Source organism: Phragmites australis, chromosome 18, assembly GCF_958298935.1.
Source record: "Phragmites australis chromosome 18, lpPhrAust1.1, whole genome shotgun sequence".
NCBI classification, from domain to species: domain Eukaryota; kingdom Viridiplantae; phylum Streptophyta; class Magnoliopsida; order Poales; family Poaceae; genus Phragmites; species Phragmites australis.
Window position 1 is genome coordinate 7,650,897 of NC_084938.1, and position 61,753 is coordinate 7,712,649.

The 61,753-nt window shown below is 46.9% G+C and overlaps 2 protein-coding genes and 1 pseudogene across 5 annotated transcripts; 2 read left to right on the forward strand and 1 right to left on the reverse strand.

Moving 5' to 3' along the window:
• Nucleotides 1–2,276, reverse strand: part of LOC133899582 (thioredoxin domain-containing protein 9 homolog) — a 13,543-nt pseudogene extending 11,267 nt beyond the window's left edge.
• Nucleotides 2,277–33,663: 31,387 nt separating this feature from the next.
• Nucleotides 33,664–36,715, forward strand: LOC133899595 (ATP synthase subunit epsilon, mitochondrial). The gene is made up of 2 exons (XM_062340600.1): nt 33,664–33,940; nt 36,363–36,715. The coding sequence occupies exons 1-2, from the start codon at nt 33,754–33,756 to the stop codon at nt 36,386–36,388; spliced, it is 213 nt and encodes a 70-aa protein (XP_062196584.1). The 5' UTR covers nt 33,664–33,753; the 3' UTR covers nt 36,389–36,715.
• An 823-nt stretch (nt 36,716–37,538) lies between these two features.
• On the forward strand, nt 37,539–50,339 carry LOC133898995 (diacylglycerol kinase 4-like). 4 transcript variants are annotated; one of them, XM_062339857.1, is made up of 12 exons: nt 37,539–38,158; nt 40,653–40,775; nt 41,269–41,406; nt 41,492–41,577; nt 42,570–42,669; nt 42,757–42,832; nt 43,426–43,508; nt 47,846–47,916; nt 48,941–49,018; nt 49,118–49,205; nt 49,288–49,404; nt 49,867–50,339. In XM_062339857.1, exons 1-12 carry the CDS (start codon nt 37,631–37,633, stop codon nt 50,029–50,031), a joined length of 1,653 nt encoding a protein of 550 aa, XP_062195841.1. In that variant the 5' UTR covers nt 37,539–37,630; the 3' UTR covers nt 50,032–50,339. The 4 variants fall into 4 exon arrangements, with proteins under 4 accessions (XP_062195841.1, XP_062195842.1, XP_062195839.1 ...); XM_062339858.1 differs by lacking the exon at nt 49,867–50,339 and having other exon boundaries at nt 49,270–49,404; XM_062339855.1 differs by lacking the exons at nt 37,539–38,158; nt 41,269–41,406; nt 41,492–41,577; ... (6 more) ...; nt 49,288–49,404; nt 49,867–50,339 and adding an exon at nt 38,171–40,091 and having other exon boundaries at nt 40,653–40,777.
• The last annotated feature ends 11,414 nt before the right edge of the window (nt 50,340–61,753 follow it).

A 61,753-nucleotide genomic window follows, 5' to 3' on the forward strand; every position in this document is an offset into this window, starting at 1 on the left:
TTAACTTGACATGAACCATTTACCCCCATACATGGCTCAAACCAGAGCCACTTGCCCCCCCCCCCACACCCGCACTAGGTGTTAGTTGGGCAGCAGACCAACACCTAGCACCTAATCGATGATAAGGCAGGGCTAAGCTGCTTCCTAGGCGAGCTTAAGTGGGCTAGTTGGGATAGTGTCACCTAGCGCCTAGGCGGCCACCAAGGGCAACACTGGTGTGTGCAAGTCTGGTTCATAGACATTTCAATCCATTCCAGTGGGAATGACCATGTCTTTTTGTTATGAGAATTCAGAATTGACAGACAATGAAACAAAAATGCATTACTTACATTCCTTTACTACTTCAAAATTACAAATCTAAATGCCTAACCCATCCTAGCAGAGTATGCATAGGGCTAGGCGACTAGTTCAAAGTTGTAAATCTAAATGCCTAACCCATCTTAGTAGAGCTATGTATAGGCTAGAGCTAGGCAACTAGATCAAAGTTATATATTCAAATGCCTAACCCATCCTAGCAGAGTATGCATAGGGCTAGGTGCCTAATTCAAAGTTGTAAATCTAAATGCCAAACCCATCTTAGCAGAACTATGTATAGGCTAAAGCTAGGCAACTAGTTCAAAGTTATAAATCCAAAAGCCTAACCCATCCTAGCAGAGCTATGCCTAGGCTAGAGCTAGGACAGGAAAATATACAAATGCCTTGTAAGGTATAAATATCAAAAGTTGATCAAGGATCAGGGCATAATATGACCTGTAGTTCATACTATTTAATATAAAAGCAAGTAATGCATACAGAGGCGCATGTGTCACTAGACTAACTGTTAAGGGCAAAGTGAAAAACAGAAAATAGTTATTGTTGGATAAAAACTTCCTATCCATGGAACTAAATGGCTAAAGCAGATTGTATAGTTGGCCCACAAATTAAAGTGATCAATTGAAGTTATAGCTTAGGGCTTAAGTATCAAATTGTAATTGTGGTGCTATATTGGACTTTCTGTCATATAAATGCTATTTACCTTTTTCCCCATTGTCTAACTGTTGCCTAGTCACCTAAGCATCATGGCACCTTCGGGTCGCCGCAAATTGCCAGAGCACAGTGTAGTAGATAAAATCTACAACTGTGTATGGACACAGTTCCAGCTGCACTGCCACATTACAGTTAAATATGATGTTTCAATTCTTGGATATGTGATCTTGTTTATAGATCATGCAGTTTAAATCTCATTGCGTTGTAGGAAGCAACATATGTAAGGATAAGAACACCATAGTAAGTGAAGAGGCGGATATGTGAAACTGAACTTTCAATACCACCGACTAGATACAGACAGACCGGTGATGCCTCGAGTAGGAGGCCTAAACTGTCATTATAGTTGGACTTGTGGGATGGAATTTTAGGGGTGGACTGATTGGCAGCATAATGCCCAATGTGAATGAACTGACAAGGAAAGCGACTAAGTTTCATTTCATTCATAGGGGGGAGGTAATTTAAGTTGTAGTCAACAAATTGATGATAGAAAGTTAATGAGCACGACTAAAGCTGTAGAAATGGGGTGCCGTCACTCAATCTTGCGGATACAGCAGAAATTCCAGGAGTCTACTATGACCGTACGAAAAGATATGATCTTGATCTACGAAATGCAAAGCACAAACAATACACATACAGTTCCCAACAGAGCCAAATTCAACACGGGATCCGCCGCATCCATACCAGTGTAACTGGAATCGAGAGAGAGAGAGAGAGAGAGAGAGAGAGAGAGAGAGAGAGAGAGAGAGGAGGGCACGCGCACCTTGCAGGGCCAGTTGTCGCGGTAGAAGTGGCAGACGAGCCGCTCGCTGGCCTTTGCGGCGGAGAAGAACTCCTTCTCGGGGGCCTCGGCGTACTCACCGTGCCCCAGGGCGCGCTACTTGGAGCGGCGCTCGGCGGCTCGGCGCATCTGCTGGATGTCGTCCGGGTCGAGGCGTTCGAGCGCTGCGATCTCCTCGTCGATCTTGTCCTCCACCGCCTTCGCCACTGACAGCACCTGCTTCTCCAGGATCTGCAGTCACCCGCCGCCGCAGCGTCAGAGAGAGCGAGCAAAGAGAGGGGGTGGGTTGAGGACCGGTGGGTGGATGGTTACCTCGCTGACGACTTCGTCCATGGTGGCAGCGCTGCGGCGAGGTAGGAGAGCCGGCGGCTGGCCGAGATCGGCATGGGAAGCGGACGCCGGAGAGTGGAGAAGAGTGGGGAAGCAGAGGGGCGGAGGCGCTTTTGTTACGGGTGACGGACCCCCACGGAGTTTTGTTGTGTGAGGGCTGGCCTGCACACGGGAATTACCGAAGTAAATTCTATACGACTTCCTACGAAAGATTTTTTAAGATTATAATCTACCTATATGTTATCTGATCCAATAGCTACATTAAAAAAAGAGAAAAGTGGATAATACATGTCATTACAGAGAAAGAGATCTTTTATAAGATCCGATCCTATAAAATTTGCTTTTATGAATTATAGCCTAGCTTCTAGATTTTCCACAGCGGCATGGCACGATCTTAGTAATGTATATGTTGGGGTAGTTTCACAGTCCCCACCAAAAAAGTGTTAAAGTCCTCTGCGATCATTGTTTACTAACAGCTTACAGCTATTATGAGTTTGACATGTTACAGGAACCCTTTAGACATGCTAAAGCTATTTTGCGGACGTTTCGCGTCACCCAAGCTTATCTGGATGTCGGTATCGGTGAAGCCATTGATGTTGGTATCGGTGGCAGTTTCAACAGACCCAGGCTCAAGCTCACGGATCGAACCTTTCGATGTTTGCTTCTCAATGGTGATCAATAGTTTCGATGGAGCCATATGTCCCAGCACCTTCGGCTCCACCAGACCAATCCTATGGTCAGTTAGCGGCTTTTCAAGCAGCACTCCCACCCCTCCGCTAAGGCCTGTAATCGAAGCCCCACCAAAAACTAGCAGATCGGTGAACACGATAACCCACGGGTTGAGCGTGGTTTTGGCAATCACTGGTGGTTCAAATTAGGAAACAGAGTCCAAGAGACAGCGAAAAGAGTATGTGCGAAGGGTTAACCATGTTGGTGTAAACCCTCCTACATCCGCTCGAAGTGGTCCCATGTCCCCATCACATTCTCACAAGAGGACATGAGGGTTTTGGATTACCCACACATAGATGCTTTTGTCATCGCTGCTAACATCTCAGGAAGCATAGTCCATAAGGTTCTAATAGATTGGAAGCTCGACAGATATCATCTTCACCAATGCCTTTGTTAGGATGGGACTGGGGCGAAGTGTCTTACAGCAAGCTGGATCACCATTTCTAGGCTTTGGAGGAAAAGCAATCAATGCTTTGGGAAAAGTATCGATATTGGTCTCTTTCAGCAAAGGGTCCAATTTTCGAACCAAAGATATTACCTTCGATGTGGTTGATATGAGCTATTCATACAATGCCACCTTAGGAAGAGGGTGCTAAACAAATTTGTCATGGTACAGCACCATGGTTATCTATGTATGAAGATGCCCGACCCTGGAGGCGTAATATCGGTATTGGGAGATCAACAGGTGGCCTGCAGAATTGAAGTGGGATACACTCCGGAGCACCGCAACGTACATGTCATAACAGAACCGCTGACGAAGCCCCAGGAAGTTGAAGCTTTGCTGCAGGTACAAAAAGTGCCGAGGGCCAAGCCCGAGGGCTAGACTAAGAAAGTGCTGCTGTGTCAGGATATGATGAAAATATTAGTGGTCATCGAAGCCCAAATGACAGAAGAAGTCAAACAAAGGATGATGGAATTCCTCCGCAACAATGAGGATGTCTTCGCCTGGAAGCCGAAGGATATACAAGGGGTCAGTAGAAATATCATTGAGCATACTCTGAATGTTGACTCGAACGTGAAGCCAAAAAAGCAAAGGCTTGAGAAAACTTCCAAAGAGAGAAGAAGTAGCGAAGGCTGAGGTACGGAAGCTACTCGACGCCGAGGTCATGCGTGAAGCACTGCATTCGGAGTGGTTAGCGAACCCAATGTTAGTTAAGAAAAGTAACATCAGTTAGAGAATGTGCGTTGATTTCACAGACTTAAACAGAGCCTCCTTGAAGGATGATTTTCCTTTGCAACGCATCGATCAGCTTGTGAACTCTACAACTGGCTGTGAGATGATAAGCTTTATGGACGCATATTCTGGATACCATCAGGTCTAGATGGTGAAGGAGGATGAAGCAAAAACAAGTTTCAGAACCTCCTTCGAAATATATTGCTATGTAAGAATGACCTTTGTCCTTAGGAACGCCGAAGCAACATTCGCCATATTGGTCCAAATTGTACTAAATATGCAGTTAGGTAGAAATGTATCTACATACGTTGACAATATATTCGTGAGGAGCAACAAGGAGAAGGATCATCTGGATGACCTTCAGGAAACCTTTGTCAACCTACGAAGTGTGGGATTAAAATTGAATCGAAAGAAATGTGCGCTTAGGGAGATTCTGGAATTTTTGGTGTCGAAGAGAGGCATCGAGCTAAATATTGGAAAAATCCAAGCAATACTTGATATGAGGCCTCTGCAGAATAGAAGAGAGGCACAGAAGGGGCAGCTCTAGGTTGGTTCATAGCCAAGTCTACTGAGCGAAACCTGCCTTTCTTTAAAACCCTCAAGGGCTCTAACCCTTTCAAATGGAGTGCGGAGCAACATAATGCTTTTAATGAACTGAAAGAGTATTTGACGAAGCTCATAGCTTTGACTAGCCCAGATCCGAAGGCTGAGTTATTGCTTTACATAGCAGCTTCCCCTTTGGTGGTAAGTGTCGTGCTTGTGCAAGAAAAGCAACTCAACAAGAAGTTGCAATAATTTCCAGTGTATTATGTGTCAAAGGCATTAGCAGAGCCAAAGAAATTCTATTCTAAAATGGAAAAAAAATGGCATACGTCATGGTCATAGCTTCACGAAAGCTTCAGCACTACTTTACTGCGCACAAGATAACAGTGCTGACTTCTACACCCCTTCGTGATATGTTTGAAAATCGAGAAGCCATTGGAAGAATTGGAAAATGTGTCATGAAGCTTGCACCATTCACACTAACCTTCATCGTGAGGACGACGATAAAATCATAAGCCCTTGCGGAGTTTTCTGACAAATTGGACACCAAAGAATGAAGGCCCCGAAGAAACACCATTAGACCCGATATGGGTCATATAATGTGATGGTGCTTGGGGGCTTCAGGGGCTGGCGTGGCAACAGTTGTGTCTTCACCTTCGGGTGTGAAGCTGCGGTACGCAACCAGACTTGATTTTTAGTCAACAAATAATGTCGCAAAATACGAAGCGGTTCTCCTCGGCCTTCAAAAGGTACAGATTCTGAGTGCCCGAAGGGTGCTAATCAAGACAAACTCTCAGGTGGTAGCAGGTCAAATAGACAAAACATTCTAGGTGAAGGAGCTGGCGCTAGCTAAGTATATGGAAGTCATGCGAAGCATGGAGAAACATTTCCTGAGGTTCACCATCAAGAACATATCAAGAAATGACAATCATGAGGCTGATGACCTCTCCAAGGCTGCGGCGTGAAGTCTGGCACTCCCTCCGGATGTCTTTTATCAAGTTTTGAGGACAATAGCCTTTGGATCCCCTCAGCAGGTGGCACAAAGTGTCACCATCATTGACAGCGAAGATTGGCACTCTTCCATAATGGCTTATCTTTGGAGCTAATATGAGCCCGAATATCACATGGAGGCAAAGCATATGATGTAAAGAGCCAAAAACTACAAGATTGTGAGAGCTAACTTGTATAAGATGAGAGTTTATGCACCAATTCTTCGGTGCATATCCCAAACAAAAGGACATAATTTGCTCAAGGGAATACACGAAAGATTATGTGGCTCACACATTGGCACTCAGGCACTTATCGGAAAGGCATTCAGGCAGGGATTCTATTAGTCGAAGGCCATCTCTGATGTAGAGAACATGGTGCGAAGTTTTACGAAGTGTCAATATATGGCCAAAGGCTCAAGCAGACCTTCATCATCAATACAGCTTATCCCGCTAGTTTGGCCTCTATCTCACTAGGGGATTGACATCATTGGATAGCTGCCAACTGTTACAGGAAACCTTCACTAGGTTGTAGTGGCTATCGAGTACTTTCCAAATGGGTGGAGGCAACTCCGTTGGTGAAGATAACGTTAAGAAATGTACAAAAAATTCTTGTGGCAAAACATCATATGCCGTTTCATTGTTCCATGGGAAGTAACAGTTGACAATGAGACACAATTTGATAGCGAAGGCTTCAAACAATTTTGTGAAGACATGAGAATTAAAATCCACTTCGCTTCGGTATACCATACCAAGTCGAATGGAGCTGTGGAGAAAGCTAATGGCATCATCTTGACAGGAGTGGCAAAGCGCTTGCAAGGTTTGCCAAAGGGAAAATGGGTTGAAGAGTTGCCGAAGGTATTATGGTTAATCAGGACAACATCAACAAGAACAATAGGTTTCACGCCATTTCGCTTGCTCTTCGGCGAAGAATCTATGACTCCAGAGGAATGTAAAAACAAATCATTTCGTGTTGATTGACCAAAGATGCACTGGGGGAAATGAGAATGCAGGCCGTGGAAAACCTGTCGAAGTACCATGAGGAAACAAGAAGATGGAGGAACAAGAGCATATCTCCAGAGGAGTTCGTCCCGAGGGACCTAGTGCTCTGAAGGCTTTCCAATTCTTCAACAGTGGGAAAACTTCAAAGCAAGTGAGATGGACCTTTCCTGGTTAAGATTTCGAAGAGGATGGGGTCTTATCACCTGGCTACTCTCGAAGGAGAAGAGATTCCACACACTTAGAATGTTGATAGCCTTTGCAAGTACCATGTGTAATCGAAGATATCAAGAGAGACCTTCGTAGTAGTAGGCGAAGTCCTTTACTTTCATGCATTTTTATATTTACCATTTCAATTCATGTACAGGTGTTGTACTCTTTTCCTCATAGGGAGAACCTTTCGCTAGGGTGTAAGGTTTTTAACGAGGCAAACACCTCTATAAACCCTTATGATTATAAAAAGTAACCCTCTAGAAAGCATATGCTCCTATTGAATTGTTGCATAATTCATTGTCGAAGTGGTGCAGGCCTTCGATTGAAGGATGCACACCAATCGATGAAGCGAAGCGGACCACAGACAGTTAAGAAAAGATCGAGGTAAAGAATGTCAGTGTGCCTGACATCTTGCCCTTCAACTTAAAGATGGGTACGAACCCTTAAGAAAAAGCCTAAGTATTTCTTGGCCTTAAGCAAAGGTAGCACACCTCTCAAAACAAAAGACGAGGGCTAAGAGAGCCTGTCCTCATGCTGAAGACTAAAACATGCCTTTGGGTTATAAAGAAAGACGGGGCTAATAGTGTCAACCCCGCACTGAAGTCAAAATAGACTTTTAGAGATATAAAGATGAAGTGTTGCTAAACCAATCGCAGGCTAAGTAACTTCACAAGTAAAAATTAAGGTGTCGCTAGACCTTAAGACAAAAGGCAGCACACCTCTCAACTCGGAACAAAAGATGAGGGCTAAGAGTGCATGCCCTCGCTCTAGAGATTAATCAACTCTTCGGATAATAACAAGTTGGGGCCTAAGCGTACTAGCTTCGTACGAAATCAAAACAGACAATCAGAAGGGAATAGTCAAAGTGTTGCTTTACCTTGAAGCAAAGCAAACAAAACAAACTCCTTGATTTCAAAGAGCAAAAAAAGAAAAGGAAGCCAAAGTGGGGGATACACACTTCGGTACCAATGAAGTTGAAGTAATGCTCAAATTGCATAGAAATGCAAAAACCACATGTCCATCAATATATGTGCGGCGTTCGAAAAAAAGTGTATAAGAAAATGTACTATGAACACAGAAATAGCACTCGAATATAAGGTCCATGCGGTTGAGGGAAGCATTTTTCAATTGACACTTCGTGCATGTTGTGGCCAAAGATCCCTATGACTTGAAAGTCGAGGGGAGGGTGTCGGAGGATGAACTCCTCAAGCGGGGATCCTGAGGGACCCCCTTTGAAATTCGGCCGGGGGATGATTCTGAATCTACCTCGTACGTGAATTTAATGCGAGTATGAGGGATGTAGGTGGGACGGATGATTGTTTGCTAGTGGGAGTAAATGCTCGAGAGATTTTAGACAGGTTCGGGCCGCACGGAGTGTAATACCCTACTCCTGTGTGTATGCTATTAATGCTCTAGGAATGCCTTTCTTTGGATCTCTGGTGTTACAAGGATTTTTGTCTAAGTCTAGAGCTTTGGTCTTCAAGCGCCGATCTCTCTGAGCTTCTACTCAACTTCGTGCTTCGTATGTCGTGACCTTTTTTTTCTCCGGGGTGCGCCCCCCCCCCCTTTTATCCTTTTGGAGGAGGCTTGGCGTGCCCAGAAAGGAGGGCACGAGTTCCCATACGCCATAAATGGAAAGCAACCGTCATGGGCTGCAGCTCGACGTTACAGGGGTTGAAAAGTGCGTCCCTGGCCGGTCTTGTCGCCCATTACGCTCGGCTTTAGCAGTTGCAGGAGGGGGGGTCCACCGGGCAGCCGCCAAACCACCCTGCATGCTTGCTCGGTTAGAGTGGGTCTGACACAGCAGGGGGGCAGGCGATAAGTCTCGAGCCTAGCGACGACATCTCCCAGCCACGCAGGGTGACGTGCGATGGGACCCGTCGCATTAAATGCCCCCACGCCTCCCTGCCAGGCGGTGGCAGGGACTGACGTACTCAGTACGACAGGCGTGGGGGGAGTGGTTGGAAATGACAGGCCATGCTCCCTCTTAAATGCAGCTTCGGGCCTCTCACCAATTGACACCTCACCGCTAAGACCTTGTGGGGTCTACCGGCAAGGGGCTTCTCAGGTCCTCAGGGAACTCTGGGTGCTTAGGGACTACTGTTCATAACCCCGAGTGCCCTCTCCCGGATATGTCGAGGATTGCGTTGTAGGGGAGAGGTACCTCCGTGACATCGAAGATGGCGTTCTCCGTCCGGAAATTGTCCCGACTCCCGAATATGACGGGCAGCTCGACCTGTCTCAGGGGCAGTGTGTGCCCCAGCGTCACCCAGTTGAAGGGGAGGGACGGCTTTAGGCGCCTGGAAGGCACCTGTAGCTTCTTGAAGGCCTCCTGGGATAGGAGGTTTAGGCCTGCACCCCCATCGATCAGCAGCTGGCTGACCTTCACATTGCAGATGGTGGGGGACACCACCAGAGGTAGTCGCCCCACCCTTGCAGTACTCGCGGAGTGGTCCGCCAAACTGAAGGTGGTCAGGGTCTCCGACCACTTCAGAGGCCATGCGGCCGCAGCGCCCAGGGTCGCCGAGCACACCTCACACTGTATTGTCTTGACGCAGCAACGAGAGGAGGGTGTGTACACACCTCCGTTAATGAAAGCGACGGTGTGATCGGGCTCTTGGAACCCAAGCTCTTGGTTTTCGGTGGCGGTCTTGTCATCGCCACCCCTGCGGCGCTCCTCGCGCTCCTTTTGGCACCGCTCGACGAGGCCCTTGACCGACCGGCAATTAGTGAGGTCATGCCAGTCAATTTGGTGGATCTCACATCACTTTCCCGACTCGGGCCTCGCGGGAGCGGGAGACCTCGCGGGAGCGGGCTTCTTGTCGACAGCCGCCCGGCGTGCCGACCGGTTCTGCCACCACCTGAGGATGGACCGGCTTTCGTTGCACCGCGGTGGGAGGTGGCGCGGGAACTTTCGGCCAGCACCTGATGGTGAGCCGTGCCCACTAAGGCAGCCACCTCCTACAACCAACGGCCTTCCGGGGTTTCCCCCGCTGTCTGGATAGGCGGGTGCCTGAGGAGTGCTTGCGCCGCAAGCAAAGCACTCCCAGGGCTGGCGTCACCAAAGGCGAGCCTACGCCGTAACGGTGTCCGGCGCTATCCGAACGTCGATCTTGCAGCGTTTGCCGCTTGCTGAGGGTTGGGTGGCCCGCCTGCGATGGCGGCAGCCCTGCTGGGCCCAGTGCTGTTGTCCCCAAGGGAGGGGGGCACCGCACGGGCTGACTGCTGCTGTGGCTGCTGAGGAACAGCAGAAACTGGGGCCTCCTAGGCCATGGGCTCCACTTCTTCGCTCGAGTTGGAGCCGGTGCATTGGAGACGATGTCCGCCCGCCATTTTTCCTGCAGAAAACAAGGCGGATTCAGGGATGCAACACCCCTACCTAGTGCGCCAGTTGTCGGAGGATGAACTCCTCAAGCGGGGATCCTGAGGGACCCCCTTTGAGATTCGGCCGGGGGGATGATTCTGAATCTACCTCGTACGTGGATTTAATGCGAGTATGAGGGATGTAAGCAGGACGGATGATTATTTGCTAGTGGGAGTAAATACTCGAGGGATTTTAGACAGGTTCAGATCGCACGGAGCGTAATACCCTACTCCTGTGTGTATGCTATTAATGCTCTAGGAATGCCTTTCTCTGGATCTCTGGTGTTACAAGGATTTTTGTCTAAGTCTAGAGCTTTGGTCTTCAAGCGCCGATCTCTCTGAGCTTCTACTCAACTTCGTGCTTCGTATGTCATGACCTTTTTTTCTCCGGGGTGCGCCCCCCTTTTTATCCTTTTGGGGGAGGTTTGGCGTGCCCAGAAAGGAGGGCACGAGTTCCCAAACGTCATAAATGGAAAGCAACCGTCATGGGCTGCAGCTCGACGTTACAGGGGTTGAAAAGTGTCCCCGGCCGATCTTGTCGCCCATTACGCTCGACTTTATCAGTTGCAGGAGGGGGCCCACCAGGCAGCCACCGAACCACCCCGCATGCCTGCTCGGTCAGAGCGGGTCTGACACAGCAGGGGGGCAGGCGATAAGCCTCGAGCCCAGCCCAGCGATGACATCTCCCAGTCGCGCAGGGTGACGTGCGATGGGATCCGTCGCATTAAATGCTCCCACGCCTCCCTGCCAGGCGATGGCAGGGACTGACTTACTCAGTACGACAGGCGTGGGGGGAGTGGTTGGAAATGACAGGCCACGCTCCCTCTTAAATGCAGCTTCGGGCCTCTCACCAATTGACACCTCACCACTGAGCCTTTGTGGGGTCCAGCGGCAAGGGGATTCTTAGGTCCTTGGAGAACTCTGGGTGCTCGGAGACTACTGTTCATAACCCCAAGCGCCCTCTCCCGGATATGTCTTTTCTCAGTCCTCGGGGAACTCCGGGTACTCGGGGACCACTGTTCATGGCCCCGTGCACCCCTCCCACAACTGGCTCTCCTCGGGTCCTCGGGGAACTCAGGGCACTCGGGGACCACTGTTCATGGTCCCGAGCGCCCTCTCCCGGAACTGTGTCTTCTCGGGTCCTCGGGGAACTCGGGTACTCGGGGACCACTATTCATGGCCCCGAGCGCCCTCTCCTGGAACTGTGTCTTCTCAGGTCCTCGAGGAACTCGGGTGCTTGGGGACCACTGTTCATGGCCTCGAGCGCCTTCTCCCGGAACTACGTCTTCTCGGGCCTCGGGGAGATAGTCCCCGAGGGAAGGCGCCACGTGGTATTCTGCTGTCCTGGCCTCGGGACTCGGGGACCCCTGGTTCCCATGTCACCGACAGAGGGGGATGATGCTTTTCGATTGATGCTTCGTGCACATTGCGCCCGAAGGTCCCTGCAGCTTGAAAGTCGGGTGGAGGGTGATATTTTTTGATCGACGGATCGCACACGTTGCTGCCAAAGGTCCCTACTACTTGAAAGTCGTGGGGGCAACGTTTTTCGATCGACATTTCACGCACGTTGCAGTCAAAGATCCCTACAACTTGAAAGTCAGTGGTGGGGTGCTTTTCGATCGAAGCTTCACACACATTACGGTCGAAGTTCCCTGTGGCTTGAAAGTCGGGGGGGGGGGGGGGGGGATAACGTTTTTTGATTGATGCTTCACACACATTACTACCGAAGGTCCCTGCGGCTTGAAAGTCAGGGCGAGGGGGGGGACGGCGTTTTTCGATCGACACTTTGTGCACGTTGCTGCCGAATGTCCATATGGCTCAAAATTCTAGGGTTGAGGACTTATTGAGACTACAACAAAGGATAACTAGTTTATTCAACAAGTTCATTGATGTCAGGATCTACAAAGTCCTTATACAATTGGTTGTGACAAAATTGGAAAGAAAAAATGCCCTTACTAGCATGAAAAGACTATGTCAGATCTAATGAGGATCCGATATAGCTATCCAAAGAGGTGCTAGGTGAACTCACAGGCAAGGCACTACTATCCTCGATATATGGTGCAATGTGCGAAGGACCTAGACCTCGATGGCAACAAAATTGAAATGTCTGAGCGGGGATCCATAGGTTTTGTCCACTGGCTCAGTTTTTGGCTTGATGAAAATAAGCGGAGGCTCATAGTCTTTGTGCTATATCCTACGGATTTCCCGCTTGGCCCTCCGGATCTCTAGGTCTGAAGGGCGGAACAACTCCCAAAATACTTTCGAGTTAGAGTTTCTCGTCTCATACACCTAGCCTTCACTCGCCAATACTTGTCAAACTTTATGATAGGATGGCGACGGTGGATAGAATCGCAACAAGTCCAAGACATGAAAAAATTATCCCGCATCATAGTTATCAATACAACATGTTCAGCAACCTACATAGTGTCCGAAGGTAGGACCAGCACAGGAAGCAAAGGTTGTAAAAAAATACTTAATAAGAAGTTAAACAAACATGTATATTACATGCTTCAAGCATCATAGAGCATTTCAAACTCATGACAGTACACACTCATCGCTCACACATGCTCCCTATCTTCAGAGCATGCGACCATTTTCGGTGCATTGCCAATGCTTTGCAAATGGGCAGACTGTGGGGCTCCTTGAGTGGAGGGTCCTGTAGAAGACGGAGCACCTTTGGTCTTCGCAGTAGCCTGTAGCGAAAACAAATCAAAAATATGCAGAGAAATGATCAAACATATTCGAAGGTGTACCAAAAGACACTTACTCGAAGACGATTATTCTCCGCCTCTTGAAGGGCCAAATCATGCCCATGCTTACACCAGTAATTGCTGGTAAATGATCTCACAGAGGCCCTCAATGCCTTCAACACCGCTCCAGTGGAAAAATCCGAAGGGTAACAGAATGATTAGCTCTGAAGCTCCTTGTAATGGTCGCAGCCAGTCAACTCAACTGATTGGATGAGGCTCTAAGCTGATACCATGGTGCAGAAGTCACCATATAGTTGGGTTACAATTAGAAAGCTACCAGAAGACTCAGCGATCCAATTGAGAAGGTCACACATATCAACTTCCTTGAGCGTTGGAGGCACGGCCGAAGCACCTAGTTTTTTAAGAGTCTAGCTGATAGCTTCGCTTGTTGGGGAACGGATAGGCTACGGTAGCCTAAAACAAAAAATTTCTACCGTATTCACCCAGGAAATCATGATAGTAGGAGATCATAGATCGTTACCGCTCGAAGCGTAGTGCAGCGGAAGAAGAGTTGGAGTAGACCGATCCAACGTCGTACGCGTCAAACTCCTCGAGCAACTTCTCGATCAGATCCGCGACCAACTCTACTGTAATACCCTGATTTTCAAATTTCTCATTTTACTAAAATTTTCCAAGATTATTGAATAGCTTCAATAGTAGTATAGATTTAAAACCTATTTTCTTAATCAATCAATCAATATAGGTTATTATTTTGTGTGCATTGCATGCTGAGTTTTGCTAGGAGCTAGGTAAATGCATTAGAGTTCTTTTTCTTTAGTGTTTTGAGTGAAAAAGATTTTGAAAAGGTTTTTACAAAACTCAGTAGTGAATAAGTTAAGGATCTTAATGGTTAGAATTCAAAATCTTTGAATTCATCATCTATTCAATCCTTGATCATATCTGATCCTTCTCAAGCTCAATTCAAATTCAAACCCTATTCAAATTTCTCTGTAAAAGTTTCTTTTCTAAACCCTAGATATACCTAAAGTATCCTTGGACTCAATCTTGCTTAAGTCCAAACCCTTAGCCAAGTCTTCTAGATAGCCCAACAAAGGATCCACGAAATCTGCAAAGTTTCACGGAGTCCTGGACAGCCTCATCTTTCCATGACGTTTCGGAGTTTAAAACGGCCTCAAATGCAAATCTTGACAATACTGAAGTCGTAGTTCTCGTCGAGAGCTTCGATTTGAACCTATGGAAGACCTCTTTTGAATAATGGAGCTAGGAGTTATGGCCTCCGAAATCAGTACTGTGCAGATAAGTCCGAGTTCAAACAGTTTATCTGGTGGTGCATTTTTAGAAATCAAGATGGCGTTTTCAGAAGTTCAAATGACTACCAAAGTTGTATATCTTTTCGATTACTATAATTTAGAATCAAGAAATATCCAATTTGGAGTCCGGACGATGGAGATATCACCCTCGGAATACAGAGCTGCAAAAAAGAAAATCGTAACCGACTCGAACTTGAATCCGATTCGTATTCGGTTTGTACTCCACCTCATTCAGCCGCCTCTAGCCCTATAAATATGAGTTGCACACCCTACCCTACACCTATGCCACACCACCAAGCCCTAGAAGTCACTGCTGCCCTGTCCGTGTGTCGCCGGAGCGCTGCCGTTCGCCGGAGCCGCCGCCGCCGCCGCCCGTGATGCGCTACGTCGTCTTCTCCGCGAATCCTCCTTCCTTGACCATCAAAGCAAGATGAGGACCCCTTCTTCTCATCCCTTACTACTATTTTAGCATCATACTAAGTCCCTAGCCAAGCTCTAGCCCCGGCCAAAGCCCGTTCTACGTCGCCACGGTCGTCGCCGTCGCGGACAGCCGTTAGACAGCCGCGCTGTAGCCGATTGGCATCGATGTTCCTGACTAACCAGAGGTCAAATCATCAAGCCCTTTCGCCGGTGCATGTCCCATGATGTTCCCCACATCCTCACCAACCGGTTTTGCCAGTAGATTAGCCAAACTATTGAAATAAAGGTCGAAATACCCGCTGTTCGGTTTCTGTACGTGTTCTGTGCGCGCACCGGATTTGCATTCGCGTCCCCCATCAATCCGAAAGCCGTATGGATGCACCAACCATGTCACGGCGTGTCCCATGGAGTCTTATACGTGACCCTAGGAGCCCATCCCCGTTTGTGCAGCGACACGACCAAGACGCCATTGCCAACCACAGCATGTCGCAGCCATCACCCATCTCAGTGGATGATCTACCAAAACCCATGCCATAGCATTGTGTTCCCAGGTTATATGAACATCCTTATTCAAACGGTTTCTCAAATTTGATAGCCAATCTCCTTGAATGCGAGTGTCTTCGTTCCTGCATCTGTTCGCGGTCACCACCAAACCTAGCAGCAGTCATCATTGTTTTGCCACTACCTCGGATGACCCCTTCCAAAACCAACCATACCGCTGAGTTAATCTTTCTGCATTCTATGACATGCTTCCCTCGTTTCACTAAAACACCACTAAAGCTAACATCGATGTTTGTAGCCACATGCCTGATCGCTGTCTTCGATGAAACCCGAACCACCACCACCACATAGAGTCACCAGTAGTATCCTTAACCTATAAGTGCAACCTTTGACCTTTTTGATCCATCATAGATGATCGATACTAGACCTCAACGTATCTTTTCTTTAATCTAAGATGGTACTTGCATAGCATGCCAAGTTAGCGCCCCATCATTCTCCTTAGCCTAGTCAGTGAAGTCTAGTCTGCCCTACATTTTTTGAATCTTGCGAAATAATGTTGTCAAGCCTGACACAGTGATTGCGCAATAAAGCCTTTCCTATAGGAAGATAACTCCAGTAAACTAGTTTTTCCTTTTCAGCTTAATCCATCTCCCGAAAGCTGTTCTCTTTTCATCTTAACTCTGATTTAGACGATTCTTGTGTCTAAACGTTTCTAAATCATCCCTATCCAACCATAGTATTTTTTAAAGTGTTTTGATGATATTTGGTATGTTGTTCTTAGTGTTTTTCTTTGTGTTGTTTGTCGGTAGTTCTCGCGATTAGTCGATAACGTTCCGGAGCAGTTCGAGGGACTTCAAGATCAAGATTTCGACAAGACTGAGCAACATTGGGAAAAAGGCAAGTGTCCTTGATCATCTTGAACCTATATTTTTAAATGTTTTGGTTTTAATAAACTGCATGCAATGTCTGTTAATATGATGGGTAGTCACCTATATTAGGGTTTTTCCTAGATTTTCCCTTATCATTCCTTGGAACCTAGATGGTTTATGGTTAGGTGTCTTTGTGGATAGATCGCTTAGCCATGCTTCTGGGATATTGGGAAGTGTCATATACTTGACTAATGAACATATGCAACAATAGTGGTTAACTGGTTAATGGTCTAGCAACATGGAACCTTAGGCCTTGAGCAAAGTGGTTTTGATGGTTGTCATGGTTATGATGTTGGTTTAGTGTTTGCTCAAGTAACTTAAGTAAGGACCGGTTCGTGGAGCGACAACCCAAGAAGTAACGTACCAACCACGAGGCTGATATGGGTTAGACATGACATACTGATTAAAGTCTATCCAGTGTGTGTTGGGTCAGCACAAAAGGGGGCTTCTGGGTAGGAGCTTAGCTTGCGTAAAGCCTGGCGGTGAAACCTAGTGGGCAGACACATACTGGATTAGTCTCTGGTTAGTGGAAAGTGTCATACAGTGATTCTTGGCGGCACACCACTGGCGTATGTTAAGTGTTTCATGAACACGGCAACATGGAATTCACTGACTCGTGGGGAAAGCTGGACAACCTCTGCAGAGTGTAAAACTGTTATAACAGCCGTGCTCACGGATATGAGAGACTTGGATCCTCACATGATTAGTGAGTTGTGATTATGGGTTGTGGTTATGAGTTTGGTTGTGGTTTTGGTTCTGGTACAGGGAGTACCAGTGGTGTGCTTTTGAGTCCAAATATATTTTCATTACTCGCATTTACGCAAAAATACCATTTGTTAGCCTATTCTTGATATAAGCCTACATATCATTATTTTTCCCACACTTGCTGAGCGCATCATGTGCTCACTCTTGCTATTTTTCCTATACCATGCAACATGTATGCTGCTGCTCAGTGAGTGAAGATGTTGAAGATTATCAAGACGAGGTTGTGACGTTCTAGGCGCGTGTCTCCCGATCAGTTGCTTGCGGTGTTGTTAGGCACCAATGCTTCTGTTCCACTGCAGATATCTTCATAGAAGACAATATATGTCAATTGCTCTAAGAGTTTAACGTTATTTAATAAAAGTATTGCTTTTGCTACTTCACCTGTGACGTCCTTAAGTGTGTTGAACATCCTGGGCACACATAAGCCGCATCAGGTTTTGGCCGTTAAAACCGGGTGCGACACCTGCGCAGGTGATCACGCTCCTTGACCAACTCCGAGCAGGTGGTCGTGCTTCTCGACCAACTCCGGGCAGGTGGTCATACTTCTCGACCAACTCCAAGCAGGTGGTCGTGCTACTTGACCAACTCCGAGCAGGTGGGCATGCTCCTCGACCAACTCGTCACGGTTGGCGACCAGTCCCGAACACGTCACGTTCAACTCGACAAGAAGATCAGCGCCATAATAGCAATAACGCCTCTATGATATCCACACGTACTGGGCAGAAATGTCGAGCGCCGATATGCTAGCACCGCACGCATGGCTAGGATTTTGGGAGATCATGTGGAAGGCTGTAGCTAGGGTTTCGAAGTGGCTCAACCTCTCGCACGCCCTACCCACGTCTCTCCTTATATAGAGCTCACCAATGGGCTCCCATGTTAGAAGCCCTTTATGACTCTAACTTCTCATGGATCATAATCCAATCAAAACCCATATACGAATCCAATTTTGAATGTTTTGTTCCAACCCATTAAGTGTGTGACCCGTTAGGTTCATGTACAAATGGCTACGACTCAAAAACCCTTTCCAAACCGAAATCAATAGCGGACCCTAGCAGGACATGTTGACTCTCGAGTATACACAAAAGATTATATCGGCTGAACCTTGATATACACATGCATTGATCCCTTTGCCTCAGGATACCAGTCAAGCTCAAGGTAAGATACGTGCCACCCTTGTGATAGCTCGACCATTCACTCCATCAAGTAGTGGATTTATCATAATTAACTCTTTAATCATATTAGCATGGCCATGCACTTTCTCAATCCAACTACCTCAAGGGGCCCAGAGATATCTCTCCCGTTATCAAGGAGGGGCAAATTCCATCTTGATCGCTCATACCCCACGACGTGTTTCATGACAAACCCAAAAACTACCTTTATGACTACCTAGTTACGGAATAGCGTTTGGCAATCTCAAAGTATGCCACTACACATTCTGGGAATCAATGACGATCTCAGGTCTAAGGATCCTGCATGTACACCATTTGAGATAACAACTGATGGCACATCATAAATTATAATCTCAGCAGTATCTCAATGTAGGTCTATCCAACATCATGTTCTCTAACATAAATGTACATATTATTGACCTAGTATCTTTATACCTATGATCTATAAAACGTGATCATCAATCAATACATGTGCTGGTCTTATGTATCATAACAATGATATGTGACTAAGGATCGACTAAGAATAACATCATGATATAAACAAAGAGTTTCATGAACAAGTCACATACTTGTCAATCAATGTAAACGATAGTCATTCTTGGAATAACACATTATTCGGTAGTACATTAACATAGACGTGTGATATAATCATCTCTATGAATGCCTCTAAGGCATATCACCTTCATCGCTAGCCTTAACTGCCCTCAGCTCCAGAATCTCTACCCGCTCTTTAATGGCGTTGTGGGAGTATTGCTTTGCCTCTTGCAATGCTTCGTGCAATTGTTGGTTTTCAGCTCTTTCAACATCGTAAAGAGCTCGAAGCTCTGATACGCTTGCTTCAGACGCCTCAGTGCTTACGCGAAGGGTCATTACCTTTTGTTCAAGGTCTCGCGTTGTCGGAGGATTAACTCCAATCGCAGAGATCCCGAGAGACCCCTTTTTAGAGATTCGGCCGGGGGGATGATCCTAAATACGTTCGTCGGAGAAGTAAATGGGAATGAATGCAACAGCCGATGGTGGGGGTGTTGACCTAGTGCAAGAAGAAGTAAATGCACCGGAATTTAGACAGGTTCGGGCCGCACGGGGGCATAATACCCTACTCCTGTATGGATACTATGACTGTCCTGAGGAAATCCCTCAAGGATGTTATTAGTTACAAGAATGCTGGTCTATCTAAGAGCTTGAGGCTCCTTGTTCTTCGGCTGGGACTGGGCTAAGCCTTCCTTACAGTACTTCTCTTGCACTGTGTTCTTTTGTCTCCTGTTTTTTGCTTTCTTCATCTCTTTTTTTTTTCTCGCCTCTGTGCCGCCGGCTGCTTTAAGTACTCGCCGGCCGCGACATGCCCCGAACGGAAGGAGGGGGCTCGAGTTTCAAGATGCCATAAATGGAAAGGGCGTCATCATTTCCTCTGGGCGAAGTGACCGGGGGTGGAAAATACGTCGCACGCCCGGTCATCCGTCACCATAAATGCCCTGGCAACGGGCGCCGTGGAGAGGGCCCACTGGGCAGCCGCAGAGCAACCCGGCGTGCCCGCCCTGTCTTGTTCCCCTGCCACAGCAGCGCGGCAGACGGAACGCCTTGGTCCTTACGACGTTATCCGAGACAAGTCGGATGGCACGGGACGGGACCCGTGCAATTAATAACCCCACGCCTCTCTGCCAAAATATGGCAGGAACTGACGCTGAGCGCGGTGGGAGCAGTTGGAGGCGACAGGCCACGCACGCTCATTAAATGCGGCCTCGGGCCTTTGACTGGTTGACACCTCATCGGTAGGCCCCTCGGGGGTCTTTCTGGGTCGTCGGGGTACCGAGTGCTCGGGGGTACTGTTCACATCCCCGAGCACTCTCTCCTGAGAATGCCTTTCCTTGTCCTCGGGGTGCCGAGTGCTCGGGGGTACTGTTCACCTCCCCGAGCACTCTTGTTCGGACCCTCGGGGAACCGAGTGCTCGGGGGCTGCCGCACGCAGCCCCGAGCACTCTCTCCCGGAACTTAGCTCTCCTGATCGTCGGGGGACTAGGGTGCTCGGAGGTGACCGTACACCTCCCCGAGCACTTTCTTCCCGGTACTTGGATTCCGTGGATCATCGGGGAACTGGGGTACTCGGGGGCCACCGACTATGGCCCCGAGCACCTTCTTCCGGGACTTGACCTTTTCTCATCCTACAGGAGAGACCTCGCGGGATGGTGCCATGTGGCGGATGGCTGGCCCAGCCTCTGGATTCAGGGATCCCCGGTTCCTGATACACCGACAGTAGCCCCCGGGCCCATTGGTAGGCAATGGCCTAGAGACTGCGGATGGGCCCTTCGTCGCGGACGAGGCCGAAGCCGACGCGGACGCCACGTGGCGAGCTTTCAGAAGGTGGTCCTTTCGGTCCGGGCCTTCGGTACGGCCCAACGGGGAGCTGAACGGACACGCGTCCACACAACTCCCGAAGGGCATCACAACGGGACGGGCGGTGCGTGATGACAGAGCAGGCGGCACGCGTGGCAGCCGCGCAAATTGAGGAAAATACACCTGGCAACAGCTGACACCGCACGACCTGTGGGAGACTCGCCTGGCGGTTGCGTCGATCAAGGAAAACGTCCCGCCTAGTGTGCTGTGGCAGGAGACGTTTGAATTCCCTGAGGTATAAAAGGAGGAGGGGAGTGAACCGCCCTCCTCTTTACGCCATCTCGTGATCCAGCCCTTGCTTTCTTCACGCTCTTGAGCCCTTAGACTCTCTCTAGGCGATCAGAGCACATCTCCTTCTCCCCTGTCCAGACCATCTCCCGCCCCGACGAAATGCCGAGAGCAGGAGGGAGCCGCCGCGACAGGACTCCCGACGACGTGCTGCCGGAGTCTCGCCTGTCAAACGAAGAGGCGGCGGGGAAGATCCGGAAGTTGTTGGTCCCCGAGGGCCAGCAGGGGGCCCTGGTGGTGACACCGGCGAGCTTCCCGCCGGCGACGACCCGCCCGGGGCGCATCGTCTTGTTCACCTCCTTTGTGGCGGCCGGGCTGGTGCCGCCGTTTTCCACGTTCTTTCTTCAAATTCTCGACACCTATGGGATTCAGCTGGTGCACCTGAGCCCCAATTCGGTCGTCATCCTGGCGGTCTTCGCCCACTTCTGCGAGATGTTCGTGGGAGTGCCGCCATCGGTGATACTCTTCTGGCATTTCTTCGTGCTGTGATCTGCCGGGAAGAAGAGGGGCTTTTCCACCGCGGACGTCGCGGGGTGTTGCAGCTTCCGGCTGCGGGACGGCCTGGGGGAGAGATACATCCCCCAGGTGCTGCGAAGCAAGTGGGAGGAGTGGCGGCACGATTGGTTCTACGTCGACGTCGACCCCCACAACCGTCTCACCCTGCCGGAGGTGGCGGTGGAGCCCCAGAAGGCGACCTGGGAGGTGCCGCCGCCGACGGACGCGTGACTGGAGCTGATCTTGGAGCGCAACGGGTTCCTGCGTGACGCCGGGCTCACCTCAGTGATGGTGGTGGCAGACTTCCTGCGCCGCTGCCTAGCGCCCCTACGAGAGCGGGCCCGGTCTTGCTGGCTCTACACTGGCCCTGAGGACATCACCCGGACCCAAATCGGCGAGGACTGGGACCTGGGCACGGCGGAGTTGAGGGGCATGCTCCGGGTGGTGACCGGGGTGGATGAGATGAGCCGGACGGAGCTCCCGTGGAAAGAAATGGCACTCTGCGCCAATCTCGAGAGGGTGGCGATCTAGGCGAAGCTGCCGGAGTTCGACGCCCAGGGGTTGGTCGACCGGCCGAGGCGCCGGAGTCCCGAGGCCACTGAGATCCCTGGGTTGTATGAGGCGGCCGGCGAGGGGGCCGCAAGCGGTCCGGCGCGGACTGGTGGCCCGGGCGTCACGAGTGGCGAGCCGCAGGCCAGCAGTGGGGCTGCTGCGGGCAGCAGCCGCCGCACCGGAGGAGGAGGCGCCGCCGGCAGCAGGGCGGCGCCGACGCCGGAGGACCAGGGGAAGCGCCCCCGGCTCTTCATTCCTGTGCCGGAGTCCCCGCCGTCACCGTTGCCAGGTGAGGGGGGAAGCCGGAACAGCCAGTCGCCCAGCGCGGGGACGTCGGCGGGGGCGGCATCTGCGGTTCTGGAATCGCACTTTGGTCTGCTTGGGCCCGATCCGGCTCCTGGAGACCACGCGGAGGCCCTGCAGAACCCCTGGCGGAAGAGAAGGAGGGAGGACTCCGGGCCAGCGCCATCGAGCCCGGAGTTCAGGATTCCAGCAGCAAGATGGCAGTACCAAAGACCCACAACCACGTAGGTTTCGTCCTTCATTCTTTCTTGGGCGTGCTTTGCCCGAACTAAGTTCTGGATTTTAATCTTGTTCTTCTCCTGCAGGCCGCCTACGGGCGCCGCTGAGAGCCAGGGGCGGCCGGAGGTGCCGAGGCCGGCGCCAGCCCCCGAGCCGAGCGCGCCCGAGCTAAGCGCACCGGCGGAGCCAGGGCTGGCAAGCGTGGCGGTGGAGCCGGGGCCAGCGGACACGGCGGCGGAGACGGGGCTGACGGACACGGCGGCGGAGCCAGAGCTGGGGCCGGCGGACGCGGCGGCTGAGAAGGGGCTGGCGGATTCGGCGGCCAAGACAGAGACGCAGCCGCCGCTCGAGCATCCGACACCGTCCGAGCCCACCTCAAGCGCGCCGAGCGCGGGGCTGGCGACCGCGTGGCAGTTTTCGGGGACCCTGAGCCCCTTGGGGGAGGCTCGCAAGGGACCCAGCGCCCAGCCGCCGCCCAGCCAACCCGCCGAACCTCTCCCGGTCGTGCTTGGGAGCGCCCGGGAGGTGATCGGGCAGCTGGAGGCGGCCGTAGCGAAGGAGATGGCGCGGCGAGAGGTGGAGCTCGCCGCTCTGGCACGGAAAGAGCGCAGCTTGCCGCGACGCGCGCCGCCAACGAGGACGAGCGACGCGCCACGGAGGAGGGTCGGAAGGCCTTGGAGGAGGCCCGCGCGGAGGTCGCGCGGGAGCGGAAGGCTCTGGAGGACACTCGCGCGGAGGTCGCGCGGGAGCGGGAAGACGCCGCCCGCCTGGCCGAGGCGTCACAGCAGCTGGCTGCCGAGGCCCTTGCTAGGGAGCGGCAGGCGCAGGAGCGGGAGGAGGCGGCGGTGAACCGCGAGAGGGCAGCAGAGGCCTTCCTGGCCGACCTAGCTTGCCAGAAAGGCGAAGTCGACCGGACCCCCGCCGAGCTCCAGCACTGGGCGGAGGAACTCCAGCACATCGATGGGGATCTCCAACGCCGGGAGGAGGACGTCGCGATCCGGGAGACCGACGCCGAGATAACGGCGGCGGACTTGGGCACCCGGGAGGACCTGCTGGCCCGCCGGGAGGCGGAGGCTGCCGAGGCGGCAGCGGCCGCTGCTGCTAGGGAGGAGCGGATCGCCAAGTCTGAGGCGGAGCTGGCCGCCCACGAGCAGGCCCTGTCCGTCCTGGCGGGGCAGGTAAAGCTGGCCGCGGGCCATGCACCCGGCGCCGGCTCTTCTGGCGCGGTCGGGGGCCAGGGGCTCGAGGAGCGGCTACGGAACGCGAAGGAGGAGCTCGAGGCTGCCTCGGTCGCACGGGCCAGCCTTCAACTGATGCTGGAGGACACCCTTTGGCGGATGCAGCGGTCTGTGGCGGCAGCCGGACTCGGGCAACTTCCTGCTGGAGCCGGCTCAGAAAGTGGTGGTTGAAGCCGAGGAGGAGGCCACCCGGGAGGCAGTTTGGAGCACCGCCGCCGCGGCGGCGGCCGGTTTCAAGCGGTAGGTGCCGCCGCCCCCAGTCCCGAGGAGAGGCAACGAAGGCTCCGACTCCGATTCCGACTAGGCTTTTGTAGTAGTTTTTTCTTCTTCTTTTCTTTTTGACTTGATGTAAATATGGGAGTGATCCCTCAGAACAGCTATCTTTCTTTGTGAATATAATGGAAGCCTTTCTTTGGGGTCGCAACTCCAGTATTCCTCTGAGTGCTTAGTGTAGTTTCTGATGTTTTCTCCTGATGCCCCGAGGAGTACTCAGTCGGACCGACTCCGACCTTTCTTTCCCCGAATGAAGTCGCCCCGGCCGTCCTTCTCGGTGCGTTCAGCCCCCAAGCCCTCGCGAGTCCGCAACGGCTTAGTCAAAAGACAAAGGCACGAACTTCCTTGCTCGGGAGATAGATCGATCCAGCATGGAGCATGCCATGACCGGTGAACACTTTTCCATCTTGCGACCACTCAGTTAGCATAATGGAGACGCGCGTGGGCGGGAATGCGACCAAGAGTCCCCATGGTTCGGTGGTGCCCGGGCTTAGGATGGACCGGACCGAGCACCGACAGCCCGCCCCTGAGGCCTAGGCTCCGGACTACTCGAGCAGCTCGAGCGATAGGATTACCCAGGGCGCCTAGGGACTCGGTAGTGCTCGGGGCCCTAAAAGCGGACCGAACACCACGACCACCATGAAAGACTTTGATCGGACATTACCGCATGTACGGTACACCTTTCTATGGACCGTTCTGTCGTTCTAGGAAAAAGTGGACACGCGGTAGTGTTTTGTGCGCGAGGAGACCATCTCACCGGGCAGATTAGAATACGAGGGCCCCCCGAGGACGACTCGGGAATAAAATATTATTGAATGTAAATTCGTCTGAATTTAACCACTCACCGGACAGCTGTCAGCCTTTCGGCCAACCGATCCAGGAGGGGCATGCGCTCCGAGCTCGAGGTGCCCGGGGACTTGGTTCCCACAGCCAGGGCGCCCGAGCATCAATGGGCGCATGAGGAGCCCGGGTTCGAGCGATCTCGACCACTCACGTTTGAGCGGTAGGACCACCCGAGGACCCTTGGGGCCGAGCAGCAGCCTAGGCACTGAGGCCCTCGCGGTCGAGCTGCTTTTGCTCTTAATTGTCGACCTGTGACTTGACAAAAAATAGGGAAATTCTTTGCTTGGTGCGCTTTGTTAGTGCGGTACTCATTGTAGATTGCTCTCGTTTTCGACCCGAGACCTCTCGAATACCCAGACCGACGGACAAGAGCAGGCAGAAGCATAACCCAGAGGTCCTATGGTTCGGTGGCGCCCGGGTATGACAGACCAGACCGAGCACCGACAGCCCGCCCCTGGGGCCTAGGCTCTGGACTACTCGAGCAGCTCGAGCGATAGGATTACCCGAGAACCCCAAGGGCTCGGTAGTGCCCGGGAGCCTGCCACGACACCGAACACCACAGCCTACCACAACAGACGTAAGCCAGCGGCAACTGTCCGCGCGCATACCGATCGGGATTCTTTTATCAGCGGGGAAAAAGAGAGAGCGAACTTTTCTCGCACAATCGAGCATCTCACCAGACAGATTAAACATATGGAATCCAGAAAAATGAAATTGATACATGATTGCACATTAACATTCATACTGTATTGACAATTTTTTTTACAAGGTTGGGTGACTTACCCAGTTAGTGGTAGCCCCCGGTCAACTTGGTCAGGGGGGAAGCCCTCGGCCTGGTTGACCTGAAACGCGAGCATGGCCATCTACGGGTAGAACTTGCGCAGGTGCTCGATGTTCCACAGGTTGGGGAGCGGTTGCCCATCTTCTGCAGCCAGCCGGAAGGAGCCTTCTCGCAGGACACCGATCACGGTGAAGGGGCCTTCCCACATAGGGGACAGCTTATTCCTTCCTTCGCGCGACTGGACGCGTCGGAGAACTAGATCCCCCACCTAGAGAGACCGGGCCCGGGCGTGGCGCTGATGGTAACGCCGCAGGCTTTGTTGGTAGCGGGATGCCCGGACGGCGGCACGCCGCCAGCGCTCCTCCAAGTAGTCGACGTCGTCGTGCCTCTGCTGCTCCTGTTCGCCTTCAGAGTAGGCATGCACCCGAGGGGAGCCTAGAGTGAGCTCGAAGGGGAGGACCGCCTCGGCGCTGTACACGAGGAAGAAAGGAGTCTCCCCGGTAGCGCGGCTTGGCGTGGTCCGGTTGGCCCATAGCACGGCAGGCAGCTCGTCGACCCACCCCTTCCCGTGCTTTGCGAGCACGTCGTAGGTCCGGGTTTTGAGCCCCTTTAGTATCTCCGCGTTGGCGCGCTCAACCCGCCCGTTGCTCCGAGGATGAGCGACGAAGGCGAAGCAGAGCTTGATGCCGAGGTCTTCGCAGTAGTCCCCGAATATGGCACTTGTGAACTGAGTGCCGTTGTCGGTGATGATCCGGTTCGGGACACCAAAGCGACTGGTGATGCCACGGATGAACTGGAGCGCCGTGTTCTTGGTCACCTTGATGACTGGGACCGCCTCCAGCCACTTAGTGAACTTGTCGATGGCGACGTAGAGGTACTCATAGCCCCCGATTGCTCGGGGGAATGGACCCAGAATGTCCAGCCCCCAGACCGCGAAAAGCCATGACAGGGGGATGGTGTGAAGAGCCTGAGCTGGCTGGTGAATCTGCTTTGCATGGAACTGGAACGCTCTGCAGTGCCGAACCAGCTCGGAAGCATCCTGGAGGGCTGTAGGCCAGTAGAAACCTTGCCGGAAGGCCGTCCCGACCAGCGTGCGGAACGATGCATGGCCACCGCACTCGCCCTCGTGGATCTCAGTGAGAAGCTCACCGCCTTCTGCCCGGGAGATGCATTTCAGGAGAATACCGCCTGCGCTACACCGGTAGAGATCCTCATCTACTATGGCATAGCGTTTGGACTGCCGAGCAACTCTTTCGGCAGATGCCTCATCCCCAAGGAGGAACTTTTCCTTCAAGTACCCTCGGATGTCGTCCATCCACGAGGCATCTCAAGAACATTCAGCAAGCGCAGCGCACTCACCGGACGGCGGCACCCTGATGGGGCTTCCCACTGAGGGCGCCATCGGGGTCCCCTGAATTGAGTTCGAGGTTTCCCCTTCGCCCTGTTCGGCAGGCAGGACGGAAGGCTGTGTGAGTCTTTCTTCAAAGACTCCGGCAGGGACGCGCGCACGGGAGGAGGCCAGGCGGGAGAGGTCGTCGGCCAGAGCGTTGTCGCGGCGAGGGATGTACCGCAGCTCCAGGCCGTCGAAGCGCTTCTCCAGCTTCCTGACTGCCGCCACATACGCCGCCATTTGAGGATCCGTGCACTGGTACTCTTTGGATACCTGGTTGACCACCAGCTGGGAGTCTCCCTTGACCAGGAGGCGACAAATCCCGAGGCCCACCACGGCTCAGAGGCCAGCGATGAGACCTTCATATTCCACCATGTTATTGGATGCGCGGAACTGCAGCTGCACGACGTACCGGAGTTCTTCACCCGTTGGGGAGGTGAGAACTACTCCGGCCCCGCGCCTTTCAGCGAGAGGGAACCGTCGAAATGCATGATCTAGTACCCAGGCCAGTTGAAAAGATGTCAGTTCGAGGTCCAAACCACCTTATTTATGGTAGTTAAAACATCAGTTTGAGGTTCGAACCATCCCTAGTGGCAATTAAGGCGTCCATTCAGGATCAAACTGTCTCCTTTGTGGCAGTCAATGCAAAATAGTTTCCCAAAAAATGCCACAAAACTTGAGCCATTTCGCCAGAAAACATTACGAGCACAAAGTTATACCGACCGGACGCAAAAGGGGGCTCCTTCGTTGAAGGCAAACCTTAGGCCGAGAGTCCTTTGATGGGCCGAAGGGGACGATGTTTGGTGCTACCATCTAGTTCACGTGTTTAGCCCATCGAAGAAGAGACCTGCCTATGGGGGATTGCTGTGGGGGGATGGTTTCACGGACCCCTTTGGAAAAGGGTCAAAGGCCTCTGCAACCACTGCTTACTAACAACTTACAGTTGTTGTGGGTTTGAAATGTTGCAGGAACCCTTTGAACATGACGAAGGTACTTTGCGGACGCTCAGTGCCACCAAAGCATGTCTGGATACCGGTATTGGGGAAGCCACTGACAGGCCTTCGAAAGTTGATCGAAGATCTCCATTAGGCTTCATGAGGGAGTCGACCGAAGGGATGCTGGAGGCACCATCGTGGGTGAAGCCCTCGGCAAGCCTTCAGAGGCAAGGCGAAAACCATCGCGTGGTGTCATGAGGAAGATGACCGAGGGTGCTCCAAAGGTGCCATCGGCCGTAGACCTTCGGAAGTATGGCGGAGGCAAAACTGATGCTGGCAACCGAGGACCCATAAGAGTACAATTGTAGATAGAGCATATGTACTTAGGAATAATATCGCATTGCCCTCAAATATGCTAGGAATGTGACAGTGAGAGGGGTATTATTGTACATTATAACAGAGAATGGTTGGGTACGTTCTATAAATAGGGCAACACTGTAACCAAAAAGGTGGGTGACATTAATTACAATACACAGTTCCCTATCCAGTGAGTGTCTCTCACCTTGCCTTCAGACCATTCTAGTGGGCCGAAGGCCCCTTCCTTGTTCGGTTATGAAAGTTTCCAACAATATTCTCGCTGAGTTTAGTGATCTAGTTTATCTTAACTGAGTTAATTAATATAAATTTAAAACATGCGATGCAAATGCTAAAAGTCTATAATTCAACCTTATACGACAGAACGAAGCCTACTAGTAATGGGCATATTAACAACACCCTTCGTACTACTATAGTTCGTATAGCCAGTGAACCAGTTTAGGGTTTTGGGGTTCCCTAGGTTAGGGTTCGGGGATTGGGTGACTTCTGGGCTTAGAGGGAGGCCCTTAGGTAGTTGGCTGACCAGCGGTGGGCAAGCAGCAGGGCGCCGCTGCCAGCAGGGTGGCGGAGGATGGCCAGTAGGCAATGTCAGGGGTCAAGGAAAGAGCCCAGTGAAGCCAGGTTCACACGACAGTGGGTGGCGGGTGCGAATCTGGTGGTGAATACACTGCTAGAGATGGAGGATGAGGGCAGAGCAGGAGTGAGCATGGCAAGAAAAGCTCGTCGAAATTGAGGGATAAGGAGGGGTAAGGCGGGGACTTGCCAACGTCGGAGACTATGCCGAAGAGCACCGTGGCGGCACAGATGCCCCCCCCTCAACTCACACACACACCACATACACATAATTCCTTTGTGGTTTCATACGATGGTGGTTTGGATACGAGAACTGGTCTTTAGTGACATGACATACAATGGTCAACAAAAGAAAAAACTCTTCATAACCCCTTGAAGCTCTCAAGCATATAATATGTTAGTTTTGTGATAAATTACTCGCTCAATTTGTAGTTATCCAATAATAATGTTCATCCAAATAGAAAAAAGTATGTTTTGCCTCTCTAAACTATCATGAAAGTCTGTTTTTCCTCCCTCAACTACAATGCCAGTTACAAAACCTCCCCAAGCTAACAATATTAGTTGGAGCATCCAACATGGCAAAATCATGCAACTCACTCTTATGTGACACCACACCATCGATGGGTCCCATTTGTCAGCCTCCAAAGCTACCGTCTTCCTCCTTTACTCTTACTCCCCATCTCCTTATCAATGCTCCAGCCAGTGCGGTCCTCCTCTGTGCAACCCTCCGACGCGGCGGTGCCCACCTTCGAGCTTGTGATGATGGTGCAGTTGTGGTTGTGGGCACATGCAGCAGGCGACAGCTGATGAGCAGGAGCAACGAGGGTGCACCCATTTTTAGGATGACAAAATAGCTCATGATGTTGTTCAGAAAGACCCCAGTGGCCACCAACCATGCATCCTCCTCTGTGAGATCATGTGGATGATCAGTTAGTGTGATGAGTAATTACAACAAGTGTGGTTGAGTTTCATTGATTGTTGTCAATGCACGCATTAAGGGGGAGATTATAGGATCATTGGTATGATCTAGCTATTGTGATGAGTAATTGCCAACAAGTTGTGTATGCGAGTTGAGCAATGTGTGTGCATTGGTGTATATGATTTATATGTGATGATTTATGCATGTGTATGCTTGTAGAGCATGGTTGAGCTAAATATGTGATGTTGATGTGATTATGCATGAAATGGCATATTGTGCATGTAGGTGCACGCAATGCATGGTGATGGTTATGTGACTAACTGGTGTTGATGAAATGTGATGAATGTTATATTGTGGAATTGGAGGAATGTATTTTTCTTATCTCATGATATGTAAGTCAATGGAGTCAACATGACGCTAAATGGTGAGGAGGATCAGGACTAAGCGTGGATGCTTAGGCTCGGATGATCGGTATGCCGAGTGAAGTCATAGGTGATCCACGCCGTATACATAGAAAGGACAAGAAGCACAAATGGTTGATCAAGATGGTAGGTTGACCAAGTCAAAGGTGATTGGGGTCGGTACAAGTGAAGAGGTTGTCCATGGGAGTGGAAGCGGGAGAGACTTGCCAACATGAAGGATTGCGTGATGAGGTGACACACATCAAGATCATGAAGCCTTGCTTTTAGTGGAAGCAAGAGGGAAGTTGCACTTTGAGAAGCGGGCGGAATGGTTTGGCGGCTTGGCCACAAAACCACAGGTGATGGCTAGTTTGTGCACATGGCACCATTGTGTAGCTTGCATCGAGGCAAACCTATATCGTGAAAACTTCAGATGCGTTTCGAGCATGGGTGAAGAGTTGACCTTTTGCACCTGGTGAAGGGGTAGGTGCGTAAGGACATTTGGGGATGTCGAAATGCCCAAATGATAAGGTGAGGGGGCTAGTTGTGCTACCCCTTTGAAGCTTCCATTTGTGCTGTGGAGTTAGGGTTTAAGAGAGAGGGCTGAGAGGAAGAGAGGAGTGCTATGCGTGAGCTTAAGAGAGAGAGAGAAAGATGAGAGGGCTCTTGTGTGTGAGCTTGTTGTTATCCTAGGCTTGGAGTGCCCAGGAGTGGTTGTAAACAACACTTATCCAAGTGCAATATATAGCCCAAAATTCGTCCATCTTCGTGCCTCCATGTATTGCTTGTTCATCTCTTCGTTCTTGAGTTGATTTTTCGAGTTTTTGCCTCCCTCTTCTTATGTATCCTTAATCCCTTATGATTTTTGCGGGGCATGAGGCGTGATATCTTCTCTATATTCATATCCACCCATCCATCCTCACAAGTTTGGATCTTATTGAGAGTTGTGCTAGTTTTTGCCGATTTGCCCCGTTTTGGCCTTTTTGTATTTTCATAGTGTTTTTTTGTTTCCCTTGGTTTCTCTGAGATCACTTGGTGTTTTGGGGTGCTATGACATGTGGGAAATCATCCAAGAATATCTGGTTCTGATCTATCTCATGAGCTCTCAATGATGTCACTTTTTTTTTCACCTAGGAGCATCAATCTTCAAAAAGCTCTCAACTTTCTTGATGAAATCCTGATTTTTCTATTGGATTAGGTTCCCTAAGTTGTCTTTAGGTTGTGGTTCAATTTTCAAGTTAATCGGAGTTCGTTTGGGTCATTTTCCTTCTTTTTTCCCCTAAGTTTTAGAGTCAATTTCCTATCATCAGAGGTTCTACACCCTACATAAGGTTAGACTGCGACCCCCTTAGTTTGTGAGTTTTGTTGAAACCTGACATGTAAGGTTAGACCACACCCTACATTAGTTAGACTATGAACCCCTTCGTATATGAGTTCGGCTCTAGTGTACTAATGTTACACCGCTCCTTGCAAAAAGGTTAGACCGTGACCCCTTCCGTTTGTGAGTTCGGCTTTGGTGTGTTGAGGTTAGACCGCCCCTTGCAAGAGGTTAGACCGTGACCCTCCTTCGTTTATGAGTTCAACTCTAGTGTTTTGAGGTTATACTGCCCTTTGCTCAAGGTTAGACCAGTACCCAGTCTAGATTGTGAGTTTTCGCTAACTTGTCTTCGGTTAGTTAGGGGATCCCTTCTCAGTTGTTTCCGCTGGTTATATTTGTTGTGTTTATAGGTGCTCTGAGAGCTTCCTAACATGTTTCTAAGGTCAACACATCTGTTGTGACTGGGTGATCTTGAAGGTTAGAAAAAAGACGGGTTGGATAAAAAGTAGAAAAGATCATTAAAAAAAATTAGTAAGACACTTATTCATTCCATCTAGCTCCTCTCTAGTCGCCTTGTCGGTCCTTCATCCTCCTAAATTGTGCCGCTAACGTGAGGATTCACAGGGGTTGAGATCATACAACAGATGAAGTCCATCCTAGCGTGCTATTCTTGCCACACGCAAACTCCCAAACTTTTTGCGGAAAAATCCACCCAAAAAAAAAAAACTCAAAGCCTACTCGGATCCATTCTCCCAAACCTGCAAAAATATCACATGCCACTCAAATCCATCCTACAGGGAACCACACAAGAATTCATGGAGCAACCAATTGCTCTAATTCGTGGGGATTATTGAGATTATACAACAGATGAAGTCCATCCCGGCATGCTATTCTTGCCACACGCAAACGTCCAAAGTTTGTGTGAAAAAAATCCACCACAATAGAACTCAAAGCCTACTTCGATCCATTCTCCCAAACCTGCAAAAACATCACATGCCACTCGAATCCATTCTACAGAGAACCAAACAAGAATTCATGGAGCAACCAATTGCTCTAATTCATGGAGAATTCTGTGACGCTTCTCTGCCATGCCGCTGCCATCGGCGACGAAAGCGGGGGAGCTTGACAACAGTGAGACCTTGGGCCCCCTTATGGATGCCGGTGAATCCAATCCGACCAGTTCTGGGTGACCTCGGGACAGGTGCAACAAGAGACCGTGAGGCCGGCGCTACTGAGCTCGGGGCGACGACGAAGGCTAGGGACGCAGAGGCGAGCTTGATGAGGAGTGGAGGAGGAAGAGGGAGAAGAACATGGTAAGATGAATGGCTGACATGTGAGATCCACCTTATTTTTACTAGGGAAAACTGCAAAAACCCCCCCAAAAGTCACTTGAATTTTGACTTTCCCCCCCAAAAGTTGTTTTGTTGCAAAAAACCCCCCAAAAGTTTGACTTTGTTGCAAAAAACCCCCTAAAAATTCAAAAGAATAAAAAAATCATAAAAAAAATCTAAAAAAAACTAGAGACAATTCTAAGACCTTCTGTGAAATTTGGTTTCAAAAATAATATCCTTTGCATCATATTTAATGGAGAGGAAGTTTGAAAAAAAAAGAAAAATGTGTAGCTCATTTATTAACTCATGTTATTTTAACTTTGTCATGTCTACCATTATTTTTTCTACACAAATAATTGTTTAAGTAAACTAATAAAAGTGGTTTCACTAATTTTGGGGGTGTTATGGATTAGTTATGAATTAATCTATCTGCAACACATTTACTCAATCCTGCACGTTACAATAACTATTTCAAGATTTCATATATTTTTACAAGATAGAGGATCATCTAAGAAGACTAAAAAATTTTGTTTCATGATTTTTGGATTAGTAAATAATTAACTATGCATTTAACTCGAATTAACAAATGAGTTGCACGTTTTTCTTTTTTTTCAAACTTACTCTCCATGAAATATGATGCAAAGGATATTATTTTTGAAAAAAATTGCACAAAAGGTCTTATAATTGTCTCTAGTTTTTTTAAGAATTTTTTGTGATTTTTTTAAATTTTTTTTGAATTTTTGAGGGTGTTTTTGGAACAAAATCAAACATTTGGGGGGTTTTTTGCAACAAAACAACTTTTGGGGGGGAAAGTCAAAATTCAAGTGACTTTTGGGGGGGTTTTTGCATTTATCCCTTTTTACTATGTCATCAACTTACTGTATGATGACATGATAAAATCACTGCCACATCAGGGCCACCATAGATTTATACGAGAATTAGGAGGAATGCTATTCTGGTCAATTCTACTGTTGGACTACGGCGCACACTATTCATGGGCCAGAAGCCTATCTAACTGTGCGGGTCCAGCCCACGACGCCCTCGGTCCACGGCAGACAGGTGACAGCCCCCAGCTCAACAAGTACCCACACCTCGTAACCGCACCCGGCACCCCGCAGCTCTCTCCCGTTCCCGTTCCCATTCCCGGCGGCGGCGCGAGAAGAAGAGAGGAAGCGAAGCGCGATGTCGGCGACGACGGCGGCAGTGCCCTTCTGGCGCGCGGCGGGGATGACCTACATCGGCTACTCCAACATCTGCGCCGCGCTGGTGCGGAACTGCCTCAAGGAGCCCTTCAAGTCCGAGGCCGCCTCCCGCGAGAAGGTCCACTTCTCCGTCTCTAAGTGGGCGGACGGCAAGCAGGAAAAGCCCAGTGAGTGCCCCTCCTCTCTTCTTCTCCGCGCGTTCTTGGCTCGATCCTGTTCAATCGGGCCGGTTCCCGTGTGATGTGACGGAATCCTAGGGCATCGTGGATTTGGTTCGTAGGGTTGGGTGTGAGTCGTGGAGTGGCCTATGTTGATCCAGTGGATCCTGGATGCGGTCCTATCCATTAGCGCGGTTTGCGTGCGGCGGCGTCTCAAGATTTGTTCTAGTGCGCATCTATTCTCGGTGGTCTAGGGGTAATTGTTGTTGGCAGAAACCCGATCCGGGCTGGCGATGAATGCTGTTAGTCGGAATGTAATGTAATGTCTAGAGGAAAAGTTTACTGGCGCAGTAAATGCCTCAGGGCCTATAATCAGATCATGAGATTTCGGGGAAGGGGCTCTCTGGGTGGATTGTCTGTCAAATGTCCCAATGGTTAATACTGTAATTGCGTTCTATTTTAATCACGCCTTGCAAGCTGAAATGGTCATGATAAATACTAGCATTATGCACTTTGCAAGCATCTAGAATCCCTATTGAGTACTGTAGTACTGTAGTGTACTTAAGAGCGGTAAAAGGTAGCACCAGGCCATGAGTTCTTTGTCAAACCAGAATACATCACCTGTTGAAATATCGTTGATTCCTTTATGTATCGTCTCAGTATCTCTGCTTTCATGGATAAGAAAAATGAAGCGAATTTGTATCCATCTTTCAACTATAAAAGTTTGCTATGAAAGTGAGAGGGGGTAAATGTGCGATGACATAAGGATTAAGGGCCAGCACTATCAAAATTTATCGAAACCACTGTAATGTGGAGCTGGTAAAGGTTGCAGTACTAAGTTGTACTAGTGTTACTGTTCCTTTTATGATGGAACATGGAGCCGCATATTCTTGAAGTATGACCCTGTAACGAGTAATGAACTTGCCCATACTGCACAAACTTTGGAGGGAATTTTGCCATTAATGATCTGTCTTATGATGTAACTCAATCCATCAATAGTTCAAAAATAGGATGATATCAATCAGTCATGACTGTTGATTCATCTCTCTTAGCTTGTTACTATTTCTTTTATTTCCTGTTTGTAATGTAATGAACCAATCATTAGTTGAATCTTTGTCACAACTCTACGCTAGCACGCGATCACAAATTGGAAAGTAACTTGCACACGTACGCACAGCCACACACAATGAGGAACAATACACATCCAGGTAGGAGAATAAAAATAAATTGTTCTGCGAAATTTGCTTCTTTGTGTTTGAGTATCAATGGCGGTAATTCCATGAAATTTGATTTATTTTTTCTAACAGGGATAACAAACTGCGTAATAATTAGATTAAGTACTTATCACCTTCAGTGCATTAGTGTTTAATAGTTGTGCAAATGCCTTAAGATTTCCCATGCCTTATTTGTACGACAAAGAACTTGAACTATGGTTGCAAAGGGATGTGTCCAGTTGTACACTTTTATCATGAACAACTGAATGCCTGAGTAGAACAGCAGACTACATGTGATACCATCTTAGTGATCGCAGCGCAGGATGTTTCAGTTTCACATCATCCATACTGCAAGTGCAATTTGAATTTGAAGTAAAGAAACTGTGAAAGTAGGGTAGCTGGATATTACAGGTTGTTCCAAGTGGCTGTTATCACTGCTATTTTGATGATTTACATGAAATACTGCTGCATACACAATGAGGAAAAAGGCACATCCATGTTGTAAAAAAAAACCAATTGTTCTATGAACGTTGCTTCTTTGAGTTTTAGTAACAGGGAGGGTGATTCCATGAAGTTTGGTTTTTTTTTTCTAATAGAGATAACAAGCTCCATAATAATTAGCACAATAACTTATCACCTTCATTATTTGGGTGATTAATAGTTCTGCAAATGCCTTAAGAATTAAGATTTGTCTTGCCTTATTTGTACGATGAAGAACTTGGACCCCGGTAGCAAAGGGATGTGTGCAACTGTACACTTGCATTGGGAACACTTGGGTAGAACAGTAGACTATGTGCAATACTTGTCGGTGATCCATAGCGCAGGATGTTTCAGTTTCGCATAAGGGCAATTGCAATTTGAAAATCTGAAGTAAAGAGACTTTGAAAGTTGAATGAGTTGGACATTCCAGGTTGTTCCAAGTGGCTGATAGCATTGCTATCTTAATGATTTTCATGAATACTGCATTCAGAATCTGTGTTATTATGAGTATTTAGCAATCTCTGATATTTGAATACTTGTAGTGGATAGCTTATATTCTATTGTTATGTTGGTTCATGTTTGTTGTATAAGCTACACAGCAGCAGATGTGTTTCTTTTGCTTCAGTATTAATTAGGGCCCTTTTTCCATCACGAGTTACAGACTGAAAATATGTTTCTGTTGCAGGCATAGTTTTTATATGTTTCTTTTGAAACTAACTTGGTTGTTCTTGTTGCAGCTGTCCGCACAGATTCTGATGAATAAAAGATCTGGTGCCATGGTGACATAGTCCTTTTTACAGATGCCTTGGAAGTGTTCATGCATTTCTTGCAAGCTGATGTTCCTGGAACCTGCTGTTAGCTGGCTGGATTTTATGGTCAACGCTGAAGAATAAATTCTTTGTGACAATGGGTCTTTTGAAAACGATGTAATGTTATTATGGTTGCTAATTGCTCGAGTTACACAAACTGTCATGTGAACTTTACGGCTTGCTTCAACTTTGTGCAATTTGGTATTGATCTTTTTTTAGCATGTGCCGTGCAACAGTATCATGCCTAGTTGTTCAAATAAAGAACAGAGGGTTTGCAGCTAGCATTGTCTATCTCAAAGCTGTGCCTTAAATTTTGGACAACTAATCAGTAATAGGAATGGAATGATGTTGTATTTTCATTTTTTTTTCTTTGCGGGAATAATGTTGCATTTCCTGTGATGCCAGTATATCATGACTTACATGCCATGCTTGATCTTCAACCGGTTTTCCTTTAAACTCATATTGTCTTACTGACACGGGAGTTTACATTTGAAGGCCTCGATTGGAATGAAGATTTATCACGAGTTATGGGAGAATCAAACTGTCGTAAGATTCCTGCAAAAATGTTTTGGCGACAGCAGAGCTGATGAATAAAATTTGATTCAACTGTTGTCGTCCTGTACCTTGCAAGAGATCTCGTACCTGTACTGAGCACAATTCGATTGCCATCAAATCAATTGTTTATCCACATAGCTCGGTGGGTTTTTATTTCGGCCGATGAATGTCATCATCAATGCAAATGAATTAACTTTACATTTGTAATCTAAAACAAAAATTTCTACTCTCTCCATTTTAAACTTTTATTTTTCGGATAGATAACTATCTTACAAACACATAACATGCCTAGAGTTGAAAATAGACCTTATATACCATTATTAATGTCATCTTGCAACGATTCTGACAATAACTACACTTTTGATTGATCAACGGTCATTTCGAAAACACATTTCCGAATAAATTAAAAGAGCAATTCTGAAATACGTATCTCAGTAAACTGGACTACTGCATTTCCAAACGGAGTAAAATTTGTCCAAATCTATCCAGATTTTGTTCGGGTATTATTCCTTTGTTGGCTGTCCAAGCTGAGGACCGGGCTCATCAGCCTCCTCCCCGCGGGAAAGCCGACCATACAAAACTCCTCCCTCTCTCTCCTCCGTTCCAACCGCCTTGCCGCGCGCTCCCCTCCCCCGCCTCCCATGACGCATTCCCCGAGCCCCAACCCGCGATCGCGGCCGCGGTGGCGATCGCGGTCGCGGTCGTGCTCCGACACGCCCTCCATGATGTCGTCGCTCTGGTCGTCCTCGTCGTTGTCGCCGACGCCCGCGGAGCGGGACCGGGAACGGGAGGAGCCGCGCTCGCCCACACCCCAGCCGCCACCGCCGCCGCTAGTGGGGGCGCTGATCGAGTCGCTCTCCTTCCGCAGCTGCGGGTTCGGCCGCGCCGCGGCGTCCGCGTTCGAGAAGGAGGACCTCCGCACCCGCGCCACTCTCCCGCACCGGCTCCGCGCCGCCGTGCACGCAGCGCTGCGCGCCAGGGACCCCGCGGCGAGGGCGTTCGCGCTCGACGGCGGCGGCGATGGCGCAGTTTCCAACCCGTGGTTCGACGCCGCGGCGCACGACGACGCGCCCGAGTCACCACTCGTCGCGTTCGTCAACCCGCGCAGCGGCGGACGCCTCGGCCCCGTCCTCAAGACCCGCCTCCAGGATCTCATCGGCGAAGACCAGGTCAAATCTCTCTCTCTCTCTCTCTCTCTCTCTCTCTCTCTCTCTCTCTCTCTCTCTCTCTCTCATATTTGTATGGCCGTTCATGTCGCGTGCCGTGGCCTGTGAGCGAACGCTTGGAGAATACGATGTGATGAGATGACCGGCGTCGCGCGCTACGTGGAGCTGCTGTCGCGGTGCGGTGGCGGCGACGCGCGGGCGATCGCGCGGATCCAGGCGGAGCTGGTCACGTCGGGGCGGCTCCGGCAGAACGCGGAGCTCCACGACGCGCTCATCCGGGCGCTCTCCCGCTCCGCGCGCCCGCACCTGGCGCTCCCCCTCTACGCGCATCTCCTCCGAGCGGGCCTCCTCCCCACCCCGCATACCCTTCCCTCCCTCCTCAAGTCGATCGCCCTGTCCCCCGCGGCCCCGGGCGCGGCGGTGCTTGCGCTCGCCGTGCACGCCCACGCCGTCAAGCTGGGCCTGGAGCGGTTCCTCCTCGTAAGCAATGCGCTCATCCGCGTCCACGCGGGTCTCCTCGGCCGGCTCGCTGACGGGATCTTGCTGCTGAGGACAGCTCCTGCCGTGGACGCCTCCACGTTCAACACGATGATCACGGCCTACGCGAGGGCGGGGCGGGTCGCCGATGCCCGGGATCTGTTCGACGAAATGCCTACGAGGAACGCTGTGTCCTGGAGCGCCATGGTGAATGGGTATGTCCAGGCTGGGGATGGGAGGGAGGCGCTGGGGATGTTTGCACGGATGCAGGCTTTGGGTGTCTGCCCAGATGACACGGTGCTGGTGGGGGTGCTCGCAGCGTGTGCGCAGCTCGGGGCACTGGAGCAGGGGAAGTGGGTGCATGGTTACCTGAAAGCGAATGGCATTAGAATCACCGTGTTTTTGGGAACTTCTTTGGTTGATATGTATGCCAAATGTGGTGAGGTGCAGCTTGCAATGGAGGTGTTTGAGGGGATGAAGGACAAGAATGTGCTGGCTTGGACTACTATGATAAAAGGCCTTGCAATACATGGCCGAGGTTCAGAGGCATTAATGCTCTTCTCCCAGATGGAGTGCTTAGGTGTCAAGCCGGATGACATTGCTTTCATTGGTGCATTGTGTGCATGCACACACGCAGGGTTGGTTGACAAGGGCCGGGAGCTTTTCGATTCCATGGTGAGGAAGTATGGCATTAAACCAAAGATTGAGCACTATGGATGCATGGTAGACCTTCTTGCACGAAATGGCTTGCTCAATGAGGCCAGAGAGATGATTGAGAAAATGCCCATGAAACCTGATGCCTTGATTTGGGGAGCTCTGATGGCTGGTTGTAGATTCCACAAGAATGTGGAGTTGGCTGAGTATGTTGTCAAGCATTGGATTGTGTTGGAGCCTGACAAAAGCGGTGCCTATGTACTTCTTGCTAACATTTATGCTGCCTCCGGTAGGCATGCTTCTGCGAGGGAAATTAGGCACCTAATGCATGAGAAGGGAGTTGACAAGACACCTGGTTGTAGCACTGTGGAGATTAAAGGATTTATTCACCAATTCATTGTTGGAGATCTTTCTCATCCTCACATAAAAGATATTTTGATAAAATGGCATGAAATTGATAGTAGGATTAGATTGGAGGAAGGTTACATCCCTGACAAGAAGGAAGTCTTGCTTGATATTGAAGAAGAGGAGAAGGAGGACGCACTCAGCCGCCACAGTGAGAAGCTGGCAATTGCATTTGCTTTGATTAGTACTAGTGACGGCATGCCCATTCGGATAGTCAAGAACCTCAGAGTTTGCCATGATTGCCATCATGTCACCAAGCTAATATCCAAAGTATACGGGAGAGAAATTATTGTTAGAGATCGAACACGTTTCCATTTGTTCAAAGCTGGCAGTTGCTCTTGCAAGGACTATTGGTAGTAGTTAACAATTTTGTCTACTGAAATTGGTACCTGATTCATGAGTGAGTATCAGTTAATCAATACAAAAAGCATCTCTTTCGTCTTGATGAATACATCAGGAATTCACAATGGAGGGAATCTAGTTGGTTATAAGGACCAATTCTTTGCTAATACTAATCTACATATGTTGTCATGCTGTAACTAAGTTAACATCCATGGATACTGTTGTTTGTAGTTTAGTAATAGTTGAACCTTCCAGATACAGTAATATTAATCTGCAATTCTGCATTGATGTCATGCTATATTCAGTTGTTAACTGGGGATATCGCCTTTCTAATCGATAATCAGAAGAAGTAATCGACTATGATTATATGAATCTTGTCAGTTGGTTAAGCTGGAAATGCTACTGATACTTTGTTACCTTTCTTACCCGACTATGGTAATTTAAGCAAGATATGGACTGTGTAACGTGGGTGGCGATCAAATATGTTCAGGGAGATATGTACTTGTACTCAGATGAAGGGTGGGAACACAGTATCTAATGTTCAGGACTGCTCTGTTCTGTTCATGAAACATTGAGATGGTTAGGCACTAAATGCATTCTTACAGCTTTCTGCATCCAGGTTTTTGATCTTACTGTTGTGAAGCCTTCTGACTTTGTGGAATATGCTTTGGCTTGTTTGGAACAACTTGCTGACTCTGGGGATCATAGTGCAAGGTCCGTTCGCCAAAATCTGAGAGTCATGGTATGTACATAACTTTGTTGGCTGCATTAGTCTAAAACAATGTTAGTTACGCATCCTGCCAATTTGTTTTATGCATTTCAGGGTAGTACTAGCATTATGTCTTACAGTTTTTGTACTAATTTGACCATAAGTATTCTAAATTGTAAAAAGTATCCAAACAAAATCATAAAAAAGAAGTACATTGTTTTGATGTTTCAGAACGAGTCCTAGAGTAATCTGCAACACCCTCATACTCCAAAAATACTGTGGTTTCTTCCAGGGACAATTGGTTAAGGGTTAAATCTAGCCATGAGTCATGTTTAGGTGGTGGTTGTCCTTGTCTTACATTGCAAATGATGTTGAGATCCATGGTTAAAAATGCTTTCTGGTGTACAGTTCTATCAATGAGAAACTCTACTTCTGAGACATTGTGAACATGGACTCTTATTGATTGCCACCCCAGGGCAAAAAAAAGGTTGGGCATTTCTTAATACTTATAGTTAATCTTTCCTAGGTTGCAGGAGGTGACGGTACAGTAGGTTGGGTGTTGGGGTGTTTAGGAGAACTATATGTTCAGAACAGGGAACCTGTTCCTCCAGTTGCTGTCATACCACTCGGAACTGGAAATGATCTCTCCAGAAGCTTTGGTTGGGTAAAAGGATCTCTTTCTTTTCTTTTACATTCTTCTTATGAAGCTACTTACTGCAAGTTTTTCATCACATAACAGTTATTTTCAGGGTGCTTCATTTTCTTTCTCATGGAAAGCAGCTGCCAAACGATCTCTCTACAAGGCCATTTTTGGCTCAGTTTCTTGTTTAGACAGGTGACTCTTATTTATTAAATTGGATGTTATTAAGGTCTGTAAGCATCCTCTTGCAATTTAATGATGATATATCTCTGTACTTCATACTTCTTTTGTATCTTGATATCACTTGAACGAGGACAATCATTGTCCTTACAATTTACTCCCTCTGTTCTCTAGTAGATGTTTCAGACATCAGCATGATCTCCTCCAATACACTCATTTGTCCATCATTTTTTCTAATTATATGTTGGTAAAAAGTAAGAAAACAATATAATTATATTGAATACTTTTGATGATAAATCTACTAACATCACTCCATTTGAAAAATCTAATATCTAAAACTATATCTATTTGGAAACAATGAGAGTACCTACTATCTAGTAACATATATACATTGATCATTATGTTTTCCAGCTCTAATTGTACAGCTATATCAACTTTAATATATATTACTGTGCAATCAAATGGTACAAACTTCATCAAGTGCAACCTATGCTTAGCTTAATAGAATTATGCATGTAGATCCTGTCAACCTATTAGGTTTCTATTCCGATATCAAGAAACAGGGCTGTCCTCATCATAAAAGAAAGTGCAATGTTGGTAAGACATGTTTGCTTTAGCAGTGTTACTTTGGTGGGAAATCACGCGGTTGTTAAATCAACAGACTATAAGGCATGTTGGCTTTAGCAGTGTTACTTTGGTGGGACATCATGCGATGATTAAGACTATACTGCTATCCCAGAGGTTTTCATGTCCATGTTAAAGCCTTTAGAGGAATTCTTTATACGAAAGATAGCTCATACTTACAAATGACCTTGCTATCTGTATAGCTTCTCATTTAGCTTGTTACTTGATGTTCTCTTTGTTCATTCATGGTGTGTTATTTTCATTCTCGCGCCAGCTATAGCCTCATAATTTATCTTTATGATCAAGTTCCCTGTTCAGAAGGTAAGATTCATACACCCAGTTTTACCACTTCTAGTGGCTCATATTATGTTGCCTTTGTGCAGTTGGCATGTTGTTGTTTCGATGCCGGATGGTGGAGAAGAAGAAGAAGAATTGGACCTCCCTCACTCCCTTAGGCATCTCGGAGAGTGTACATTTTATGATGTAATGACCCAACGCTTCTTGACTATCTTCTTGGATTGTCGCTGTTATGCCTTATGCTAAACTAAGATAAGTTACTCTTTCCTGCAGGATGGCATTGCTGAGGGAGAGTTGCCTGAGACTGTGTCCTGCTTTGATGGTGTCTTCTATAATTACTTCAGCATAGGTACTTTCTTTTTTCACACAGTCTCTTTGTTCAAGATCATATTTGATAGTGTTTCCTTAGAGTCTTTAGATTATTTAGTTGTTTGGAAAAATCCGGTACGGTTACTTCTTATATTGTATATTCTAGGTAAAATCATGTTGTTTTATTTGATCCATTTTTTAATATTTATCACGCCTTCATATGCTGCGTCATATCAATTGGAAGGATCTTCAAGACCATGTCCTTTAGCTAAGAAAAAATTAGGTGGCAAACTGGTCCAAACACGGATAATCACCTGGGATGTGTTCTCAAAAAGAACCATCGGGTTTTTTTGTGCTTAGTTTTCTTATTTAATAAGAAAGGTAAGTAATAATACATTCTTAGTACCACATTGGAGATAATGAGATGAAATCGTCTCTCGGGAGTTTTTCCCCTCTTCTAGTACCCTTTAAATTCATGCTTGGTGTAAGAGAAGATGAGATATAGGACATTAGGACTTAATGTATATATGCTGGGGTTTTGTTTGCTGTTACAATATGTTTCCATTTATAATATGTTCATTACATAGGTTTCTTAACTATGGGCCTTGACGATACGATTCCTTTGTAATGCAGGAATGGATGCTCAAGTTGCTTATGGATTTCATCATTTGCGTGACGAGAAGCCATTCCTTGCAAGTGGACCTTTATCTAATAAGGTAAGCAACTTTGGGATGCCCTTTCCCATATTTATGACAACTCAATGGCTCATTAGTTCAAACCCACATTGATCGTTCAGGTTTTGTATATCCTTTTCGATGTATGCTTATAACATTAAGTTGGGGTCAGCATGACTATCTATGGAAGATCTGCAGTCAATATAGTGAAAGTTTCAATGGTCAACTAACAATCATGCTACCATTTTTTTATGAAAAGGAAAAAAAATGAATAGCAGATTATGTATTGTTTTTCTTTGAGTAATCCACAAAAAATATCTCAGTTCTAACCAAAAGGGACGAATCACCTTTTTCAGCTACATTTTGCAAACTGTTGACATTCAATTAATTGTCTACTAAGAAAAGGTAAGATATGAATGTTGAGTGTAGTATATTCAGTAATTGATAACATATTCTAACAGGCCTGGGATCGGCGGCCTCCTAGGCCCTCTCCCTCATTGTAGCTACTGTAGCTGACATGTGGGCCTACAAGAAAACAATGGTCGTCAGATCGCGATCGGGCGGTTATGACTTGTCCTTTCTTGAGCGTTCTCCTCTCCTGTGTGTTCTGGAAGGCTCCCATGCGCTGAGCCACCGTAGCCGGTTCGCTCAAATCGCACCCATGCTGTCACCACATCGCGTTCTCTCCGGAAAGATCCCTGCCTCCCTCACGCAACTCCCCACACCTGCCTCCCCCTCTGTCGCCAAGATCGTGCGCCGCTTCTTGCATTCGGTCCGGCGACAGCTGGCTAGAAGCTGAGCTACTACTCCTCATCCGTTCAGGAGGGTTGGCAAGAAGCCTTCGTACTCCTACTCCGCGGCGGCGACCGCCACCTCGCCGTCCTCGTGGCGGTCGCCGCGCTCGGTGTCCTGACTGGGGCCGCGCGGCTGCTTTGGGGGCACCAACGGCTGCACCGCTCCACGGGGTCCGGGTCCGTGCAATGGTGGTAGCCATGGCGGAGCTCAAGCGGATGTTGGAGAGTCGCAACCTGACGCGTATCGAGCGCATCGGCGTGCACTCCCACATTCGAGGGTTGGGACTGGACTCCTCCCTAAAGGCCCGCGACGCATTAGAGGGCATGGTCGAGTAGCTCCCCGCCTGCCGCGCTACCGACCTCATCCTCTAGCTCATCTGCCAGGGCAAAACCGGTAGTCACGGTGTTCTCCTTACGGGCCACGAGGGTCCCATGATTTCTTGGTAATTCTTTTCCTACGTGGTTCTCCTTCTCGATTCCATCTGTGTGCAACACAAGGAAAATGAGTTGATTTTGAGGAAAATGATGGCAAAACGCCGCTTCAATTGCTATCTTTTTTCATACATACTATCCTAGGGCACGTTCTCTCCGACTAGATCCCCACATCCCTTGTGCGGTTTGACCCACACCTGCCGCCTCCTCCGTCGCCAAGACCGTGCGCCGCCTCTCGCATTCAGTCCGACGACGGCTGGCTAGAAGCTGAGCCGCTACTCCTCATATGTACGGGAGGGTCGGCAAGATGCCTTCCTACTCCTGCTCTGCGGTGGCGACCAACACCTCGCCCTCCTCACGACGTCGGAGACGGCCACGCTCGGCGCCCCGGCTAGGGCCGTACGGCTGCTCTGGGGGCGCCAATGGCTGCACCGCTCCCTAGGGTCTGGGTCCGTGTAGTGGTGGTAGCCATGGCGGAGCTCAAGCGGCTATCAGGGAGCCGCAACCTGATGTGTATTGAACGCATCGACGCGCACTCCCACATTCGAGGGTTGGGGTTGGACTCCTCCCGAAAGGCCCGTGACACATCAGAGGGCTTGGTCAGGGTAGCTCCCCGCTCGCCGCGCTGCCGACCTCATCCTCCAGCTCATCCGCTAGGGCAAAACCGGCGGTCACGTTGTTCTCCTTGCGGGCCACGAGGGTCCCATGATTTTTTGGTAATTCTTTTCCTACGTGGTTCTCCTTCTCGATTCCATTTGTGTTCAGCACAAGGAAAATAAGTTGATTCTGAGGAAAATGATGGCAAAACGCTGCTTTAGTTGCTATCTTTTTTCATACATACTATCCTAAGGTGGAATTTGTGGTTATTCCTGATGTGTATTTTCTCCCCCATAGATTCTGTTAATCCACTGTTTTCTGTACTGTTTACCATTGTTATTTATGGTACACCAGTCATTGTTTCAGACCTCTTAGTGCAAAATATTTATTTCCGAAGTCAGCTTTCTCCCTTTACATGAGTTCTAAAGTTCTATCACCACTATATTTAGTTAAGCTGATCTTGCATGACTGGTATTTGCCACATTTTTTTACATTATAATAAAAAAGTTAGGACTGTGCTCAAATACCTATTCATAAACAAATTGGTGAAATTAAGAAACTGCGGAAAATGATGTTGTTTTCCTGCAGATCTAAAGGTAAAATCATTCTTTTACAATATGCTTCCTTCCATAAATTTGAGTTTACTTGGCTACTCTGAAGTTCTTAAGTTTCATCGAGGCTAGGGTTACATTAATGAAATGAAAATAATGAACATCTTGGAGCTTTCAGTGCAGTACATGATCTAATGCAATCATGTTTTGGTTCCCTTTTCATGCTACTAAATATCTGTGTGTGCAATGATAGATGAGTTTGTTATCAGAATAAGGTATGTTAGGATCTAGCAGTAGACTATGTATACAATCTCCAGTTATTTTATATGTTATCACGAGTCCTGCAAGTATATTTTGGTTTCGAAAGAATGTCATTTTTCTGTTTTGCAAATTCTAGATTATTTACATTCAGCTACATAGTAGTTCTCCTCTCCTTTTGCTTTGTTCTGTACATTTCCTATTACACAACTTGGTTAATCCAGTAGCTAATAAGTTGGTTCAATAGAGTTATAAATGACTAGTGATGATGTAAAGGACGGTAGCACTTCAGTTCATTTTGATGAATATTCCTGCAATTTCGCCTCCCTCTCAGAATATTAATGTCTGGAGAATGGATGCCCTGTTCACCTAGATGTTACAATTATTCTTGAATTCGGTGAGGTATCTACAATTACATGCATATCAGTGCTCAGTTCTTTTTTATTTCTTCCATGTTTACTTTTGTGATTGTATTTCCTTCCATAGGCTGCTGTTCGTTCCATGAAAAGTAATCCTTTTCAAGTGAAATTAAGTTGCAGCTTTTGACATCTCATAGTATTATTGTGTTATCTCAAGCTCCATGCATTTCAGGTCTTCACTCAATGAGAATTTTTAGAAATGAAAACTACAATGATTTATATGTTATGCATTTTTTTCAAATAAACTATTAAACATTGCTTCTTTCCTGTCTGACCAAACACTAAAGTCCCATAGGTGCACATAGGCGTGCCAATCAGCCTAGTATTAAACATTGCTTCTTTCCTGTCTGACCAAACACTAAAGTCCCATAGGTGCGCATAGGCGTGCCAATCAGCCTAGTATGTATAGGCCCAACTAGTTTACGGTTGGCTCATGAAGGTCCATGTCTCTTACCTCTCTCTTGCAAGTGTAGTATATTTAAGTAAGGGATATGTATACGCCCAACTAGTTTACGGATGCCTCATGAAGGCCCATGCTTCTTTTTTGACGCAAAAGCCCCATGCCTCTTACCCTGTAGCAATAATGAATAAGGAGTACAGTTTAGAATTATCTCTTTTTTCTGTAATTTTACAATGAACATGAAAACTTGCAGCTTAAGGATTACAAATTTTCTACTTAAAACAGTGACAACACCAGAATTAGGGTTTCACCGCATGAATTGATGCGTGCCTTGTCCACTGGATAATTCTTTTAGTTTCCTGTTGGTCAAGGTACAAAATTGGACATGTCAAATTTTTTATGAAAACTTTGTAATTTGCTGGCCAGTAAAATTTCATATTGGCCACTGAAAAAATTCTTCTTTTTTTCAGCCAAAATTGTAGATTTCTTTCATAGTACTACAAAGTGCTGCTTCATTAGTCAACCTTAAATGAAATGCATAAATAACCTCTTTGGCCTTATTAGGTTTAAGAAATAAATGAAGAAAACCCCACTTCCTTAAAAAATTGCTGAGCACAATACACTCACTGGCAGTTGTTACAGACAGGTGTTTTGATGTTATTTCCCTTCTACAAGGTTTCCCTTCTACAGGGTAAGGGAAGAGAGCTCATTTTTGCATTTACTTTTGGGTTAGGCTGACAACAAACAGCAAATAAGAAAAAAGAATAGCATGTTAAAGTTGCATTCAAGAAAAACTTCAACTTCACGGTGGCAGAAATAAAATTCCCTTTAGTGTGGCAAATGCGAAGTTTTCCATATGACATGTATTTAATACACTTTTAGAGTGAGCATTTCTAACTAAATTACTGATTGGCTGATTTTGTGACAGTTAATTTACGCAGGATATACCTGCAAGCAAGGATGGTTCTTTACTCAGTGTATTAGTGACCCTGAACTAAGGTACGGTAGCTGGAATTCTTTTTATTTTGATGTGGCCTTTCTGCAAATACCTACATGTCTGGCAACCCCGCTGATCAAAGTGACTATTCTAATATTTTCAGTTTTTTTATTTGTTTGAAAAACGATCATACTAACGTGTCCATTTCAACCTTCAACTATGGCGTGAGTCCAGACAACAATGAGGGGTCCCTGTATGCCATCGAAAGTTATCAAAATCCTTGATCTGCCATCGAAAAAGTTCTCATCACTCATGTGCCACTACTTCAAATTTTCCTTCCCCTGTATGTCACTGCCATCATAACGGTGTTAATGCCAATGACACATAGGGGATGAAAAAACTAAATTTCCCTTTCCCACACAGTGGATGAAAAAACTAAATTTCCCTTCCCACACAGGGTTGAAAAAACTAAATTTCCCTTCCTATGTGTGCCACTGCTGTCAGCTTCGTTATGATGGCAGTGTCATATAGGGGTGAAAAAATTCAAGTAGTGCTACACGAGGGACAATAACTTTTTTGATGGCAAATCGAGTGTTTAAAAATATTTCAATGGCATATGAAGAATTATTTCGTTTTTTAAACAGTTTTGATGACAACAGGTTTGTGTGTTAGACGGTTTGAGTTACAGGTGTATATTTGGACTCAGGTCATTGTTGAAGGTCAAAAACTGGAATTTTTCCTTTTTTCTAATAGTCAAATGGGTTTTCCTCATAAAGAGTAGCATGTGATGCGATTTGGTCTATGTCTCTGAAAACATCCTTGTACTAGTTTACACCAAATGCCAGTAATTTGATACTATTCAGTTGCTGGCAATAACGAATCTGGACTGGTTGCGTCTTTAGTTTCGATGTCCAAAAACACAGGTTGTCAGTTTCCTTTCTTCTAAATTTTAATCTACCAAAATCCAGATTCCAGACAAATATTCCGGTTATCAGAAGTTATTTACCAGCGACGCTAATTTATCAAATCCAGAGTAGCAGAGGCTGCATGCGAACTCTCTCACTTCGCTCTTTCTTTAATATGCAGGGGATTGAGGAACATTATCCGTTTATCAATCAAGAAGATGGACAGCTCTGAGTGGGAGAACATTCCTGTACCATCGAGGTAAGCTGACAATCTCTCGAATTTTGGGCTAGCTAGGGATTATGCTTCCACATATAGGAAATGAAATTCAATTCATTTAACAAAAATGTTATAATGCAGTGTCAGGGCTATTGTTGCATTAAACCTTCACAATTACGCAAGCGGAAGAAACCCATGGGGAAACTTGAAGCCTGAATATTTGGAGAAAGTGCGTTGAGTAAATTACTGTGATCATTTATCTCCTCAACTGAATTAACATAGTCTTCTGATAGATTCACTTATGCCAATAGAGAGGATTTGTTGAAGCTCAATCAGATGATGGTCTTCTCGAAATATTTGGATTGAAGCAAGGATGGCATGCATCTCTCGTGATGGTTGAACTTATATCTGCGAAGCACATAGCTCAGGTACTTGCTCCCTACACAACAAAATGTTTGGGTGGTTGTTGAAAATGATGATTATCTATTGCAGTATTTATTGGCATGAGTATGCAGTTCCATTTTGTGAATCTCATTTGAAGAGGGGTGGTTTCCATCATGTATAGTATTTGGTAGGACAACTGATAAACTGCTATATGCTTGTTTTCTTTTCAAAAGAGTTTCATTTCACTAAAATTGTTAACATAAAATAGAATAACAAAATGTATTTCACTGCACAGTACAGTCCAAGTTCATGTTCAGAAAGACTGAAAGGAGATCACAATGGAGTTAACATTTTATTTTATCATGTGACTTGTAAGTAAATGGCACTTGTAAGCAAATGGCACAAATGAAACCAAAAAATCTTCTACTATAAACAGTATTATTTGTTTGTTCCAACAATTGCTTTTAGAATAAATTATATAATTGATCCTGCCATGCCATTTTCAGGCTGCAGCAATCCGAATAGAGATCAAAGGTGGCCAATGGCAGGACGCATTCATGCAAATGGATGGGGAGCCATGGAAACAACAACTTAGCTCTGAATATTCGACATTTGTTGATATAAAAAAGGTGCCTTACCCTTCACTGATAATCAACGGTGGAGATCGTTAGCGGGAACCCAGACTTGGTGTCACCCTAGCTGGAGCAGGCAAGAAATTTTTTCAGCTTCCAAGCTTGGGAGCTCGATGAATCCAGGCACAATCTTGATCACGGTTGCCCAAAATCGTAACTGTATATTGAGTTGAGGATGTACTTGGAACAACGGAATGCAATGGTGTCTGTGTTTTGACCGCGCTTCTTAACTGAAGTTCTGTGTGCTGCATGACGCTACTGTTGGATATATTTGGTAATTTGAGGACGATATTGTTGACCCTGCTGGTTGCTACCTGGTGCAAATATAAGTGAGATACAATTTGTTACCCTTCCTTTCTGAATGTAGAAGGAAACCTTGCAGACACTACCCTGAAATTCTGTCTTCCCAACTGGTGAGCATCGGTATGGCGTCTACATTCTTTGAATAAAACGCTATGGCCTACAATTACATGAAAATTGATATGTATTAGGAAATTGCATCCTAAACTTTTTAAACATGCTATTTGACAGGTACACGTTGTTATAAGTAGCAAGTCACCTTATACACATGTTACTTGCATATTCCTCTCGCACCGCTAGATTCCTCCCCAATTTAGGGATGCATAGTGTGAAAAAAATGGAATGGCCATCGAACCGGTCACATGACTAGTTCACAGTTCACCGGTTGAACCAATGGTTTCTTATAGTCAAACCGGTATAAACCGGTTGTAATACCTTAATGGTTATAGTTGGGGTCACTAGTAAATCAATGAAATAAGGTTCACAAATGTATGAATGCTCGTTCTTAAACAAAGATATTTTTTTCTCATGGTTTTTTAGCGGACCGACTGGCGCAGGCACCGATTCCGGTGTTTCCCGGTTAAACTGTGATCTAGGTCGGCTTTTTGTTGCATGAGTGATGTCAATGGGCCCTATTCCCCAACGGATAATTCCTCATTTAGGCCTTGTTTGGAAGTGTGACACCCTGGGGACTTTTATAAGGCTGTAGCGCTACTAGATATATAACTACGGGCCCGTCGAACAAGCAAATTTAGTAGTATCTCCGCTAAAACTAGATATATAACTAGCCAAACACCACGTAACAAGAGATAAATATATCATCACATTAACAATAGCAAGTATCCTAGCAAGAGGAGTATGCCTCAAACATACAACCATACCACAATGAGACAAACATACATGAGAACGACTAAGAGACATTGAACTGATATTACAACCAAAAAGACAAAAAAGTGGAGGTGATCATGCATAAGCCGTGCTACTACCCCTCCTAGATGCTCGATGTCACCTCAAGGCACACCTGAAAAGATTGCAAGGGTGAGATTAAAAAATTTCAACAAGTGAATTGCTTTAACAAGCTATGTAGCTACAATTAATTAAGCGATCATCTTTACTAGAAAATTAGAAACTAAACAAGTTATCAATATCAGGAAACATAATTAAACTTGACAAAACATCAACAACCACATGCTACCATCCACTAGCTATGATTCACATATCAATATTAACCAAAATGGTAAAAAAGACTTCCTTGCAAGATAAGAACGACATCGAAGCAATTAAAGTAAAAACATAAATATGAATGCATATGTATGCACATGTCATGCTCTTCCTCACTCTTACCTCTCCACGGGCAACGTAGGGGTATGCATCGTACCCCTCCACGGGCAATGTACAACGCTATACCGGTACGGTCACGACCATAAGATGGCGACAAAACTTCCAATGCATGATATGCATATGTAAAACATGCTTCATACATATTCAATAACATAACTTTTCAAAATATGCATAATATGTCAAGAGCAACTACAAAGCGACTTATCTCACTTTCTTCATTTCTTAATTCAAGATCCAAGTAAACTTCAGAAAGGTAAATAGTAAAGCAACAAGCTCGTGCATAACCAAAATACACAACTTCCAACATAATTATATACCTCATGCTTCGCATACAAAGAATATAAACAACTGCGAGACATAAGACATATCACACTTCCTTTACCTCATAATCCAGGGAGAACATCCAATCTTCACAAGGCGGAGAAATAACTAACATGTTCACATTTTTAATTTCAATAAATCATTAGTAAGTGCGACAATTAAAATATGGAGGCAACCAAGTAGCAAGTTAAAGCGTAACCATCGGTTACATTCACTTACCTTCACCAACGATGAAGACGGGCACTAGCTACGACATGAAACGGCACCACCTGAACAAACACACCATTAGCACCAAAATGCTGCAACAGCAAAAGTAAAAGGAGACACGCTCCTACACCCAAAAACCCCATGAACACAAAAACCGAGGTTCATGGAAAAACATCTACCACTAAGCTTGCAAGACACCGAGCGAGAACTTCCACTAAGGGGTCAAACACCAAAGAACAAAGCAACAACGCACAGACTAACTCTCGCCGGGCGATAACACCGATTTAACAATTACTCTCAAACCTCTTAATCGAAAAGAACAAGACCAACGTCAACTAAGAGCTTTCGACGAGACCTACAACTTTCCTTTTAACCAAATCATCGAATTCGACACCGATTAGGCCTCAACTTCTGAATTAAAACACTACACGCAACAAATCGACCAAAACTCTAATCCGGTGATGGAAACGATTGATACCAATTATCCACAAGCATCTAAGAACTACGGAGAGGTTACCTTTGGAGTGGAAACACAAATTGATGACGAAAATCAGCGAACTCGTGAAAAGACCCATTCTTCTCCCTTCTTCTTCTTCCTCCTCTGTCTTCCTCTTCCTTCTTCTTCCTTCTCTTTCTTCCTCTTTTCTTTTCTTTTCCTTTCTTTTTTTTCTCTTCTCACGACCGATCAGCTCTTCAATGCCCCCTCTGCTCCATGCCCCTGGACCCCCTCATCATGACCTTATCGGCTGGCAGTGCTGCAGCACCAGTGATGCAGAGGTGGCTGGGCCCCGTGGCTGGCTGGCGCGGTGGCACGCTGGTGGCAACGGAGGCAGAGTGACGCAGCAGGGGTGGTCAACAGGGCGGCAACATCTAGGGCTAGGGGCGAGCATGTGAATGGGGGCAGTTAGGTGGGGATCGGGATCAGGATCGATCCCCCCACCTTATCCTTTTTTTTCTTTTTATCCAACGATCTAGATTTATTGGGCTCACCACGGACTCACCGAGTGCCCAAATGGGATGTTAGATAGCAAAACAGAATCATCTTGACGAGATCTAGGCATTTGTGGTCTCCGATTGTCTATCCGAGCAACTGTTCAAAAGGTCAAATTTTGTACTCATGGGTCCCATGATCAACAAATGAATTTCTCATTTTCGGGTATCACATTCTCCCCTCCTTAAAAGGATTCGTCCCCGAATCTACCCACTCTAAAGCTACGATAAGAAAGGACAACAAAGCAAAGATACAGTGGAAGACAACAATTAACGCTCACCAGCTTCTAAGAGCTAGGGGTACTTATTTGAGTTCTTTTGCACTTGATCCTCAGGTTTCTCACACTAAGACTAATTTGGCCAAAGGTCCATCACATACTTGATTATCCTCCTTCACATGACCCGCTCGGATGAGTCCCAAGATACACACCGAATGACACTTCATGGTCAAATCCCGCTCTACGGTCATGGACTCCAGAATGATCTTATGCTCAGTAAAGATACTTCCATAGCATAGAGGCATGGAAAATACTTTGCACCCCTCTCATCGATTCTGGCAACTCCAGATAAAAGCCAAACCGCTAACATGGGCTGTGACCAAGAACAGGCCAATGTACCTCAGACTAAGCCTTCTGGAGGTACCAAAACGCACCATGCCTTTGATCGGCGACACTCTGAGAGAACCATGGTCGACAACCACAAATCCTAGATCCCGACTCCAAACATCCGCATAGCCCTTCTATCAACTCTAAGTGGCCAATAAAATTTGATGAAACTCCTGCACCTTCTCTATGCTCCGCTAAACCAAGACCGGGCCAAGCAAAGGCCTTTCACCCACATCATCCCACCAAAGAGGAGTAACACACTTCTGGTCAAACCAAGCCTCCAAGAAGGCATCTTGATATTCGTCTAATAACTGTTGTTATAAGCAAACTCGGCCAAAGCTAGTTGGTCCTCCCAAGTGCCCTTCCAAGACTGAATACATGCACATAACATGTCCTCCAAGGTTAGAATAAATCCACTAACTGACCATCTGTCTGAGGATGAAAAACTGTGCTATAAGAGAGTTTAGTGACCCATGCATTAAGCAAACTCTACTAAAATTGGGACACAAACTTGACAGCTTGATCAGACACAAATGACTTGAGCACACCATGCAACCTCACCACTTCCTAGCACCAAGGGAAACACGGCCCACGTCGAACTGGTCATCCTCACGATAAGCGAAACAGGGACTTAGCAAGTCTATCTACCACAACCCATAAGATAGCTCACCCTCGAGGTGAGAGAGATAAACCAACCACACAGACTACCACAAAAAAGCTTTTAACTCCACTTCGGAACCTTCAACGGCTGCAAGGCCATTTAAGTTCAGCCTAAAACTACTCACAACAACCACATAAAGCCAAAAAGCTATGGACAACATCATGTCCTGTTTATCCTGCAGCAATCTTGCAACGTGATGCCGTTCTTCACATCGATCTACCATGACACAAAGATGCCTTTTTAAAAATGCGTAGCTTACAAACCATCACGTCTAAAGATCGATAGAGCCACCTTGCAAAACCCACCTTCCGACCTCTTGAAGAAGATGATCACGTCATCCCGCTTTCTTCGCACTATTAAAAGAGAAAATGAAACCAAGAACCCACAACATCTTCATGGATATTAAACCAGCAAAACAAGAGACACTCTCTTAGACAAGCTCTGAAACCAATGCATTAGCTGACCAGGAACACCCTCTTTGATGGATGCAATTGCACCCAAAACACTACTTGAGTAACACCACAAACTCGAGTCAAAACCCTGCTAAGAACAAATGACTTTCTTTACCTCGTCCTCATGCCTTCAGAGGAAGGATAAACTTAAAACCTTTATGGTTTAGGACTAAGGGAACATCGACCCTTCATTTCTTCCACCAACACCGCTAACTCCAAAACAAGAGTTAGGGTAGACCTGCTCAAGGGTCGGTCACAACCTTAAGGAATGAGCCTTTAGCTAGACACTCTTACATCGATGCATCACCAAGTCTAGAAAGGACAACCTCTTGCCCAACTAAAGTTTGAATACTCAGTAGCTCATCCTTCGGGGCACAAGCTTAGACTTGCATACTCCAATCCAAACACTGAAAAACCTTCATCGTGAGAGAGCCAAACCAATTACTAGACCGTGTTGGTCACCACATCTAGAAACATGCCAGACTGGTATACTAGACAACTGCTCATCTTGCTTATGCTCATAGGCCTACTATACTATCAACAACCACACCATGACTTCTTCAAACTAACATCACATCCACAACACAAACTTCGTTAAAAAAAAAAGCGGAAGAGATGTCGGTTAATCCAACAGACAAGGCAACTACTGTGAAAAGCCCATGCAGAGGGATGAAGACATGACTTCTACAACCTCATACATGCTATTCCAACTCAAGAATAGTTGCTTTACAAAGCCAATTTAGAAAACACACTCTGCAATCCTCAGTTCATAGTCAACAGTCTGAGTGCCGACATACCACACTCCTCTTCAAATCCCTAGAGAGCATACAACCTCTTGGACAACCCCAGACTATAGAGGCCTACCTGAACAGAGGACATCCTCTTCCATAACACTCCCTTAAAATGGAGAGCACTCACTAGTTTCTGAACATACCTCTGAACCGACCACTCAAACTCTGTGGTGAACTCCACATTTTCAACACTCTTCCTTCAAACCAGGATTTGGATAAACCCAACTATAAGGCATCCTTGGAACTCACATTGATGTTCTACCAACCAAGCACCCAAAGCATCGCTTTTATGTGATAGTGGGTATTTACTCCCGATAGGGACAACCTTCTAGCAAGCAACTTATCCAGACATCTCCCAAAAGGCCTCCATTCTAGCAAAAGAACCGGAGCAGCTAATGAAGATACGCTCCATTGTAGGAAATCCTCAAGACAGAAACTAGTCAATTACTTCTTCAACTCTACTCGCTCCACAAAAGCCAACGAGGAAGAAAACCTTATCTCAGACTACGCACGAAGAACCACTCAAGGGTACGCCACAAAAAGCTCTAGCGACACCTCCAGCTACTAGGTCAGGAAAAGGTTCAGGCAACCCTCAACTTTAGGATCCACTCAATGAGCGGATCTTAATTTCTTGGTTCAGCCTCCAACACTCAAAGACGACAAGACAACTTAGCACCCCACCATGGTGCTATAGGCCACAACCTTTGCGGTAAAACCTAAACATCACCAATGCGCCTATAGGCCATGCATAAACTTTGCCTCCCCTTCAGAGCAAACAGATCCCCACATTAAACACAATGGGGCTTGCCATACAAACACAAGAAAACACTTCATGATCCGGCCAACAACTCCGGCTTAGCCTTGCAGGCAGTAGCTTCCAGCACTTCAAATGAATAACAACATGGAACAGATGTAGGACCACTGATGCAAAATTCTTACTCTCACAACCAACGAACCACTCTACTCAGGCTATCCTGAGAACACCATCTCAAACTGCAACATCCCTTTATGACTACAAAAAGCAATCACACAAGAACCTGCATTGCCATTTAGACTACAAAGAAACGCTTTGAACAAAAAGGAAAAGACACGGTAGAACAAACCCTTAGGCTTAAACACTAGGTCTCAACAACGTCAACGACTAGTGTAAAACCCTCAGTGAAAATGGCTCAATAGACCTTTTGAAACTCCACTCGGATATAGCCTGCATCGCATCACCACGGTCAACAAAAGACCAGTCTGACTCCATAGGTTAAAAAACCCTACACCATTCTAAGGTTTAGGCTAAAAACGTCATCACTTTGACCACCAAGATAAGGCACACATCGATCAACTTCTTCAACATCCAAATAACAAATAGTTAGGGTACACGGCATGGGGACCAATCCATCCCGTACCCAAAATATTCGCTAGGTATGTGGATTGTTGGATGACAGACTTAACACTTAGTCAACCTCACCTACCAGTGCAGAAAGGCATCATGGGGGCCCTCCATTCAACCCAGTTGTAGTGCCACACAATAGGCATGCTACTAGTCATCTGAAGCTTGTCCAAACGGCCACACCAACAACTTCAACCTCTCGACATCCTCCCCACTCCAACAGAGATAACTACAACACCTTAACAGCTTACCAACGAGTAAACAACAAGTTGTACATAAAAAATCAATAGAGTAGCTTCAACACATATTTAAAACAATAAACAAAGATTAGTAGAGATAAAAAAAAGACACATGCAATGAAATGTATCACATACCCATCCTACATGTGCATGTGTGTTAGATTTAACCTTTAGTTACCTAGGACCTAAAGCCTAGTATTTGATACCAACTGTAACACCTCATGGACCTCCACAAGCTCGGAGCGCTACTAGCCTACCTACCGGCCCGCTGAACAAGAAAATTTTGATAGCACCTCCCTTGAAACTAGAGGTATAACTAGCCAAATACCATAGAACAAGAGATAAATATATCATCACACTAATAGTAGCAAGCATCCTATCAAGAGGAGCATGCCTCAAACATACAACCATGCCACAATGAGACAAACAAACATCAAAATGACTAAGAGATACCGAACTGATATTACACCAAAAAGACAAAAAAAAAATTCTTTATATGCCATGAGTCCAATTTATAGGATAAATTCTCTATTGTTATCAATGATAAGTGCATGTCTCTCATAAATATTTAACATTTGTATGCACACATTTAGGGAGAGCATATCATATGGGTTATGATTTGGACTAACATTTGTTGCAAGTAATATCTTTTGTAGTCTCATGAAGTAATCTACAAGTCCCCGGAGGTATGCAATGCTTATTCGCCAATTGGTATTATTGTCAACTCATTTGATTTTTTAAGCTACCTCCATGCATAATATAGCTTAAACTTCCTATCTTGTCATATTGTCTAATTGTGCATATATTTCATTCTCATCATATATATGCACACATATAGAGGGAGTTTAGACCATATTATGTGATTTTTATGAATTGTGATCCATGTGTTTTTATTTCAAATGGTATCTATGTAGCTCATTTCAATTGCATTCCTACATTTGGCATGTATACCTATGGTTGGTATATTTACCCTTTATTCGGTACCATTCCTTTATTGGATTTTTACTAGTGGTATCATCTTATTGGATCATGGTTCATGAATATTTCTCCCGTGTGCTATAACGTTTTCCCTTGAGTTCAACATGTGTTTGTGGCATTTTTGAGATTGTTGACAAAGGGGAAGAATGTTGATGACCAAAGAAAGTTCAAGTTGCATGATGCAATATTGTTGAAGCTTGTTGACAAAGGGAGAATCATGATGCAAGAAGTGCGCATGGAAGGATTACAAGCGATATCAAGGCACGGAGCGCGCAAAGCAAAGAGTTCTTGTATGATTCGATCAAGGGAAACAATGGAGAAATGGGAAGAATTGTCTCCATGATAATCACAACAAAATGGGGACAAATTGAAGTTAAGAACAAGGTATGACAAAGATGTGATCTTTCCTTTACAATCGATCCATCTTCAGTTGGTATCTTTGGTGCACTTTCAATTGGTATCATTAGTTTTGTTACAATTGGTACCATAGGTTGTTCTTACCATGCAAAATGGTAAGGCCTGTGCATTTCATAAATTATTGTCATTCACTATTTGTGCGCTTTATATTTGTTATCATTTATGTTTTACCACTTGCTTTGGTTATGTTGTCATCAATCACTAAAAAGAGGGAGATTGTAGTGTATATGGCCCTTTTAGGGCATGTATGTGATTTTGATGATTAATGACAACATAGTCAATGGGAGTAACATATTTGTCAAGTATATGCTTTAGTAGGTCTCATGGATGCAATACATAAAGAAGCCACCGATGCCGAACTCAAGAAAGTTTGAGTTGGAGTTCAAAAAAGTTGTTAATACCGGATGGTCCGGTGCTCTGAAAGCAATACACACCGAAGTATTTTTCAATTTAGAGGAGAAAATGAAGACTACATCGGATGGTCCGATGCTTAGCAAGATGTTCACATCAGAGCATTTTTTAGGAGGAATATTTGGTGCAAAAGATTTGTACACACTGGATGGTCTGGTGCTCAGAGAGGAGACACACACCGGAGCATTTCTTCGGAGAACTGTTGAAGACTGAAGATCTACAAGCCACATGGTCCGATGCTCGGAGGTGTACATGCCGGATAGTTGCACCGGAGTATTTTCCAGGAGAAGGTCTCAACGGCTAGTTTGGTGTGATTGTACACACTGGATGGTCCGATGTCCTAAAGATCTACATGCTGAGCAATGAATAGTGTAGAAAATGTGGTTTGGTTGGCTCAAGTATACACATCGTATAGTCTGGTGATGGAGTTCAAGGTTACACTGGAATATTCAGTGTTCACAATATATTTGAGCGGGATTCCAACAGCTAGTTTTTACTACTGTACACACTGGATGATCCGGTGTTTGTACTGTTGTTAATGCCGGATCATCCGATGCTCATAATCTTTTATGACTATTGGAGCAACGGCTAGTGCACGGGTTTGAGGCTATAATACCCCCCAGTTGGCCATTTGAGTGTGCTGGAGTTCAGAGAAGCTCATAGACACTTGAGAAGACATTCAAGCCACCAAAGTGCTTAAAGTGATCATCCAAGAAAATTAAGCATATGATTAGAGAGTGATTAGTGCTAATAGCCCTAGAGAGAGTTGTTGCTAGGTGTTACTGCCTAGAGAGAGGATCAAGGAGTGATCCTAGCTTGTACCAAGTGGTACATCGATGCCTTAGAGTCTTGGTAACTCACCGGCACCTTGGGCGTTGATGGCTCAAGCTTGTTGACCCTTCGGTTTGGTGTGGAGCGGCGACAAGACGGTTGTACAGGGACATGAAGACCCTTGCTTTGGTGGCTTAAGCTCCGAAGAGAATACAACGGTAAGTGACCGAAAGAAAGGCTTGTGGTGAGACATTGCCTTGGTGGCTTGGTTGCTCAACCTACTTGAGGCCTAGGTGGCTCAAGGGCCATGACTGGGTGCCGTCCGGGAGCTATAGCCTAGGTGGCTACTCCAATGTGGACTAGGGCTGGCGTTTATGCCATCGATATCACGGGATAAAAATCCCTTGTACTGAGTTTGCTCTCTCTACCTTATTTTCATTTCCGTATTTACTTCTTGCAATCTATCCTTTGCATGTTTATCTTCCTAGAGTAGTTTTCTAGGATTAGCTGTAGGTTGCAAATCTTTTTAAATGGTAGAGTAGACACACTAGATGAACCAAGAGCACATTTAGACATAAATTGATATATGTTTATCTTGTGAAGTTTTTGGAGCTGATTAGTTTTAAACATCCTAATTCACCCCCTCTTAGGACATCACCGATCCTTTCAGGAGTGAGCTCATGCAGAAACAATCCATGGGCTAGCTAGAGGACACATTTGGAAGCCCAGGTGACGGGTATCTGTGGCCAACGCACGCCGTTCCCATGCAGAAAATGCACCCCACCTTTGTAGGTCAGGGACTCCTCCCTTGTCTTGTGATGGTGGCTCACGACGCTCGCTCATGACTCATGACTCACGGCCAACACCGCCACCCCCTCCACCTCCACGGCTGGCCCTCTCCACCTCAACCTCTGCTACCACCGTCACCCCCTCCACCTCCACGGCATGCCCTCTCCACCTCAACCTCCACAGTCGCCGCCACCACCTTTGCCGCCACTATCACCACCTCTGCCGTCACCCCCTCTCCACCTCTGTGGCTATAGCTCCATGATCCACTCTTCCCTCTCACTCCTGCAACCACCATTCCTCCCACCCCCAAGGTCGCTGTGAAGTGGGCAGTGAGATTTGGTTCCAGGGTTGGAGCGGAGGCGGTGACTTCGACTCCCGGCCTTCTCAACTACCATGCTGCCCCTTGCTCTTGCCCTGTTTCCTTGCCTTGTTTCAAAATCATGGACGAGAGCACCAAAAGCGGCGAACGTTGACCCGGTGGAACCGAAGAAGGTCCTGAAGGCCGCCAGAGAAGTTGGTGCCTATATCAACTATGTCCTCACCATGCACCACCACTGGTATACCATCTCCTCTTTTTCTTCCTCACAATTGTTCGGCTTATTTCCCTTCTTTGCTAGGACCACAATACTTGCTGGAGTTAGAACGTTCAGATTCTTGCTTCCTGGAGTCATTGGCCATAATATTGTTCCGAATTGGGACATCAAATGGCTTAATATTTGGTAGTTATCAGATCATGTTGGTTCCAGACTTAATTGATCTAGTTGTTTAATCATTTCCGGAAGGATTTCCAATGACTACGGATATTCACATAGTACAACAAATGCATAGTTCCAATTTTTAATTCTTTTTTCTTTTTAATTGCTACATCGACATACCTTGACGGTAGAAGTAGAATAGAGTATTGTAAACCATGCTTCTTACTGCTACTAGGTTGTTCCTTGCTGGTAATGAACTCCATAGAGTAATTGCTTGCTACTTTATTACAATTTCAAAAGAAATGAAGAAACTTGCTCCCAGTGTCCTGACTGAACATGCCACTGATTTGGCAGTGGAAGTGCTTGACATTTGTGAATCATACTAGGTTGTTTCCAGTTCATACAGTTGTGT

Excerpts from the sequence above, each read along its gene's own strand:
- LOC133899595 (XM_062340600.1), top strand. The coding sequence starts at position 33,754 with ATGTCGGCGACGACGGCGGCAGTGCCCTTCTGGCGCGCGGCGGGGATG. Across the intron at positions 33,941-36,362 it reads CGGCAAGCAGGAAAAGCCCA|CTGTCCGCACAGATTCTGAT; the intron begins GTGAGTGCCCCT and ends TTCTTGTTGCAG.
- LOC133898995 (XM_062339855.1), top strand. The coding sequence starts at position 38,294 with ATGACCGGCGTCGCGCGCTACGTGGAGCTGCTGTCGCGGTGCGGTGGC.